We start from the raw sequence: 70,136 nt of genomic DNA on the forward strand, positions 1-70,136 counted from the left end.
CTTTCCTGTTAAACCCGCAGCCTCACAGTTAAGAGGGGACATGAACCCCAGGTCACCCTGGAAGTCTGCACTGTGCTCCCATCCCACATCCAAGCTACCAGTATGTCCTGCTGGCTCAGCCTTCAAAACATACCCAGAATCGGGGACCCCCTGCCCCGTTCCTCCCTGACTAAGCCCTGGTCATCTCAGCCCAGTGGTTCCAGTCTCCTCACTGGTCTCCCTGCTTTATTACTGCCCCCTAGAGACTGTACTTGAAACAGCAGCCAGCATGACTTTTTTTTTTCACCTCATTTCTTTTCTCTGCTCCAAAATCCCTCCACTGACCCCTCATCTCACTCAGAGTAAAAGCCAAAGCTTAAAAAGTTATCCCCATCTGGTCCCTGTCACCTACTCTGAACCAGCCACTCAGACATTCTCGCTGTTCCAGGAGCAGCCAGGCACAGCTCACCCCAGGGCCTTTGCACTGTCTGCCATCTCCATTCAGAACACTCCTCTCCAAACAGCTGCTGAGTGTACCCCTTCAAGTTCATGCTCAAACATCCCTTCTCAGTGAGGCATGCTCTGGCCATGGTGTTTAAAATGAGAACCCCCAGCTCCGCTCCTCTGAGCTGTAAATACTTCTGTTATGCTACAGGAGTTGTTCTCTCCACTATACTGTAAGCTCTGTGGTGAGCAGAGATTTTTGTTTGTGTTGTTTTCCAGGGATGAATCCCCAGCACCTACAAGGTAGACGTCGGGCGCTCCAACGTCAGCAGATTGCATAGAGGAGGAGCAGCTGGCAAAGCTGTCTGAGAAGCAGCAGCAGGGAGGTAGGCAGAAGTGAGGAGAGTGTGCTCTCCCCTGCCCAGATCAGCCCGTGCCCAGCACTCAGCAGCTCTGCTCCCCACGGCTTCTCTGGCCCCACGTGTCTCTGATGAGCAGGGGCTGGGGTTTCTCTAAGGTCTGCGCTAAACTTAGTGTGCAGCAGGATGACCCCAGGCGGCTTGTTCAAACAGACTGCCGGGCCCCACCTCCACAGTTTCTGATGCAGCAGGGCTGGGGCAGGGCTGAGAATCTGCATTTCTAGCTCCTTCTGATTGATTCGGACAACATATCTACAGAACAGTGGAGTTGCCAGGACACAGGCTAAGTGCATCTTCAACTGCTTCACAAAGCTGTATCCCACCAGCACAGAGATGGAAGTCAAGTTTTCTTCGTGCCCCGGGTCTGTGTCTCAGTGCTCCGCGTAGTTATCTGCAGCCACACCTTGTTTCACTGTGCGTGCTTTGTTGCGCTTTGCAGATACTGCATTTTTGGCAAATTGAAGGATTGCGGCCACCCTGCCCTGAATGCGTCTGCCAGCGCCATTTCTCCAACAGCATTTGCTCACTTCATGTCTCTTGGTCACATTTGGGAAATTGTCACAATGTTTCAAGCTTCTCCATTATTACTCTGTCTGTTGTGGTGATCTGTGATCAATGAACTTTGCTGCTGCGATTGCAAAAAGATGACTTGTTGAAGGCTCAGGTGACAGCACGTTTTAGCAATAAAATATTTTTAAAACAAGGTACGTGCATTATTTTTCCAGACGTAATGCTATTGCAGACTTCATAGACCACATCATAGTGTAAACATACCTCCTACGTGCGCTGGGAAGCCAAACGTGGTGTTCGGCCGTGGGGGCTGGGCTGGAGCTGTGGCGTCTCCGAGGGACGCCCGTGCTGTCTGTTCGCGCACCAGCACCACCCTGCTGTCGTCGCGGCAGCCTTTCCGCACCCTCGATGGCCTCTTCTCCTTGGTCAAACTTTCAACACCGACTTCTCATTCTTTAAATATAGAAAACGTATTCTTTGATGGTTCCCCCGTTGCAGACTCTGTGCATCTAATTCTGCAAATTTTAAATGTTGTGACTTTTCCTCAGGTATTATTTTCTCATTGTTATTAAAAATTTTTTATTATTGAAGTATAGTCAGTTTACAGTGTTGTGTCAATTTCTGTGCACAGCATCATGTTTCGGTCAGACATACACATGCATGTGCTCGTTCTCATGTTCTTTCTCGTTATAGGTTACACAAGATGCTGAGTGTCGTTCCCTGTGCTGTAAGGAACAGACTTGCTTTGTATCTATTTTATAGATAGTAGTTAGTACCTGCAAATCTCGAGCTGTTATTTTATACCACTTGTAACGTACCGTGCAGAAAATGTCCAAGGCCTGGGGTGGATGCAGCCTGTGGGCAGATTTGTGCTTTCCCCGCCTGACACCTGGAGTCTCGGGGATCCTAGGACCACTTTAAGCCTCACTCCCACCTTCCTTTTTTCGGCAGAGGGGACGCACAGCAGTGTGACTTCAGACTTCAGGTGGGGAGGAGGTCTCAGGGAGTTTTCTCTGTTCGACTCAGAACTCACCATCTCCCTCTGTGAGGTTGTGTCTTTCTCGCCCATTTCAGAAGTGCTGGCTTAAGAAGGGGTCTCTGTCCCAACTTGCAACCCTGTTTGGGCCCTGGGTCTGCTCCTCATCCCCCAGTCCCGTGGGGGCCCTTGGAAGCTTGTCTCTAAGACACCTGAGATGCACAGAGGTCTCTCAGACAAGCCCCGCCCTTGTGCGGGCTCACAGTCCTGAGTTCACGGCTCTCATCGTTTCTAGCCAGTGAGGGCTCCCTTACTTTTTCGCTAGCTCAAATATGCATCTCAAAAGGTGTTATGTGAAACGTACAAGATGTGTATGTAGTGCGTATTTATTGCATCCGGCATTGTTTTGAACCTGGACGATGTCTCCAGATGTCTAGATTGTTACATTGCCAGAGGTGGGGGGGGGGTCCTTTATTTCCAAAAAAAAGAAAAAGCCACTTACTCACTAAACAGAAAGCATCACTGAGTATATACTGTCTACTGGGCACTGGGACTGGCGCTGTGCCCACCCCTGAGGGCCCCTCATCCAGGGAAGGGACAGGCAGAGCCTGCAAAGTCACAAGGGTGGCCAAGGGGCACCCAGGCTGCTGCTTCCACTGCAGTCGGAGGCGACAGAAGCCATGAGAAGTGGATCAGGGTTATGCCCGCCTTGAGAATCAGCACGGTGGTCGCAGTAGGAGGGTCTTATCTGAACTGCCAACCTCTGCCGTGGCTCATTGGACAAAGACTCTGGGTCATAACCGTGAAATTTACTGATACACCCTGGAAACGATGTCTGTTGCCTATGGTGAGGTCTCTCTGTCTGAAGGCATTGATCTGCCCATAGGAGCTGCCAGGGGAGTGAGGTGGGTGTGTGGTGCAGTCTACGGCTGTCTGAGTCATTCTCCAATCATATTCTTGTTGGCCCTCCGAGTACTTAAGGTGATTTACGGACCCTCGTTAAGTGCGGCCATGATTGGATGGGCCTGAAGTCACTACCAACAATTAAGAAGCCGCCATCGATTCCACTAACCAGCAAATGGGCAGTTGAAGGGCACTTGAGATGGGGCCTCACGGGAGGTCATCTCCCTCTTCCCTGGGGACCCGCGCAGACCACCCACTCCAAGCCAGCAGTGGGCTTTGTGTGAGTGTGGCAGCATGGCGGGGGCGGGCCGCACAAAGGCTCCAGGGGAGAGGGGATCAGGCACACACCCAGCAGGGACCGTGAGCGAAGCCCCACCTCCACATCCTCCCCTTGCTCCCAAAGGCCAACGTCCCCCCCTCGCCGGTGGCTGTGATCACAGGCAGCAATGCGTGTGCCTAGAATATGCCGGTCACACGACCGGCTGTCGCTGTTGCTGTATTTAGACAGGTGACTGGTGGGAACCTGGGTACCTGGAAAGCAGGCCGCGGTTACAGGGCTGCCGCATCATGTTAGGGAGGTCACGTTGTGTCATTATTAACATGAACACAACCTGACGCTGGGCGGACTTGAACTAGGGGAAGAAGGGCTCCCCGCCCTCAGACGAGGCAGCCCCGCTCGGCAGCCCGACAGGCAAGACGGAGCCCCGGCCTCCGTGCGGAGCGGAGGGGCTGGGCTCCAGGCTCAGTTAAACTGTCTTTCTCTCCCATAAATCTTCGTAAGCTACTGTAAGGCCCATCAGACCCCTCAATTGCCATTTAAGTGTTTTTTTCCTGCGCTAACTGCTTCTTGTTAAATAGTTTGACATTTATGCGTCTAGACTTCGGTTGTTTTGATATTGATTTGGTCCAGGACGGTAATGGAGGGGAAAGGCAGCGTGTGCTGTGCCACCATGGGCAGCAGCTGTATATCTCAGTTAAGTGGATTACTTCTTTATTTTTTCATGTCGGAAGCCAGAGGGAAGCCCACTGTGGGGTCTGGAAGAGGCGGCACCCTCCAAAACGGCTCTCCACCTCTTCAGGGCCGGTCTCCTGGCAGGTGCGAGCCTGTGCCCTCTGGGGGTCCCAGTGCTAGAGTCGGGGGTGGGTGGTGATGGGCACGTCAAAGAAGGGTGAAACCGACTCAGCTCCTGGGCTTGCCAGGCCTTTCATGCCTCTGCACCTTCATCTATGCTATTCCCTGAGATAGCAGGGCCCTTCTTGCCTCAAGTTAGTAAACTCCTACTCATCCCTCAAGACCCCATGCATATGCTCCCTTCTCAGCAGGTTCTCCTCGGCTTCTCAGGGAACGATGCATGCAGTGATGTGGTGATGCGGACACCCAGGGGGCTCAGAGTCGGACTTAGAGGTCAGCCAGGACCCCCGCTTCAACATGTTGGGGAGGAAGGTGTGACCTGCTCAAGGCCGCCCAGCAAGTCTGAGAGCAGGCACTCCAGCTCCGGGCCCGACCCTCTTCCAGCCTGTTCTCTGCACACGCTGCCCGGCTTACACCAGGTGTGGCCGTCCTTGTGATCCCAGTTCCTGCTGCAGACAACACCAGGGGAGCTTGTGGCCAGAGAGTGAGTCTCCGATCAATACCCAGGAACCGCGCGGAGCCGCCGGCGGGCAGCCTGGGTGAGTCATGCCTGCAGGAGGGCGAGGGAAGACCCTTGCCCTCTCCCCACCTCTGCTCTGGTCCCGCACGTCCTTTGTCCTCTGTGTCTCTTTCGAAACATTTTAGAAACACAAAAAAACATAGAAGAAAAATTCCACCCATGTTTCCAACTCTCAGAATCCACAAATGTCCACATCTCATCATTTTTATTTAGATTTATGGAAATAAGGGAAATAAAAGCCAAAGATGAAGTTTGCGGGTCTCCTGCCCATTCTGCTCCCCCACTGTTTGGAATGTGGTTTCTCCAGCTGCAGCCTCACAGTCCAGTCCCCAGAGACAGGCGTTTGCAAACAATGGGTCGTCTTGCCTTGTGTATCTTAAAGTGCATGTAAAATGTTAAGACTTTGCTTTTACTGCACTGTCATATTTCAGCATATGAATACACCCCCATTTTATTCATCCATCCCACATGGTGGGCTGTCGGCTATTCCAGAGTTTGTGGCCATGACCAGCAAGGCCCACCCCTCCTGCCCCGCCCCAGTGCACGTGTCACGGCCTCAAGGAGGAGCATCCCTATGAGGGAAGTGCTGGAGGCTGCTCCTTCGCTCGCCGCCGCCGTCTACCTAACTGATACCCGAACACCTGTCTGTCTGTTTATCCGCTCATTGGAGAGTCACGTTCCCCTTCTCTTTGTGTCTTTTGTCCATTTTCTACGGGTCGCCTGCCCTTCCTCACTGAGCCAGGGCCGCGATGTACGCACCCCGGGTGGTAACCTTCCGTGCGGCACAGACCACAGGCGTTTTCGTCTGTTGCTCCGTGTTTACCTTCATTTTTGTGTCTTTTATCCTACAGCCCATTAAAACTGATGTGATCAAACCGACCCCTCTTTCCTTGCGGGTGATCATCTCTGTCTCTTGACTCGGAATTTTCCTGCCCTGGGACTCTGAGCTCATCTTGAGCCTTTTCTTCTAACATCCTTGTTTTTTGCATTAAGGTTTCCGATCCGTCTAGAAGCTTTATGGAAGGTGCGGATCTAATTTTTGCAGAAACCACTTTATATTTCCAGGATAAACCTTGCTTTTTCATGATAGACTTTTTTTTTATAATCTGCTGGAATGAATTTGCTAATTCTTCACTTAAGATTTTACAAATGCGTGCATAGACGTGGCCAGCATCTGTCTCTCTTGTACAGACTGTTGGCAGGTCTGATGTCAGGTACACCGTCTCCTCGAACAAGGCAGTCGCTTTAATTGTTCTTCTCAGAAAGTTTGAATAAGGTAGAGACTGTCTGCTGATTGAAGATGTGTTACAACTCTCCTCGGAAATGGCCTGGGGCTGAAGAACCATATTTTGGATTTTGTTGCTATTTAGACTACCTTAGGTTTTTAAGCTGTTTTATTTTTGCTGTTGAAAGACAGAGCAGGGTGGTGATGGAGACCTTGGGCCCTGGACCGAGTCCAGCTGCCACATCCGGCTGTGTGACGTTTGGCAAGTTACTCCCCCTCTCTGTATAAATAGAGTAGGACCCACTTCATAGGTTGTAGTGGAGAAATAGATAAGACTCTATGCATCAAGAGTTTTAAGTACACTTTCAGCACTTAAAAACCAGCTTGGCAAACTAAGACTGGAGGATGGCCTTAGCCAGTACTGAGCACCTACCAAACCTGCGCAAACAGCCTGCTTGAAAGGGGCTATTAAACACCCTGCTCAGGGGAGGGTGCGGCTCAGGGGTAGAGCACGTGCTTAGCATGCACGAGGTCCTGGGTTCAATGCCCGGTACCTCCACTAAAAAGAATGTAATTAAAAAATTAATTTTCTCCTGCACATCAGGAATCAGGCAGGAGTCTCCACCTGAAGCCAGCACAGCCAGGAGGCCCAGGTGGCATGGCGAGGAGGCAGAAAGGAAGAGCAGGCCGATTCGGGGGAAAGGGGCCAAGTGGTCACTATTTTCGTATGCCATGGTTGTTCTCTCCAGAAACCCAAATTAATCTATAGATAAGTTATCAGAGTTAATAAGAGATTGACAAGGTTTCTAAATACTCAATCAGTCTATTTTTAAATACATAATTTTAAGCAGCAGTTAGAAAATCTAATTTTAAAATAACAGTGATTATAGAACACCTAGCAATAAATCCAAAAAAGGACAGAAAGCTCTCCGGGGAGAAAGTTACTTAGCATCACTGACCATAATTGAGGAGACCTGGTAAATGGAGGAATATGCCATATTCAGGGAGACAAAGCCTCGCGGATTAAAGGGCGTCAGTTCTCCCTGGATCAACCTGTAGACTCAGCACAGTTCCAACCACATTTCTCTGTGTGTGAGTCTTAATAAATCAGCTGATCCTAAATGTTTATGGAAAGCAAACAGCCAAGAAGAGCCAAGACATTCCACAATAACGCAGGGACGGGGGCTTGCCCACTAGATACCAGAACGTTTTATGAAGCTACATTTACTCAAATCCTGTTCCCAGCCATTCCATGCCTAGGGATACACCCAGAGGACTGCAGGCATATTCATGTACAAAGTACGGGGCGTGACTGTTCACAGCAACGTTGCTTGTAATAGCCAGGAAGTGCTCGTCAACAGATGAGTGGATGAACAGAGGGTGAAGGATGTGGTTTAGCCACACAGTGGAATAGTATTTGGCCATCGAGAGGGACGAAATTCTGAGACACGCTGCAACGTGGATGAGTCCTGAAAACAGGATGCCAAGTCAAAGAAGCCAGTCACAAAGGCCAGGGATTGCATGACTCCATGTATACGACATGCGCTGAACAGGCAAATTCACAGACGCAGGAAGTGGTCTGGGGCGGCCCAGGGCTGGGGCAGGAGCTGGGGTGTGTGGTTTCTTGGGGGGGTGATTAAAGTGTCCTAAAACTGCCTGTGGTGATGGCTGGATTACTCTGTGAATATACTAAAAATCATTGAATTGCTCACATTTTTAAATGGGTGAATTTTATAACACGTGAGTTCTATCTGCTTACTTTGGGAAAAGGCTCTATTTGGTGCAGGAGCTAGGAAAATGGGCCTGAACAGGCTCACAAGGGCAGGGTCATGCTGGCTTGTTCACAGGCCCAGGTGGAGCACAGTGTCTGCGGCATGCAGCCATGCAATAAACGATTGCTGACTGACTGTGCGTCTTTGTGTATGTGAGTGAACGAATGAGCAAGGCCGGAGTCGGTCCAGGGTCTGCCCCGCCCATCTAGCCAGTGGGTAAATGGAGAAGCTGGGGTTTGAGTTCTGGCCTCCCTGGCCCACCCAGTCCTGACCCACTGGAGGAGAGAGGACAGTGTGGGACCTGGGGGAGGTCAGGGAGAGGCAGGAAGGCTGCCCACACGCCGGCTGGTCTGGGGAAGATGGTTCTGGCCAGGATGTGCGAACCAGTGCTTGGGAGGGACCCCGGGCGGTGAGGCTGGAGAGAGAGCGTTAATGTCACGACAGCCCCAGCAATGCCTGAGGCAGGGCGGGACTTCAGATCCTGGGGCCAGGGAGACACTGGGGTTTGGAAGCGTTAATGCCAACCTTGGCGGCCACGTGGGATGACCCACGGGAACACACGGCTACACCACATTTCCCGAGATGGCATGTGGGGCTAATGGGTGACCTCCCACCTGTGCTGTGAGAGGCAAGGCTGGGGTTCTGGGGTTTACTGAGCACCCCCATTCTGCATGCCCCCCCTCCAGACACCAGAACATACACCTTCAGGTCTCAGGTGGCCTCAGGAGCAGGATTCTGACTCCCAGTCTCTGCTAAGATGCTCCCACCAGGTAGGCAGTAAGAGTCTTGAGACCCTTTTCACTGTAAACTGCTGTAATAAAACCGTTCTTTGCTCACCCCCCAAGCCCCCAGGGGCCCTCTGGCCGGGTCTCCTGATTTAGAAAACCTCAGGGTAAAAAAAATCTATGACGCTCTCTGGTTTCCCCTGAAGCAGGCGGGAGGGAGCGGTGCTCAGGAAGGCCCGCGGACGTGGTCAGGTGATTTAGGTCCGTGAAGCATCCATCCTCCCGAGCGAGGCAGTGGGAGCCCTCTGGGGCAGACAGTCCGCCGCTGTGGCTGACCCTCGGGGGGCCCTGGGCGGATCCTGGGGCTCGCTGGGCCTGGATTCCCTCATCCTGGGCTCATCCAGCCCCCGCTCCTGCCCAGGGACCCCCCGCCGCCAGGCTGCGTCCGGAGTGTGAGCGGGGCCCCCACCGGCGAGGGTGCGACTCCAGCGTGAATGCACAGGGCTTTCGCCCGGGCAGCCTTGCCTGCCGCAGCCGCCGTGGCTTCCGTGTGCGCGCAGAGTGGGTGCCGTGCGGGGCTGAGGAGGCATTTGTCTCTGACTCTGAAGCATCTCCACTTTGAAGCCTGGATCGGGGCAGAATCATGTCAGGGCAGCACATATAGAGCCCACCCTCCCCCCACGGACACCCCGGGCAGCAGAACCCGCCCTGCCCTACGTGGACATCTGGGGCGGCCATCCCAGCCTCTGCAGGTGGGACTTGTCACATTAGAAGCACCCTCGGCAAAGCCCACAGGATCCCGGGAACCCTCCAGACCCACCCTGTGTAGAGCTTGGAACCAGGTCTGGGTCTGCATCACGCCAGCAAAGGGCCAGGAGCCCTGCGCCCTGTGGGTCTGCATCAGCCTCTGCCCGCTGGCCCTCCCACCTGCCACCTCCCTCTGGTCCTGTCCCCCAAACTGCCCCCGTCAGACCTTCCCCTGACCCCGCAGAGCGCCGCTGCATTTCCCGCACGGTGCTCCATGGAGGACTCTGGTCTGCGCCGACCATCGGCTCATTGATAAATCTTCCCCAAGTCCCCATAAATCTGTCCCTTGTAAACGTTTATTACCAAGAGCAGGCCCGCTCAGGGAGCCTCCGCTTGGAGGGGCGTGTGCTTTTGATCCATCACTTCAGCCTGGGTCCGTTCAACACTCACACCGTTCACTGAGCAGCAGGCCTGTTCCAGGGAGGCTGGAAGACGCGAGTACCAGCTTTCTCGCCCTTCTTCTCCTGGGCGTGGATGTGCATGCAGAGGCCGCCACTCGTTTACAAAGCCGGCCACAGCACCACGAAACACGATCCGCACGAGGTGTGCTCGTCGAGGAAACAGCCGCAGTCCCACACAGAGAGCCTGGCCGAGGAGGTGATATTTGAGTGGGGCTTTGGGAGATGTGTAAGAGTTCATCAGAGGAAGCCTGCCCTAGGAACAAGAAACCACATGAGGAATGGCGGAAAAATACGTTGTGTTTTGTGTTAATTCCCTCTGGCTGCTGTAACAAACTACCACAAACTTATTGGCTTAAAACAACACAGACTGCTTACTGCAGTTCTGGAGGTTAGATGTCTGAAATGGGTCTTACAGGCCTAAATCCAAAGCGTCAGCAGGGCAGATTCCCCCAGAGGCTCTGGGGAAGGAACGTTCCTCGTCTCTTCCAGCGTCTAGAGGCGGCTGGCACTCCTTGGCTCCTGGCTGCACCCCTCCGACCTCTGTTTCCATCGTCAGATGTCCCCCATGTGCAGGCAAGTCTCCCTCTGCCTCCCCCTTATAAGGACCCTTGTGGTTACACTTAGGGTCACCTGGACAATCTAGAATCATCTCCAAATCTCAAGGTCCTCAGCTACATCTCAAAGTCCCGTTTTCCATACAAGGTGCCAGGTTTCAGGCAGCAGGACAGTGACCATTCACCCTGACACCAGCTAAGAGGGCAAGGTGGGGAGAGAAGGCTGGCCGGGGGCAGGGCTTGGTCGCCAGGGCTCCCTGAGGCCCGGGGCTCACACGCCGCAGAGTCATAGTGGCCTCCTCCTCTCCAGGTTGGGGCGTCTTGCTTGCCCGAGGCCCCAGAAGGCACAAGCACCCCGGGAATCTTACCTTCTGTCCCGTCTGGAGGCTGGTCAGGGCTGGGGATTCCTTGCCATACCTGGTCGTTCGGCCCCAGACAAGCATGAAGGCGAGGGCCTTTACCAAGTCACATTCCAGACGCAATGGACTCTCCCCTCTCACTCCCAAGGGCTCCAAACTGCAAGAGGGGTCTCGCCCTGTAAAAGGGGGACTGTCCTTCAGAGGGGCATCATCCTACAAGGGGGACCATCCTGCAAGGGTCTCCTGCTCTCCCAGAGCCCAAGAGCTGGTGCTGAGAGTGAGGTGCCCCATCGCACCACCATGCTGCTGTCAGATCAACACTTCCCTCTGTCGCTCGCCCCAAGATGGCTCTGCCTCTGTGACTGTGTGTTGTTCACAATCAAGGTGACGAGAAGGATATTCATTCGAATCACAAAAGGAGCAAATGTCCACTGATGCCCGTTCTGCACCCGCTCCAGGCTTACATCTACCACCTTATTAATACTCTCAGTACCGGTGAGAAGAGGAGGCACAGAGAGGTCAAGCCACTTTCCTAAGGTCACACAGAGCTAGTAAGAGGGCCAGCTGAGAGCCAGCCTCAGTCCTGGCCTTAGACCCACAGTGACCAGGCCCCCAGAGAAAATATGGCCCAGGGGACACTGGAGGTGCTACCCATCCAATCGACAGGGAGAATTGGGTAGCAGACCTAAGAAGCCACGTGAGGGGGTGGGATCCGACCGCCCCTCCGCGGCAGAGCCCACTCAGAGCCTCTGCCCTGGCCACCCAGGGACCTGACTCCTGCCCTGATTTTCTTTTTCCAGCAGCAAGGATGAGCGAGAGCCCAGGCGGGGCTGCTAGCACTGTCCCAGGTCACAGCAGCTCCAGGGGGCTCATTTTTCCAGTCCAGAAGTTTGGGGACCACTTGTTAAATTACTGAAATGACCATGGTGAGAGCATCTACACCGTGAGAATCTGCAAAGACTGCGAATCAGGGCTGGTTTGTTTCCCTTCTGGAGACCCGGTTGTCAGACATCACCCACACACCAGGGCACACACGGGGACCGGCCGACAGGGCTCCACAGCCGGGGCCCTTCTGTGGGCACGGCACGCTTAGAATCACTCATCCTCACGTCACCTTTTCCGATGCGTACCTGCAATCACCCAGTCCACTTTACAGGAGAAGAAGCTGAGGCACAGAGGGGCTAAGCGACCATGTAGCCATCAGACATGGCGGCACCCAGAGCTGCACCTGGCAGTCCATCTGGAGAAGGCGTGCTCTCAGTCATTGCCTGGTGGCTCCTCAAGGCGGCCTGGGGACCCCTAAGATGGAGGAGACCACAGCTGCTCACCCCAAGGCTTCTGTCCCACGTCCTGGCCGAGGCCTGCCTGAGCAGGGGCTCGGCTAACCTTGCTTGAGGTCCGAAGGCTGAGGGTCAGGGAGGATGGGGGTGAGGTGTGCCTCTGAGCAGAGACTGAGTCAGTGGGAAGCTTCTGGAGGGCTGGTCCGTCGGCCCAACTCCCCGACTCCACGATGCCAGGGCTGCGGAGAGCACTGTGGGGTCAAAGCCCAGATCTTGCCTCTTCCCCGCCCTGCGACCCGCCGAAGGTGAGTGCACCTCCCCGACTTGGTGTCCCCATCTATGGGGCTGATACTGTCGCCCAAAGGTTAGTGGGGTCCGGGGCGCTGAGCGCCTGGATCCCAGGAAAGGCTGCGCTGCTGCTGGCAGGGGCAGAGTCTCCAGCACGGCTCCAGGCGCAGCCGGTGCTCCGGGGTCTGCTGCCCCCTGGGCCGTGGGGAGCCTCGGGTCCACGCCCTCTGCTTAGCGGCCCCATCCATGGGGCTCCCCACAGCCCAGCATCCATCCTGCCGGGGGCCCTGGAAAGAATTAGGTGCCTCCATCTTCTCGGGGAGACTGGGTTTCATTTAAGTCTCCTTCCGCCGAGAGTTGCCCTGTCAGGTTTTAATCCTGTGGATCTGGGTGTGCAGAGGAAGTCTGCTTCCTATTTTGGCAGCACTGGAGCAAGCTGGAGGCTGAGGAGCGTTCTGGTCAGCGGTCAGGAGGCATCCGCGCTCGGCCGCTCACGGCCCGGTGGGCAGATGGCTTTGATGTGTGCTGAGCAGGAGGGCAGACAGAGCATCAGGGTGGGGGAAACTGCAAGTCAGGATTCCTGGCCTCGGAACGTCCCCCTCCCAAGGCCTGGCCCCTCTCCTCCCGCTTCCAAGCCTGACAGCACCTGGCTTAGGTCTCAGCGTGTCCCCAGTGCCCAGCTCCCAGCTCCAGGCTCCGTCTGTCTCCTCCTTTCCTCTCTCCACAAACCTGAGAGTCAGCCAGAGGAGCAAGGGCTGGGATGGCCTAGCTGGGGAGCGCCCACCAGCAGCATTCAAACCCTAAGGCTCACGCCATCAGCCTCCTCCTGTGCGGGGAGGGTTGGAGGTGCGGTGATCGTGAGTGAGAATCACGTCATAACTGTGTCACCGAGGCTGTCACCAGTGTGTCCATGCACCCCACTGTTGTGGGCAGTGACCCACCCAGTGTCGAACTCCTGGGCCTCCCTAGGTGGTGTGCAAAAAGGGCTCCTGAGGTCAAATACGTTGGGGCACCACCGGGTTAGAGTGAGATGCTTTCCCTATGCAGGGCTCCTCAGAAACTTTCCCATGATAACGCCCTCTGGGAATCTCCACGATAACCCCCCAGATGTACTGGGCCAAGGGGCCTCTTTGTTCTGGGGGACTCCCCAAGGTCTGTTCCTCCACAGCGAATGCCTGGGGAATGAAGGGAAGGCCCAGACCTGCAGGCTTACTGAGCCAGGGCCGTCACTCTGGGAGACACCGCCCCTTCCTCTGCCCCGCCGTCCCTGCCTGGGCTCCGGCAGACACATCCTGCATTCATTTCACACATCATCAGCTTCTCCAAAAGTGCCCGTCTCCACTCACCCCCAGGGAGCCCTGATTGCGCCTGCAAGACCCACCCCGCGCCGCTTCCTCCTGGAAGCCCTCCTTGAACACCCCGCCCCGCCCCACGGCCCACAGGCTCACCCCCTCTTTTGCAGTGATTGCGCCCTACACAGACATCTGTCACACAGCACCTTTCACCCTGCCCTGCCTGGTGACCGCTGTCCTCCCAGCTTAATGGTCACTGCTTCCTCGCCCACCAGCCTGACGTCTGGAACCGCAGTGCGCGCTCAGTGAGTGGGCAGACAGCGGACACACTCGGGGGCGTAGAGGCAGGCAGAGGGCACATGGCGTCGTCCCCTCCCAAGGTGACGGGGAGTGGCCACGGCCAGGCACCCTCTAGCTCACATGGTTTTATTCAGCACGAGAGCTGGGTGTACGTTTCCTTGTGAAACCACCGGAATGAATTTATGATTTAAGACGCTTCCTTGGTTTTGTCCACTTCTGCTCTGAGTCCACGTCTCTCGGCGAGTGCAGACAGGTGCCAACTCCCATCTCCGAGGTGTTTGAAGAATGATTTGAGCAGCGACGCCGGGAAGATTGTTATAAACAGCTGTGATTATGTCAGTTCTCCCTGAGGCTAAAATGGAAAGATGAGAAATCTGATTAATTGACATTTTTATACAAATTGAGGGTTAAAAGGAGAGATCTGGGAATTCCAGTGGGCCTGTGTCCCTTCCCCCCACCCGCCTGTGTTCATGGGCAAGCAAGCAGGACCCCAAGGCTATAAAAGCGGCTAGACACCCCCAGCCCAGTCCCGCCAGACCACAGCCGAGGCCTGAGGCCCTGCCTCCACATGGGAAACGGCTTTCTAGAAGAGGGCATGGCTACAGCCCAGGGTTGTCACAGGGGATCAGCATTCTCCAAAATGCCCTGCAAAGTAGTGAGCTCCCTGTCATCGTGGGGATGGGGTCCCCAGACTCCTCCTGCCCCACAGCCTCAGCCGTCCCCCACCCCAGGGAAAGGCTGGAGCTGGAGCCGGCGGGGCGAGGACCACAGAGCCGCGGGGCGCCGGGGGCCGGGCCGGGCGGGGACTGACACTGATGTGCTCGGGCAGCCGAGAGCAGCGGCAGACAACTTTCTCAGCCTTTCCGAGTAATGAGTCCACTCCGACCTGCTCTGCCTCCCCGCACAGCCAGGGAGCCAGGCCGCAGGGAGAGGCCAGCAGGCAGCCGTGGTCAGCCTGTCCGGCTGCACATGTGACCTCAGTCCTCCCTAAACCTTTCTCACACCTAGAGAGCAGACCTCTGACCTGGGCCCGGAGAACCTGATCAGGGCCTCCGGGGTCTGTTTATCTTACGTATTAATTCTGGCAACGTGGGCTCAGCCCGGAGACCGCCTGACCCCTGATTCCGGGGGGACGGCAGCCTCCGCGTTCTCAGCGTCACTCACCAGGAGCCTCGCCGGCCAAGCTGAACAGCTCGTAACCAGCGGTACCGTCCCTTCCTTCTGCTGCACATCATGCATCCGTGGGATGCCTGCTCTGGTCCGAGCTATGCTGGCAGCTTGTGTGAGAGATTCTGCACTTAGAGGCTGTGGACTGAAGGCTCCAAGGCCCGTCTGCTCCGTCTCTCACATTCTATTTTTAAACTGAGCTGGATCAGAGCTGAGTGTTTGAACCCAGGTCAGGTCTGAGCCACCACCCCTCCCTCCCGAGCTGCCTGCCCCAGATAGACTTCTCTGAACTCTGAGAGTCAGATGCAGTCAGACCAGAGAGGACAGAAGTGCAAAAGAAGTCTACCTTGGGAGCCTCTCCCCTGAGTCATGGGGCTGGGACCTCGTGCCCTGGACGGAAGGACTGGGGAGGGCAGAGCAGCACTCAGTCCTCACACCTGCGTGGTGCTGGGAGCAGGTCACACGCCACCTGTAAATGAGACTGCTGAGTAGGGTGGTTGTTGGGGTTAGAACAGCGGATGTGATCTGAGCAACATGTGGGTCATGGAGCCCCTCCCATCCACAGACCACGGGCAAGCAGCTGTATCCCCAGCATCGGGCACATAGTAGGTGGTCAATAAACACTTGCCAGATGCAGTACTTATCACCCGCTTTGTCTTTTGCCAGTTTCTCTCAGGCCCTGATATGACGACGTCTTGTCTGAATAACTGACATTTAAATCCTGTGGATGCTGTAAACTCTGCCACAATCCTGTCCCCATCTTTGGTTTGAAGTCCAGGCTCCAACTCCCCATGCACGTTGTACACATCCGGGGGGCTTCTGGCTGGCGTCTCGTGTGCTGTCCTTACCTCTGACTTCACCTTATTCTTCTGTTCACATCTTCCCTTTGCCAGATCCCTTCACTTATCAATTCTATCTTGCTTTAAGATAGTGTTTCTAGAAACTATCTCAGCTGTTTTGGGCCATGAGATAAGATACTTTTTAAAACATCCCACAAATAAATCCTTGCCGGGCAACTAGGTCTCAGCTATAAACTTGCATACAGGAGAAGCAGCGGCGTCAACGCGCAGCATGAGTTTAGCCTCAGCTCCACGCGTGAGAATGTTCTTTGGGGTCCAGCACATTAATAGCAACCAGCAGTTGCCAGTTTTTGAGGACCTACTACGTGCCAGACCCTTAGTGATTTCATTTGAGTGGATATGATGCCAATTTGGTGGCTGAAGAAGCTGAGATTCAGAGAACTCAGGCCCCTTCTCCAGGTTACCTCGAAGGGCGCCGGAGAGGTTGGGCTTCGAACCTCGTCTCGCCCAAGCCTGAATTCTTCTCCTGTGCCGCCAACACCTCTGAGGAGTTCCGAAGCCAGCGTGAGCCTCCAGCCTTGCAGTGCACAGGCTGGCCCACGTCCAGCTCCCAGCCGCCCTCCCGCCCGGCTCCGAAGTCACGTGCGGGACAACGGAGCCCGCAGAAGGGGGGCCTCCCAGTCCCCCAGCGGGCCTCCAGCTCCGGGTCCCCGGCTCCAGGTCCCCGACTCAGAAGCAGTCTGTCTTTTCCCACGTGAACTCTGAGCTAAATTAACCAGTCATTCCTCCTGATGTGAACTAGAGCCAGCGTTTACCACAGAAAAGGTGAAAACCACGGGGAGCAGAGAGGCACCAAGAGAGCACCAGGGCTCGAGGTGATCCCAAGAGAGCAGCAGGGCCGCGTCGCCCTGGGGGCTCAGGCTTCGGTCTGCGCTGTCGTGAGGAAGGGGCACTTCCCACGGCGCTAAGTTCCTTTCTACGTGTTCCTTCCGGAGCCAGGGGACCGCGCCTGACGGGCGGGCGGGCGCGGCGGCCGGTGCGGAGCTGAGGCCGGCTCAGACCCGGGAAGGAGCCCGGCCCTGCCCGGGGGAGGGGGCGCTGCCCAGCCGCTGCTCATTGTCCTTGTCCTCTCTCGTTGGACGTGGTGCCCTGGGGTTCCTGAATCACGTCTGCTCTTTGCGAACAGCGCCTCCCCACGCCCCACCGCCCTAGCGGCGTCCGCACAGTTCCTGTAACACCTGCGTAACGGCGGCTGTTTGCCAGGAGTCCGCAGCCCAGGCGAGGCCAGCAGGTGCGCCGGCTCCCGCGGCCCCGGGTCCCGCGTGCGGGCCTGCGTGCGCCCGTGCTCAGCCAGGGCTTGGGGCCTGCGATGCAGCCGCCCGGGGCAGAGCTGCCTCCGCCAGGTGCGGGTCCCCTGGTGCACATCGCCTGCTGAATGCAGAGGGCTCGCCTGGTGCCTGTGCCCCCGCCCGCCCGCCGGCTGTGCCCGAGCCCGCCCTTCCTCCAACCGGCAAACCTTGTTCTCTAACGAAACAGCCGCCCGCCAGTGACAGCCCAGGTCCACGTACAAATCAATTTGTCTCCACTGAGGGGAGAGAATTGCAAAGCAAACCAATTATGTGCGTCCCACTGGGCTCGGGGCATGCGGGCCGGGGCGTCGGAGGGGTTGCTTTCCCCACTTCTCTCATGGAACCACCGCCCGCAGGAGAGACGGGGTGCTCTCCAGCCCCTGGGGAGCAAGTGCCCGATTCCTTTTCCCTCCAACGGTCCCGTCAGCAGAAGTGAATAGAGGACCGGCCCTCACTTGGGAAGGGTCTGTACAGTTTCCTGGGGTAGCGGTAGCCATAACAGAGCATTGCCAATTGGACACCTTAAAAGCCACTCACAGTGACGGCCCCAGGAGGCTGCCAGTGCCCTGGCAGAGCGGGGCGGAGAAGGTCTTCCCAGCAGGGTAAGGGGGGTCCTGACCCAGTGGTCACAACCCCGGAGGCAATGCTCCCTCCGGGAATCGGGACAGGAGCAGGCTGGGTGTTCGCACATCGGTGTCTGGGAGGAAGCACGAGGTTGCTGGGAAGAAGATGACCTGGAGGCTTGGGGAGGCCAGTTCCAGGACAGAAGGGAGTTCAGCAGCAGCGACACTTAAGATCAGGCAGGACCAGACCCACCCCCTCTACTCAGCTGAGAAGAGTTCGGGGACCGGGTGAGAAGCTGCAGCACAGCCCAGACGCCAGACCCAGAGCCGACAGGGCTGGAAAGGCCACTCAGACACGCCCCGAGCAACCCCGCACTCTGCAGTCAGCCAGGGAGGCACGACCTGTGTTTGTAGCAAGCAGCCTTGAGGGATGGGGCGACCTCTGTCCCCCAGGGGTGTTCCTGATGCTCTAGGTATAGTGTCACCCCAAGAACCTGGGGGAAAGGACTGACCACCACGTAATGCTCGGCGCTTGGTAGTGCCTCGTCCCCCACCCGGGAGCCCTGTGGCCTCTGCCAGAGCTCGCACAACGCTCGCGGCTTGTAACAAGGCAAGACGCTGAGCTGAGAGCGAGGAAGTGCAATGGGAAGCAGGAAGATTAAGGAAGTCTCTCTCTGCTGAAGCCACGCTTCCCGGTCCGCGGCTGGAATGGGGCAGAGAAGGCGGGGTGGGCGGAACTGGCACCACATGCACAAATGACTGAAGACAACGGGGGCAGCTTTTATTTTTTCCTCTTCTTCCTCCTCCTTGTCCTTGTCTTGCTCACGTTACTTAAAGAGGTGTTGGCTGCGTCAATCAGGAAGGAGACAGCAGTTCTGACTGGTGATGGTGAAGGCCAAACGGAGGAGGTAGAATTTGCACTGGGGTCAGGGTTTCAAAGGACGCCCCCCTTTTCTGTTGAATATTCTTCAAGAGTCCTGAGTGGGTAGCAAACGTGGCCAGCCTCAGACATCTCCTGAGTTCCTGGCACCTCATCTACCATCATCTTCCTCCTCGAATCCTGTGCCCAGGAAACAGCGCGGCGTGGAAAGCGCCAGCCCAGGGGCTTGAGCACCAGCCTCCCCACACCCGTCCTCCACGCCCAAGGCTCATCCTTCAGTTCATCACAGCCAACCAGGGGCCGAGTGGGACCACAGTTCTCAGCGATGTGTTCCGCTCACTGGGTGCAGGGCGGGTGTGGAGAGAGGGTGGCCCGGGCTGGTGCTGGTCCCTGAGCACTGGAGGCCCCCCGTGCCCTGGGTCTGCAGGAAGTCATCTGGGCACCGCTGCCATCTTGGTTTAAGACATTGTGGTTTTGTTTCAGCTGACAGAGATGCAGACTGGCTGGAACAGACTCCAATTCTCTTTATTGAATTGGGTGATATTGGATTTATGAAGCTCAACTTTCTGGTGACAAAAAAATTATCTGTATGGCCGCATAAAGACGAACGAAGCTCAGAGCCACCTCAGAAGGCCGTGTCGGCCGCTAATCCAGCCCCTGGGCTGCTATCGGGCTGGGGGATGGCGTCATCTGCAGGGCTGGGACACAAAGTGCCCTTTTGGATTTTTCTTAAGCTCACATTAGAAAATTGTGTATAAATTGAATCTCAGCTAAAAGGTAAAGATACTCGACAGCCAAAGGGCAAGGCCGCCACACACGGCAACGGCTGCGGTTATGTCCAGTCAGACACAGACTAAGAGGGAAAGCAGGGTCTCTAGACTAATCAATTACGTTTGAGTGATTGATCGTATATTATTATTGACGAAAGCCCGTAATACGTGAGTTAGAGGAAAGTAGGTTCTCAAAAGATTAGATTTGGACACGAAAATGGAAGGAAAAAAATGACCCTCATAAAATCATCAGAGAGTGGTTTATGGTTTAATGCACAGAGCAGCCTGGCGACTGGTCCCAAATTGCTTCTCTCCTCTCCCTGTGGACCGTCCACCTGGGACGGAGGGAACTGGACATGGAGCCGAGAGGAGAGTGGTGAGTCCACGGCGCGTTGTCACACGGAGGCGAGGTGCCCGCAGAGGGCAGCAGCAGTGGGCCGGGTCAGGAAGAGAGGGGTCCCGTGCAAGGAAGTGCCTTCTCACAATGGCAGATCTAGACAGTGACGGCTTCCCTGCAGGGGTGACCTTCCCGCCCCGAGGCCTTTAAGCACAGGTTGTGAGACCGGCTGTCAGAGCTGCTGGAGAGGAGGTGCTGCTTGGGCGCAAGCGTCTCCAGAAGACCTTGAAGTCCTTCAAAGTCAAGAGGTCAGGGCTCTGGAGAACGCCACAAGCCAGGGCTGCGGGGGGGCTGGAAGGGACCATGGACGGGGGCAAAGCCCCCGCTTGGCCCCGAGTCTTGTTCAGATCCCCACCGTTCCCGGGGGTGGCTCCTCGCCCCTCCCACTCCCACCCCCCTCACTGTCACCTACAGCATCTCCTCCTGCTTCACAAGGAGAGTGGAAGCCTTGCACTTCCCATGCCTGAGGCCACCCACAGCCCCAACCGGGGCCAAGGCCCCGCCGCCCCCTACTCCTACCCCTGGGCTCTCTCCTGCCCCGATCCTCCCAGTCCCTAAAGCAACAACCAACAGACAAGGAGGGCTCGGGGACGCTTGCTCTGGAATTATGCCACGTCTCCATCCTCGGGGGTTCCAGCTCCCACCTTCCTCACAGGCAGGCCAGGGAGGCGTGGCCAGCCCCCCCCCCCCGGCACCCTCAGCCCCCACCCTGCCCCGCCCCTTGCCAGGCTCACCCAGCTTTCCTCCTCCTTCTCAGCCATTCATTCCTTGTTCAATCAGCGTCAGCGCCAGTCTGTCACAGGAGCTGGGACACGCAACGAGCCAGACCCACACGCCCCCTGCCCCATGGAGCTCGTGGTCCACAGGGACAGCAGACCATGGAGGGAGGCGTGCATGACGAGAACCCCAGGACCGAGGACGGGCGTGCCGCAGGCCCACTCCCCCAGGCCGCACATCCCCTCAGTCCTCGGCGGCTCATCAGTGAGCACTGACACCTGGATGTCACTCAGCGTCACTCCTGTCATCTCTGGGTGCTCCTTCCAATAAGCCTCCTCTCTGCCTTTTTTAAAAAAATAGAGTCAAAATTCATATAGCATAAAATTCACCATTTTAAACTTTTTAAAGTATATAATGAGTTTTAGTGTATTTCCAGAGCTGTGCAACCAACACCACCCTCTAATTCCAGACTAGTCCACATCAGCCCCTAAAACCCCACACCCACCAGCAGCCACCCCCAACTCCCTCGTCCCCAGCCCCGGGCACCCCGGTCCCATCCGTCCTGCGGTACCCGACCTGTTCAAGTTACCCGGTCTTCTTTGGCGAAGTCCCGTCATTGATGTTTACATTTTTATATATTTAATTTGCATTTTTTCCAGAAAGCTATCTCTTTTTCTCTTGCTCTTCAGGTTTACTGCCATCGAGTTACATAAAACTTTAAGAAATCTGTTTAACTCTCTCTCGGTTTTCCGGCCGTGTCTTCTCGGTCTTGGCCACGCCTCCTCCAGGCTATGTCTTCACCGCTTTATGAGGGACTCATCTGTTCTGCTGCTCTTCGGGAAGAGCCGGCCCTGGGGCTTGTTAGCACTTTCTATTCTTTCCGTTGTTTTGCTCTCTTGGTCTCTCTCCTCTGCTATTTTCCTCTTCTTATCCTTTGGGGTTTTTTGGTAATACTGTCTTTTTTTTCATGCTGAGTAATTTATCGCTGTCCTTGGTGGTAAATTAATCTGTGTTTTTATCAGTGATGAACGCACCTGAAGCTCGGATGCTTCCTGGGGCGCCCGCGCTCACCGCGCCCCACTGAGGACCTCCCCTTGTCTCTGCACTCGAATTAGTCCCTGATTCCAGGGCTCATTCGTTTTCCCTCCAAGGAGGTCGTGCAGAGCAGGCCGGCTCCCCGAGGCCGTTCTCCCCTTTTCTGTGGTAGCAGAGCCCTCAGATTTTATGGGGCCCGCTCCCACCCAGGATAAAACCTATAGCTGCCAGCACCCCCGGGCCAGGCAGGACCATGTGACTGGGTTCTGGCCGCCGGGATGTGAGCAGACGTGATGGGGTCGAGCGGGGACCCTGGGGGTGAGGGCGCCCTGAGGTGGCGGAGCAGCCTGCTGTATGAGCACAGCCCAGCCCAGCCTTCAAACTCCCAGCGGCCGCGTTCACTCTTCTGCTGACTCCCTGCCGCAGCTCCCCGTTCTCTGGGGTAGAGCACGGCTGAAGAGCGCGCATCTCGTTTTCTCAGTGGTAAAGGGTTGGGGGTTTTTTTGGGGGGGGAGGGAGGCAGGTGGTCAAAATGTTATTTACCATTTCGAATTTTTCAAGAATATGGCTAGAGAAAATCTCAACCTTTGAAATTTTTCTGAAGATTTACTCTGTGACTACGGATATTATCCATTCTTGTAAATGCTTAGTGGGCCTTGGGAAGAACATGTAGCCTCTGTTTGAAGTATGAAATGTTTGCAAACATCCATTAAATTGAGTTTGCTGCTGGCGGGGTGCCATTGCTCTAAAACCTGATTGGCTAGTTGGTCATCTACTAGGTAAGTCTGATTCTGAAAATGGCACATGGCAATCCCTGGCGGAATCCTGTTTTTATTACGTTCTCCTTACCGTTTTAGATAACTTGGTATAAGATAGTTAGCCACTAAGTTGATTACTGTAAATATGGATCTATTATTTTATCTTACTCACAAATTGTTCTTTTAATTCTTTGAAATGCCTCTTTCCCTTTTACTGTTTTTGATGTTCAGTTCCTCCTTCTCTGGACTGAAAATCCTACCCTTGTCCTTTTGTCGGAGTTCTGGGCGTCCCTGGAACATCCCTTTACTCTCAAGCATTCTGTATCACTTGCCTTGAAGCATGCTTCTTTAAAATACAGCCTTTTTTGTAGCCCAGATTGGGGTCTCTGTCTTCTAACAGGACCCCAGCGTGTGCACAGCCCTGGCGGTCTGCGTCCCGCTCCTTCTGTGTCCTTCCTGCTCACCGTCCACTTCTCTTTCTCTGGGATCTTTTCGCTTTTGCTCATCTTTTGCTGCTGTTCGTCCCCCAACGGCTTCCTCCTCATCAGCGTCTGTGAGTGACCTGGGCTCTCTCCTTCCACCAGGGGTCCCCTTCCCTTCCCTGCCTCCACCTCAAACTCCAGCAGTACTACAGGAAATCAAGACACCCGCCACCAGGGACCCCAGCCCCGGCTGCGACCTCTGCCCCCTCTGGAAGTGCCCCCTCCCGGCGCCCGGCCCGCTGCAGGAGGGCTAGGACCAGCTCCCGCCGCCGGAGGCTACCCGGTCAGCCTGCGGCTGGCTTCCCCAACCGCCTTTTCTTACTGAAAGCCCAGGGCCTGGCGCTCTGACATCAGTCTCGCAACAAGCCCGGCAAGAGGACCCTGCTTTCAGTCTCTTAAGTTCCTGATGTCTTCCCTTGATCCTTGAAAATCTGGAAATCTCTTTCTGTCGGTGACCCACGGATTCTGTCTGAGGAGGCAGTGAGAGAGTAGCAAAGAGCACAGACCCTTCCAGGCTTCCAACTGTGGCTGTGTGACTGTGGGTAAGTTACTGAACCTCTCTGTGCCCACAAGATGGGGGCGATGCTAATGCTCATCAATGAGAGGTAACAACTTAAATGAGCTCGCACACGGAAGGCACTTTGAGCAGCGCCTGGGCAGGAGAACAGCGTGGGCATCAGCTCACCGCGATAGCTTATCCCACGTTCACCGAGGTGTCGGCTGCCGGGCAGAGCCTTTCCCCAGTGCTTGGTGGCATCACTTCCAGCTCTCAGAGTAACAGATGACAAGTCCGATGCCAATCTGGTGCTTTGTCCTCTGTAAGTTGTTGTTTTTTTTTTTTCCTTTAAAAAGGTGATAAGACTTTTGTTCCTCCCCAGGCTTCAGGAAGGTCATCAGGCTACACCTGGCGGTGTGTCCCTGCGCGTCCTGCCTGGAGCCTGCAGCACTCTTTCCCTCTGCAGCTGTGGCTTCATTGTCAGCTCAGATGTTCTCTGCTGTTCGTTCTTGTCCCCCCAGGATTTGCATATGGCGCGGCAGGACCTGTCCCCGCAACCCCTTCTCCCTCGGACTCTTCTCTCGGTGGTCCTTTGACTCTGCGTCTCATGTCGCTCTCCCACGTGGCCTTCCCCGATGCTAACGCGGAGCAAGCCACAGGCTCCCCCTTAATCCACCTGGTAAGTGGGTTTGGGTTTACAAAGCACAGTTCTTAAGAATGTTACTCAAGTATAGATCAAACTTTGCTGTAAGACGAGTAATTCTGGGTGTCTGTTGTAGTTCACAAGGCTGTATTACACATTCGAAATTTGCCAAGAGCATGGATCTTCAATCTTCTCACCCAAAAGAAGTGATAATAATGTGGAAGTGATGGAGATGTTAACCAATCCCACTGGGGCAATCATTTCACAATATACAAGTGTATCAAATCAATCCACTGTGCATCTTTACCTTACTCAAGGCTACATGTTGGCTATATCTCAATAAAGCTGGAAAGCCCACACATTTCATTGAATAAGATGCAGCTGTCCTGAAAAGTGAACTAGTTCCCAACTTCTCCCCACAAGGAGGAGGCACCTAATGCCTACTGTCACTGTATCCGTCCCTGGCTACATCAAGCTCAAATTCAAAAAAAAAAAAAATACATGGTTTCTCCTTCTGGAACCTTCGCCTGCCTTCTTGAGTCTCCACGTCTCCCCACCCACAGCCGTCTCCTGCAGCGCCTGCTCCAGGGCGTGCCCGTGGCTCTTTGCTGCGATGGCTTCACGACCTTAGATGCCAGGACCAGTGAAAGCTAACTATTTGACCTTGCATCCTTAGTGGCTTGTTTTCCAGGACAAAAGGAACCACACACACACACACACACACACACAGGAAAATCTTAAACTGTTTTTGGTCATCACACTGTGGGTGGTGGGGTCGTCCTGAGGCTGGGGTACACATATCAGGAATAAAGCAATAAAGTAATTCTTACAAACACTAGCTCAGTCCTTCCCACCGTTGTTGAAAACAGGGAGCTCAGAGTGGGGTTAAGTAATTCTAAGTTTAGATTGGAGTCTTCAACAGGAAGCCATCAATGTTTCCCCCTTGAAAGGAGACCTATTCCCAGCTCTGTCCTCTGCTCAGCCTAGAAGCCACGATGCACCCCTGAACCCTAGTGGGGCGGCAATGAGGAGCCCGGCGCACAGGTTACGCTTCCAAAAACCGTTTCCCACCATAGAAGCCAGGAGACTCGAGAAAATGGGGCTGAGCTAGAGGACCTGGTTCAAGGAGCTGCCAGATGGAAAGGGTGTCCCCGAGGACAGGCCAGTCTTATTGAAAGGACGCAGGAGCCACCACGAGGTCTCCACTGGCCACAGATGAACTGTGTGAGCACAAGAAAGGGGCTGGGAGGGAGACACGTGTCCTGTCTCCACGGTCCCCCATGCCTCTCGGACATCTGTCTCCTCAGCCCCACCCCCACCCTGGGCCCCGCCCTCCGCTCCTGGAGTGAACTCGGCGCTGGACTGAGCTGCCCCTGCGTCTCACGCGGGGAGAGCCCCGGAGGCCGCTGCGAACAGCAGAGCGGGTGAGAGCAAGAACCTTGTCCTGCGGGAGGCACCGAGCTGCCGCCCGCAGGCTGCGGGGTCCTGGGCTCATCACACAAGCTCTCTGGGCGGCACCTACATGTGTGCAGCAGGGATAGGAGTCCAGAGTGCCTAGCACACAGTGGGGCTAAATAAATGCTGACCTTCAGAAGCACAGACCCATGGGCGATTGCAGAGTAGAGGGGCTCCGAAAAACTACGAGATGCTTGACAAAAGCACGTGTCCTCCTTGGATGCACACGCTCGCTTTGCAAACTCTGAACCGCTGAACCGGGACCAGACTGTGCGACGGGGGGATGCCTAGTCCCCGCCTGCACTTCCCCCCATGAAAACACCGCCACCCAGCATCAGAGCACGTCTGCTCTCGTCAGCTTCGGTCCGGAGTGGCAGGAAGCAATCCAACGATGCTGATGGTGACGGTAGGGGTCAGGCTAGTCTTCAGCTGGGGTCAAGGCACTGCTCCAATGGGATACCCTGCTTCTCTGTGGGGGTCAACCTTGCCCCAGCCCAGGACACTAGGACATAAAGGGCCCCAAGACACAGCCAGGAGGAAGCAAGGAACCGACTGCGTTGCAGACAATCCTGGTCCGATGGGTTGGATGGCGTCCCCCCTAGAATTTACACAGACATGGAAGGAAGGTGATGTGAAGGGACGGGGTGAAGACGCCATTCAGAAGCCAAGGACACAGACCTGGGCAGATCCTCCTTCATGGCCTCAGCAAGAACCAACCCTGCTGACACTTTGACTCTGACTCCCAGCCTCCAGGACCAGGAGACAGCCGTCTGTGGTCTGAGCCCTAGTCTGCGGGGCTTTGTTACACGGCCCTAGCTGACTAGCACACCCTCTCTCTGGCAATCACTCCCTGCCCCATAGATCCCAGGACCAACAGACCCACCTGACCTAGAGAGGTGAGCCTGGAGGGGGTCCTGTGGGGAGTTTGGGGCCTTAGGTTTCCCTGGACCTGAGTTGGTGGCATCACAGGATGAGGAGGCACCAAGGGAGCCCCTTCCTCCTTGAGTCAGGACCCTATAGTAGCCTGGGAGCCTCTAAGCATGACCCTTAGGTGGTGTTCCTTGCTCGCTCTCCTGCCCTTGAGCCTGTGACCTTGAGGGGGTCTCCACTGCCCATCCCTACTCCCCCAGTCAGTCTCCCCCCACCTTTGTCCTTTGCCTCCCACCTGCACATACTCTAGACACACAGCCTTCAGCCGCAGGACCCAGAGTCTGGCTTGAGCCCGGCCCCACCCTCTCCGTGTGTGTCCTTAGAACGTCATGTGCCCCACTGAGCCTCCATTTCCGGTCTGTCAAGTAGAGGCCACTCGACGTTGGAGGCCTGGCATTCCAGGAAAGGGCCACCAGGCACAGACAGGTTTGAAGGGCAGCCCTGCTTCCGGCCACCTGTCGGGCAGAGGAGCCCTTGCCCCAGGGTCACACAGGTGCACAAGGCCAGGGCGGCCCTCTCTCCATCAGGCACCATGGATTCTCCCGCAGGTGCCTCGCACAGAGCCTCTCATCACGGTGGGAGGGGAATAAAAACACTTTAATAAAATGGAAAAGGCTTAGTGGGATGTCTTTGGAAGACAGATCAAGAGCAGGAGCCCTGGGCCAGGCATGTGCCTGGCACGAGCAGGCGGGTGCCTAGTACTTAAGCAGCCAGCGCGGCTGGTGCTGGCCCAGTGACGTGAAGTAGGACCACCACCAAGGTTTGCTCCCGCCAGCCGTGGGCTGTCTCCGGGCCCCCAGGGGCTCCTCGGGCTCCCCGTGTGGGCCAGCACCACCAGGCGGGTCTCGGAGCCCGGGCCCATTTCTCCGAGGCCCAGGAAGGAACTTCTTGGGTCCGGTCCCCAGCAGCTGGAGAATGAAGTCCACGCGACCGGCCCTCTTCATCCGGGCAGGGATGGTGACTTTCTTGATGACCTTGGAGTAGCCGGGGGCTTGAGCAATGACAATGTGGGACCCTGGGGGCAGCAGTCTCCAGTAGTCACCATCTGGGGCTGTGGACAAATGGAATGGAAGTGACTGTCAGGCCTGGGCTCAGGCAGCCTTGAGATGATGGGTGATGGGGGGGCCGGGGGACATCGGCCTGGATGGCAGACAAACCCCAAGGTTGCACTTGCCTCTGCACTGGCCTAGAATGTCCTTCCCACTGGCTCCCTTTCTCAAACTTCTATTCATCCCTCAAAGCCCTGCCCTCTGAAGCCTTCACAGACCACGCCGTCCTGCACAGAGTCAGCAACCCCTCCCTCCTCTGGACTGTGTTTCCACCAGGCTCTCTCATCACCAGGTACGGTATTTTTAAAATCAGCTGTGAAATCCCTGAGGGCACCCAGAGCCCACGCAGACACACCAGCTTATCTATGGGATATAAGCTCTGGGGTATGAACAAAAGGGCTCCCTCCTATGATCTCTGAGAAGGTGGCATTTGCCCAGCACAGTCCCTACTTAGGGAACAGGGCATCCACATGCACTGTCATTGGCAGCCAGGACCTGAGTGCGCTTTCCCCTGGGCCCGGTGCCGCAGGAGACACAGATCAAGGTTGACGCAGACCCCAGGGCTCCCGTCCACCCCCCACCCACTGAGCAGCCCCCTGGGAGTCGCTCACCAGTGGTGATGTCATGGCGGATGCCCTTGACTGAAATGCGGGCGTTTTTGACTGGCTTGCCAAATTTGTCCATCACCACGCCTTTAATGCCCCGGTGCACCTGAGGAGACCAAGGACAGGGCAGGGATACGGCGCGTGCCCTCCGGAGGGCCCAGCAGCCCCACCCCAGCCAGTCCCCACCCATCTCCGGGGAAACGGCTGGCTGAGCCCAGCTGTGCACGACTCGCCTTGCCATCTTGAGTAAGTCACCATTCTCTGGGCCCCGGTCTCCTCATCTGTGGAGTGAGGGTGACTGGCGAGCCCATCCCTGGGGCCCCGCTCCAGCGATCAATCCCATTCCTGGTTTATGAAAGCCCACGGTCCAGCTTAGAGCTCTGGCTGAAGCTCCTGGGCCACGAGCGCCCGGCAGAAGGCCCCCTGGTGTCCACCTGTGAGCACAGCTTAGTCTCTGCCCTCGCAACCAGAGCCGGTGCAGCGGGTCCTCTCTGAGCCGAGGTTCTGAAGGCCATGTGGGGCGGCAGGAGGACACGGCTGAGACTTGGGACCCTGGTGTCAGTCCTGGCCAGGCACCAGCCTGTTCTCTGACCTTAAGCAAGCTACCTGGCATCTCGGCCCAGTCTCCCCATCTGTAACACAGAGTCACCATGCCCAGCTCAGAGAATGAGAATTAATACTCGTCAGGTGCAGCGATCAAGCCAGGCGCAGGACTGCCCGACTCTTGTGATGGCCTGGTTCTGAGCACAGCCGCTCCCGAGCAGATGCCCTGCAGCTTCAGCACACATCAGGGTTAGACTAAGAGCTGCACTTTCCAAAGGAAGCAACTCCCAGAACTGCCCATCCTGTGCACAGTCCTTCTCCATAAGCAATCAGCAATGAACAAGCTGGACACCCTTGCTCTATCGGGCTGAAAACAACTAGAGGTCTGAAGCTCACGTCAAAGGAGGCTGGGACGCCTGGGTGGGAGGGGAAATTCGGCGCAGAGGGGTTGCTCTGTCCCCAGAGGCTGCCCTCACACCTTGAGTGCTGTCCCAGGACCCCCAGCCTCTGTCTTGGCCCCTCCTCCACTCAGAACGCACGACCATCTCCTTCACCTGGCCCACTCCTCTCCCGCGTCGAGATGCAGGAAGCCTTCCCTGGTAACTGGCTGTATCAGGGGTCTCTTCGGGGTCCCACAGTCCTGGGCTTCCACTGCCCCAGCCCTGCCTTCACTGCGATGCACCATCTTCCCTTCCCTCGCCCCCAACCTGGGTGGGAACAGAGGCCAGACACATAGTAGGGCCTCATGTAATGCCAGCCTGCACTGGCTAGATTTTGGTCCACCTTTGCTTTTGGGCTGAAGAGTCATCCTCATGCAGAACCAGGGATGTGCAGTTCTCAGGCAGGGGAGGAGAGATGGCGGGCCTGCCCCTCCCCTCCCTTCAACCAGCGGGATGGAGACACCCCGCCTCGCCCCAGGCCTGGCCAGGATCACTGTGGGGAAGGCCTCACTGGACGCGACAGACTGATGCTTATCAGGAGGCCGGGCCGGCTTTCCTGGGGCTGGCCACACCCGGCCGCGGGCTGCCCAGCCTTCTGCTGTGTCCTGCTGGCTATTAAATCTTTATACCCCGAGACTTCACATGCAATATCCACGGAGCAATCCCAGCTCCATTTAAGGGTCCTTAAAACTCATTTTCACCAGACAGCCGTAAAATGAAACGAGCCAGGAGGCCTGGCCCCCGGCCATTACTGACGAGGACCGGCCCTGCCCCGCGCAGCAAGGCCGCCGGCACGGCCTCCGGGAAGCAGCTTGGTGCCAGCGACTCCCGGTCCTGATCGGGGGCCTTGCTGCGGCTACTGATCCGGAAGCTCCCCCTGCTTCTTACCCGGAGGAAGGCTCCGGATCTTTCTAGAAAGGGGAGGGCTCTGGGCAGATCAGAGCTCCAGAGCTGGGCGGTGGCTGCCGAGACTGGGCCAGCCTGGCAGGTAGCTCTCTGACCCTCTGTCTCCACCTCCGGCAGTCTCACAGCCACTGTGAGCCAGGAGGGAGATCCCCGCATGGCCCAGTGACCCCGACCAGCCCGCTCCTTCCCCGGGACCCCTGCTCCTCCATCTATAAAAGGGGGCAGCCCCATCTGCTGGGCAGGACTGGCGTCAGGATTCAATGCGGCGCGTGTAGGGCACGAGCTGAAAGGGGCCGTGAGCGCACGACCCCTCACTGTGCCCCTCGGGCAGTCCTGTTTTCCCCTTAGGGTCTGCTTCTCACTGGGACATTGTGCAATGTGTAATTTTTATGAGTCTTAAAATGCTCTGGAAAAAGAAAAAGCAGAGGCTTCTATAAAATTGCTGGTATCTTTCAGTTTGAGTTCCTGCATTTCCTTCATGAATGTTAGTTATTCAAACCACATCCCTCGGTTGCAGGCCACGTGGGGGAGACTGAGGCGCCAGGGCAGGGCCGGGAGAGGCAGCGGGACATCGAGTCCCCGCACGGTCACCAGGCCGCTGGGAGACTTGACTCTCTGGGTCCAGTGAGGGGGCCGTTTAGTCATGTTCTCCGTGGCCCTCGCTCATGGCCAGCCCACATATCTCTGGGTGACTGCGGCCCCATGGCAAGGCGTGACCCCTCAGTCCGGCTGCCCAACTCCTGCCCCAGCAGCCTGTGCCCTCTCCTCTGAGTCTGAGGGGCAGACGTGCCCAGGGCCCCGCCTGGACCACACCAACCCCCTGCCGCCCAGAGCCAGCACCTCTGGGCTCGCCCCGGCCCAGTGCACACCTCATTCCCACAGCCACGAGACCCCCGAAAGTGTTAAATGCCCCCACTGAATTCTAACATGTGCCACCGAGGGTTCCCTGTCCTGTTGCCTGATTTCTCTTACTCCTTCAAGATGCAGCCCAGGTGCCGCCTCCTCCAGGAAGACCCCGTGGCCTCCGAGGCCGCATTAGGTGCCCCCCCACCCCGGCTGCCTTGGTCCCCCACTCCTCTCCTTGAGACCCTTGCTGTACTGGGGACCCTGACGTGTGTCCCCTGGTGTCTTCAGCAGCCCCAGGGCCAGGGCTGTGGGAGGACAGGTGGCCAGTGAGACTTGACTCATGCTGGGGGGGTTGCTGAGCCCAGTCGGTGCCCGGGTTGAGGGGGCCACCCGGGGCTGCCAGGCTCACCATCTCCACGAAGTTCAGCAGCGGCTCCTTGTTGTGCTGCCACAGCGTGTACAGGGCCTCCTCGGGCGGGAACTTCACGCAGCCCAGCTCCACCGTGATCTCAAAGCAGTTGCTGTGCAGGTAGTTGAAGTCGGACATGCCTGCGGTGCAGGGGGCAGCTGAGCGCGGCCGGCCCTCCACAGGCCCCACTGCAGCTGGACAGCAGAGGGGGTGTTGTCCTCCCCCCTACCCAGATGAGCCGACCGGGGCCTGAGGCCTTCATGGCTCCCACCTGAGTTCCCCGGGGAGGCAGGGGAGCTGCACTGGGAACCAAGTGGCTTGGCGCCCACGTCTGCGGGCTCACGCACATCTATGCAGCCCCTCAGGGTCGGGAGGACCAACTAGCCACTTCCATCAGGGGAGCCGGCCCCTGGGGTCCAGGCTGCTGGCCCTCCCCTGGCTGGGACCCCACGGGTAATAGCATCCCTGCTCCTGGACAGTCCCAGGGACAGCCCAGGGAGGGAGTGTCCATGACCTCCGTCTCCAGAGGAAGCCCCAGCCAGCAGGGCTGACAGCTGGCCAGGGAGGCGGTGGAGGCTCCGGGGCTGACCGCCACCCCACCCACTTCTGCCCTCCACTCCATCTGCTTTTGGAGTTTGTGTCCAGCAGACGCTGCAGTCATGCTCCGAGGCAGCCCGGGGGCACTGATGGGGCAGGTGGTGCCGGGAGCTGCCGGGGCCCTGCCCTTCAGAGCTTCAGGGCCTCCCCTGAGCCCGGGTCCCAGGAGGCTGCCGTTCCTGACTTAACGTTCACATCTGCAGTGCAGTCACACTGCCCTGCACCTGGCCCCTCGCCCCGTGCTCTCCCGGGTTCCACTCCAGCTTGTCCGCAACAGTCACACAGAGATCACCGTCCAGCCAGTCACCAGAACTGAAGTCAGCCAGGTCCAGTGCTCCCGCTCCTGGGTGGGAGCCTCCCCACACACCGTGATGCGTCTTTCCTGCTCTCCCACCTTCCAGATATCCCAGAATCAAGTTCCCAGGAAAAGCTGCTACGCGGAGGCCCCAGCCCCAGTACCACCCTCTCCGGCATACCTTCCGTGAAGCTGTACCAGTCCGCCCCATAGATGCCCCAGCCCCGCCCCGCCCCTCCCCCTCCCCAGCCCCGCCCCTCCCCTCCCCCTCTCCAGCCCCGCCCTGCCCCTCCCCCTCCCCAGCCCCCTCTCCCACCCGGCCCCGCCCTCCCCAGGCGTACCTCCCGTGAAGCTGTACCAGTCCGCCCCGTTGATGATGCTGCCTCTCTTCAGGAAGTTGCCTCCACACCTGTTCTCCGACTTGTCCATCATCATGGGGTGCATGTCGGCATAGGCTCTGGCCAGCAGTTTGAACATCTGGAAAGGAGACAGAGAGATCCCCTGAGGCCAAGACCAGAAGGTGGGGCATTCTGCAGGACGCCCTCAGAGCTGGGGGCGGTGGGGTGAGGAGAAAGTCTTTTGAGGGAGGGGCCACCACAGCAAACACCAGCAGCTTGGGCGGGAGAGGGGGCCAGTGTCCATGCAGAGGGCTCAGCACGTGCAAAGGCCCAGAGGCAGGATGGCCAGAGCTCAGGGCTCCAGTGGTGGGTATGTGAGCACATCGTGGAGCCCTGCACACCTGGCGAGAGAACATGGGCTTCCTCATGAAGGGGGCACCTGGCAGTGATCCTGGCAGGGCACCTGGAGGTCAGCTTTGCCATTTCTAGAGCATTTCCTGCCTCTGGGCAGAGGGCAGGCCTCGAGGAGAGGCGGGAGGCTGGAGTGGGCCTCAGTTTTGCTAATGAACTTCTGTGATAATCGTCACAACCAGCACCTGCGGGAGCCCACCTGCCTGCTGCCGAAGCCACGGGCATTTCTGCCACCCCGGGTGGACGGACACAGGGCACAGCTCACCTGGCACGGCCTGTCTGGGTGTGGCCTGGACCCAAGGCAGTGCACAGTTCCCCCTCCGCTGGCCTCCCCCAGCCCAGAGCTCCCCCATAACATCCCCGACCTGCAGCAGGCCCCCAAGTCCCCCTCCCAGGCAGGACTCAGTCATCGGAACATCCCAGTGCCAGACACTGTCAGATCCAGGGTGGAGGCCCCCAAGCAGGGGTCAGGTGGAAAAGGGGCTCGCCCGCCCTGGGCCTGTCAGGCCCCCTGGCCCTGGGAGAAGTCTGTCCTGGGAAGGGATCTCTCCTTAAAAAGGGGGAGATGGACAGGTGGGGTCAGTAATAGGGAGTTGCTCCAGGCCAGACTGGGGGTCTCTCCTGGTGATTCCAACCCCAAGACCTGGGGTTTGGGGAAGGAGGGTTCAGTTTCTCAGGGAAAAGATGGCAGTTTCCACTTGGTCCCCCAGACACAAACCAAGCAACCAAAACAAGCCCACCACGTCATTCCATCCCAGAGGTCGGCGGTGAGGGGCTGCCCTCCTGCCAGCAGCCCCTGCCACCCCCGGGCTGTGGTCAGCTTCCACCATCTTCAGCCAGGCGTCAACCCAATGGGGTTGTTTAAATAAATCTCCCCGGAGCCCCACCTCTCCAGCCTCCACCATCTGTCTGCAAAGCGGGACACAGGCTGGAGGCGGGAGGTTGGACCCAGCCCTCTGCTCCCCTCCCATCCTCCCGCCCAGTGTCTCTCCTCATCCTGCCCTGGGGCCTTCTCCTGTCACCTGTCACCTGTCACCTGTTAGCCCCCTCAGGAGAGCAGGGAAAGTCACCACCAGTCCCCACAACCCCAGGGCCAGCTGGGAACTGGCCTGCCCTGGGAAGGGGTAGGGGGTGGCGGACACAGAACAGGGTCTTGGGGAGCAGCTCTGCCCAGAGGCCAGGCATGAATGGGCAAAGTGGGGAGGGAACACACAGAGATACACAGAGAACTCCAAACAAAATAAGGTGTGGTGTGGTGGACTTCTGGGAGGGGCAGGCCTGTGCTGGCCCAGGGCCCAGAAACAGGGGTCAAGGCCGGGAGAAGGCCCAGCCTGCCCAAGATCTGGATGAACCTCAGCCCTTTCCACTGGGGCTGAGGGCTGGGTCGGGGGTGCCTGGAGAGCAGGACAGGGCTCGAGTCGAGCTGAGGAGCGGGATCTTGGCCAGAGGGGCAGGCGGGGGACAAAGGAGGTGAGGCAGGCAGCCCTAGCCAGCCTGGGGCCTTGAAAGCTGCCCGGAGGCTCTGGCCCTCATCCACGGGGTACCATGGAAGTTTGGGGGCGTGACTTCTGGGGGGGGCACGCTGGCCAGCCCCTCCTCACACTCCTCCACTCCCTGAGCCTCTCCCGGGACCCTGGTTTCCACAGAGCCCACCACTGGCTGCAGGGCTGAAGGGTTATCGATCAGTGATTGATGGCTGGTGGGAGGGCTCTCCGCTTTCTGACTCTGCGGGGACTCGTTGAGGCCAGCCTCCCCACTAGAGGTATCATCACGCATCTGCCTCTGGGGTTCAGAGACGCTGGGCCCGGCGCCCCAGGGGCCCCTGCTGCCCAGAGGACACAGGCCTCGGCCGGTTGCTGGCCCTGCTCTCCCACAGCACAGCAGGGCCCAGATCAGGCAGAGCAGAGAACACCCAGCCACCCCCGGGGCTCAGACTGAGCTCCAAGCGTAGAACCTGGCCCCCGCCAGGCTCTAGGCATGTGCTGGTTACAGGAGTCAATGACTGAGTGAGTGAATGAGTGAGTGAGAGCCAGAATGAGTGCAGGAACGATGCGGGGAGGGGACACAGGTGCTGCTTCCCCAGCCCTGGAGGAGGAGGTGGGGGTTCAGTGCTTCCCTGCTGGGTCCCCCAGCTCCCACTGCTCAGGGTCCCCTAAGTCCTCACTCCTGGGGTGAAGGGGGTGTGGAAAGTCTCCACCTGATTCTTCAGGTTCCACTGGGGTAGCTGTCCCTCGGGAACACTCCCCTTAGGCCCACCTTAACGCTGGGAGTCCACCCCATATACACATGCGCACACCCACACACCTCGCCCCGCGTGCCCCTGGCCTCCTGGGCAGCTGTCTGTCTGGGCCCAGGCTGCACCTGCTCATCCTTGCCCGTTTCTGCCTTCGCCTCCCACCCTAGACTAAGACCCTCAGTGCAGGGCCCAGTCCTGTTGGCCGCGGCGGCTACGGGACCCGCCACACACAGGGAGGGGCTGGGTGAGGCACTTTTCCGTCCAGGACCAGCCCCCTCCCTGCCCTGCCCCCAGCACCAGGTGGAGAGTGGGGGCAGGCGGCAGAGGGCAGGCCTGGCTCTCCACCCGGAGTCCAGTCCAGCAGGGGGCCTGCTGAGTGACCAAGCGGACAGCGCAGACCCTTCCAAACCGCCCCTGCCCTGGCTGGTCACAGAAAGGGCCTCAGGCTTTGTCTTCCCCAGAGGGCAGGCGCTGGCCTCAGGGGCTGGGCTCAGCAGGGACAGTCTGGGCGGCTGAGCTCCAGTGGCCTTGGCTGTGCCCCATCAGCGATCGCCCCCTCCCTCACCTGGTGCCCCCAGGGAGCCAATTCTGCTTCAGGGAAGAATGGGGTTGGAGACGGGTCCAGCCACCACGGCCACCGTCACATGTGTCATCCCTGCTGGTCTGACCAGTGAGGGAAACAGGCCTGGGAAGGGGAGGCGCCTCCTCAGAGCCCAAGTGGACGCCAGGACCAGGATTCCTGCTCCATCCCACTGCACCCCAGACTCCCAGGGAGTCTGACCCGGAACAAACCGGCAAGGCCCACAAGAAGGAGGGAGATGCCGGGAGCCAGCCAGGGGCCATGCGCCAGGCAGCACTGCCCTCTGCCGGCGTCGCCCGGAATCCCACCCTCCCTGGACCGAAAACACTGGGCGGCCTGGTGGGAGGGCACTCCGCCAGGGTCCCCACCCCAGGAGCTCCTAGACCGGGACCTAGATGGAAGGGGGTGTGGTCAGAGGACGGAGGGGCTGCTTCCAGCTGGCTGGAAGGCTTCTGGGAGGAGGGGATTTGGAGCTGAGCCTGGAAGGCTCCAAATGGCTTAGAACTCCTGGGCTTCACTGACCTCAGAACAGGAAGGACTTGGGGTCAGCCCCGAGGGCACCACCCCCAGCACGCCTGCCCCGCCACGGCCTCTCACCTTCTCGTCGGGCGTGGGAGAAAACATCTTCTCCTCCTGGGGGTGCTTGGAGAAGTCGAAGGGGTAGGAAACCACCAGGTCGCCCCCGTGGAGGCTGGCCGAGAGCACGAAGGGGGTGGACCTCATCCACTTCATTATCGCCTTGGTCTCGGGGGCCACCTGCCCAGGCGGGGGAGGCGGCCTCAGGACCACTCAACCCGATGCCCGAGCTTTAGGATTCTGTCAGGCCTCATCCTCAGGCCTGCAACTCTCTTCCCCACCTCCTGGGAGCGCCATCCCCTCCAGGCAGCCCTCCTGGGCCCCCGTCACTGAGCACCTGCCAGACTCCGGACGCTTTCAGTGCATGCTCCCTGAATCCCCCCAACGACCCAGTGAGAATTAGCCCCATTTCACAGGAGGAACCGAGGCTCAGAGCATAAGGCTCTCCTGCCCTAGGGGAGTAGCTGGAGCCCCTCAGACGTGCCAGCTGGGCACTGGCATGGCTCCTACCTTACCCCACCAGTAGTGCTGTGGGATGGCGATGTGGTCGCTGCGCGCTCCGCGGGCTGAGGCCAGGCGGTAGTACTCCGACGTCAGGTCCGGGAAGTTACGGTTCAGGTCCAGATTCTGGGCGTTCTGCCTCCCACTCGTCCACCCATTGTAGCCGGCACCCTGGACACACAGGCCACCCCCCAACAGGGCTCAGCACGCCCACCCTGATCCTTCTGGAGGGAGACCAGAGGGCTGGGCGGAGAGCCAGAGGCGGGACTGGAGTTTCTCTCTGGCTTCATGGGATGAACCTGGGAGCACGTCCACCGAGCTGCCCTGGACCCCCTCTGCCATCTCTCGGGCCTCCTGGTGGGTCCTCCGACCACAGAGCTTGCCCTGGCTGTGCCCCGCCTGGAGGGCCCCACGCCAGGGAGGCACTGCCCGCTCCGCACCTCCGGCAGGACCCTGCTCAGGGCACCGCCTCCCGGAGCCCGCTCCCCTGGCTCATGCACACTCCCACCCCTCCCCTCCCCGCCCTTCTCATTGTGTTTCCACCACGAGCATCCTCTTTAACACACCACAGCACTATCAGCGTCCGTCCCTCCTCCGAGCAGGACCCGGTGCTGATGCCTGCTGAGCTGTCAGCACCCGGACGGCGGGCACAGAGAGCCCTGACAGCAGTGGACGCGCGGGGTCGTGTGGGACCAGCTCACGGCGGGGCGCTCACCTCAGCAGCCGCTACCTCGTAGCCGTCAGGGTTCATGGAGGGCAGCAGGTGGACGCGGGTGGTGTTGAGCAGGCGCTGGATGCGGGGGCTGCCCAGCAGGTACTCGGAGCACAGGTACTGGGCCAGGTAGATGAGCATCTCCCGTCCCGCCACCTCGTTGCCATGGATATTGCCTATCAGCTTCACCTCGGGCTCCACTGAGGGGAGACACAGTGCCCGGGGGGCCGTCTCAAAGCCCTGGGTCCCTGGAGACTTGAGGGCCCCCAGGGCAAGTGTAGCCAGTTGTTTTGGAAACTATTTATGCTTGTTTTGGCCCAAGCGTCTCTGTGACTAACGAGGTCTCTTGAGGGTCATCACTTTCGCGGAGCACATTTGTTATCAGCCGTAATTACCAGCAGGACAGAACAAGGATATTGACTAATAATAATGTATGTTACCATTGGTCCATGTGAATTTCATTCATAGCCGTTCATCATGTTTGTGCAATAAATTAAGGTGTACACTGGTGCTTAGATGGGAAGGCAGCTGGTCCTTGGATGGATGGATGGAAGGAAAGAAAGGAAGGGAGAAAGGATATGGATGGAAGATGAAGGGAAGGATGGGTGGATAAGTGGGTGGATGGAATGGAGGAAGGAAGGAAAGGAGATGGATGGAAGATGGGTGGACAGACAGATGGAAGGATGTATAGGTGGATGGGTGGCTGAGTGCATGGAAGGATGGGTGGATGGTGAGTGAATGGGAGGAAGAGCACACAGGGGCCTGGCAGCCTTACTAGCTGTGTGACCTTGGACAGGTCGCCTCTCTGCTCTGTGCTTCACAGCGCTCATCTGGAAAGTGGCACCTCCTTCCCCGGCTGTGCACAGCTCAGGGACCTCCAGCGGTGGAAACATGTGCCCATGCCGCCCTCATTCCAAGGGTATTAACGACCCTGAGGCTGTCCACGATAGTCACATCCCTTGGCCTTCTCACAGGGGACACCCATCTCCCACAGGTTCCAAAGCTACGGGCCAATCTGACGGCAGGACGCAGAGCACGTACCACAAGCTAGAGGGCTGGGAGGCAGGGTGGGTGGGCCTTGGAGGCTGGGGTGGGGCTAGATGACCTCTAACCCCCGCAGGAGACAGGGTTTAGGGCTCATGTGGTCCACGCTGCCCCAAGCCTCCAGGATGGAAACTGGGATGCACGTGGACAGCCCAGTAGTGAGAGCTGGAGATGCTTAACCAGGATGAGGTGTATGTCTCAGTACTTTATGAAGACCAGGGTCAGGTGGGACTGCTTTTAGGTTGGTTCTCTCTGACTCAGGCGGTCACAGGCACAGACAGCTGAGGCACCAGGCGAGGAAGCACTGGGACCCCCGCTCACTGACTCCGCGGCAGAGGCCAGAAGCGAGCCCCTGGGCCCGGAGCGGGCCTCGTGGTGATGCTCGCCTCGCCAAGGCGCTGAGTCTCTGCTAGGCTGTCTGGGCTCTTGGGCCAGACCCCGAGCCCCATTCCCTGGGCCCGCTGCCATTTCCTCAACCTGCCCCTGAAATTCAGTTTCACGGTAATTTTTTCCCACACCCGCACTGCGGCTGGGTGACCTCCTCAGTGACGGTGGCAGGTGAACTGCGACCGTGGGGGAGTCTGACCCTCCTCAGCCCTGTAAGGACGCAGCCCCGTGGACAGTGAGACCCAGCACCCCCACGTGGCCCCCATCTCAACACAGGGCCTGAGCCTGATGTGGGCTGAAATGGACTTGGCTTTTAAATAAATGGAAGAACGGCTGTATCCACATCACTCTGCAAGATTGGGTGTGCCCAGCAGCTCGGGGGGGCAGACATCAAGGGCCAGGACCCAGCGCCCCACGTACCTGCCTGGGGTCCGGGTGAGCCAGGGCACGTTTGCAAAAACAACGAAATGCACAAAGCACGGTTAGCTTTCACAATGGACGCACAAGGCCCGACGTGCCTGCAGCGACTGTCCACCCCTCGCTTCCTCCCCTGTGACTGTGCCCCTCCTTCCTGCCCCCACCAACCCTCAGCGACGGGGCCATGACAGTGGTCGCACAGGCCCCGTGGGACGCGGTGCGCACACAAGCACATCCCGAAGGCACCGCCCACACCCTGTCCCCTAAACATCAGGGGCTTTGATTAAGATCCTGGACCCAGCTTGTGCAGCCCAAGACCAAGCAGGCCAGAGCCTTTTCCTGGCCCCTGACGGCGACTGTGACTTACTCAGCTCGTGCTGGCCAGGGCGGCTGGAGAACTCGATGACCAGCAGGTCCCGGCCATCGAAGCTGCGCCCAATGCTATAGGTCTTGGCGATGTGGGAGCAGTGGGCCGCCGTCCGCTTCAGCACGCGCACCATCTGGGCGTAGGAGTGGTGGGTGAAGCGAATGGAGGTTGGCGGGTGGCCCGAGGGCAGCGCTTCCTCGACGTCCAGGCCTCCTGGGGGAGGAATGGGGGAGCTGGGGGCCAGCTCGGGCCTGCCTGCCGCCCCCACCATGGATGAGGCTGTCGGCCCCCATCTACCTGCCCCACGAGGGACTCTGACCGCTCCTGGCGCCCCCACCCCCCACCACCCTGTGCGGGTGGGACCCCATGTGGGGCCAGCCGACAGCTCCCTGGACATTCTGCATTTGGGTTTGTAATTAAAGTTCTCTAAAATACTTCATATCGACAGCTAATAACGACAGGTGTATAAAGCAACACAGTTCCCAAGCTTACTAGGAACAATAGTAATGTGTAGTTAGGGTGGAGCTTTTACAGAGTCCAGGACGGCAAGGGAAAGGCACACGGACAGAACCAGGGTGTGGCTGCCACCGTGACTTTCCAGGTGTTCCCGTGTCCCGTGGCATCGAGCTGTAATCAGGGGGCAGATGCCGGTTCCTGCTCTGCTTTGTTTACTCAGCATTGATGGAAACAGTTTCCACATCCTGCCAGTCAGGCAACAAGGCTCTGAAAGATTCTTCACAGGCCAGTAGGTGATGAGGCCAGTGTTTGCTGTCATTACCAATACGACACCGAGCACATTTGCGCAGGGTCGGGGTCCGTGCAGGGTCGGGGGAGGCAGAGAGAGACGGAGAGAAAGACAGAGGGGGTGGGAGGGAAAGAGGGAAGTCTTTTCCCAAATTTAAAAAGTTTCCTTAGGAGAAATTCCTGGGCTTCCAGGTCTAAGAAAGGCTGTTTCTCAGCACAGTCCTCAGGCCAGCTGGCTGTCCTGTCATCCTGCTCACACAAGCGCCCACGGACCACCCTGGTGGCTCCCCCCACCCCCACCCCAGGGACTCTGCGCTAAAAGGCGCAGGTCCCTGCAGGCTGGCCCTGGGAACCACTAATAGTTAAGCTTTTCCCAAGTGTCTCACTTGCCCCGTGGTTTTGTTTCTGCTCAAAATGGTTTTTGAGGGAGAAGCAAGCAGATGGAACTGGCAATTTGGTGGCGGAATCGCCCAAAATAATCTCTCCCCAGCCCGCTCCGCGGGCTTTCCCAGGCCGGACGGGCTCGGCCCCACAGAGGCGGCTGGCTGCTTTCCTCTGTCCAGGGCCCTGCCCCGCCGCCTCCGCTGCCCCCACCTCCTGCCTGCTCGTACGCAGACGGCTGGCTGTCGGCCACTGCACCGCACGGGAGCCCCCGCCCCACCCCAGGTGCAGCCCCAGGACTATCTGGAAGCACCTTCCCCATCTGATACTTGTCTTATTCACTCAACCAGACACCTGGTTGCCCGACACCGCGGAACCCCGGAGCCCCATAGGCCCCCACTTACCCCGAAGCTCCTCCAGAGGGTTGTAGCAGCCTTCCTCCTGGCCTGAGAAGTAGTGGTTGCAGTCGAGGAAGTAGGGCCAGGCCATGTCGATGGCGTCGAAGGCGGGCTGGCAGGCCTCCCGCAGCCCCTCACAGACATGCCGGCAGGGCCTGCGCACGTGGCCGCCCTCGCACCGGGGGGCCAGCACGGCGCAGCCCAGCAGACGCAGGTCCGGGTTGCACTGGCCCTCCAGGAGGTGGTGCAGGACGCTCAGCAGGATGTACTCGGAGCTGGACTCCACCGCCTCCCGGGACCGGTGGTTCAGCAGCGTGGGGAAGACCGTCCGGTTGTAGGCCACGTCGCTGCAGGTCCTGAGCTGCAGGTCCACACACATGGCTGGGGGGAGGCGGGACACCAGGTCACTCCCTCCCCCGCTGACCCCTGCCTGCTGACGTGCGGCAGACACTTACTAAGGGCCTGCTCTGCCCACTCAGACGTCACTCAGGGCCTGCGGGGACGGGCACCCACCACCTGGCAGGGAAAGGCCAGGACAAGGACCCACTGTGGAGGACGCCAGGGGCTCTGGGAGGACCAGGGATGTCTCCTAATGTCACTGGACCCAACCACTCAGCAATAGCGAGCCAGGAAGGCTGATCTGGGTCTCAGCTTCCACGTCTGCAAAATGGGCACAGGAAAGCCAGCCTTGCCAAGGCTCTGCCATGTTAGGGCACATCACTGGCTTTGTATTGGGGAAATATTTCCCTACTTTAAAAAAAAATCTATTCCCTCCACTCAGAATAAACCAGGTGCCCAAACCCGGCAGGAGGAGACTTGGAGGAACGTCTGCTTCTGAGCCCCTCCGCTACACCAGATCCACACCCTCTTCAAAGCCATCCCCTGAGATCAGTACCCCAGTCCTCGCTTTACAGAGGAGGAACCGGGGCCAAAGAGGGAAGGGGCCTGCCCCAGCTCTGGACTCAGCAGGCGCCGCGCATGGGGCTGAGAGCCAGGCACTCCCAGGATAAAGGGCCGAACACAGTGCACACACTTCAAGGTCGGACCCCAGCCCACTGAGAGCCCACCTTAGGGGTGGCTGGGGTCAGGAGGCAGAGAGGACCCTCTGCAGGAGCCTGGGGCAGAGCCAGGGTTGGGAGTCCAGGCTGCACAGAGGGAAGGGCCTCCTTTTCCATTTTGCCTAACTTCCAGTTGTTTAAGAAAGGGTTTGGATCAATTAATGGGCTGTCCTATTAATCACCCCCTTCAGAACCCTGGATTCCGCCCTCTAAAACACTCTGATAGGGTGGAGGGTCCGCGTGGCTCCAGTGAAACAAGCACGGGAAGTCCGTGGACCGTACCGCTGTCCGCAGCTGATGGCCTGGGGCATCCGCCTGGGAAGGGAAAGGCAGCCTGTCAGGGGCACTGAGCCCGGCCCGTCCGTCGTCCCCCGTGTGCACCACGGGGGCTGCTGCTTCTCGTGGCAGCCCCCCACTCACCGAGTGCCCGCTGGGCCCCCAGCCCATGCCTGCCCCCCAGGCATCATCTGATTCAGCCCTCACAGCCACCCTCTGAAGTCGACGTGGCCCTTCTCCCTCCTCCCACAGGTGCGGAGCCCAAGTCCCAGGGAGGTCATGGGACTCGCCTACGGAGAGACAGCCAAAATGAGAGAGCCCTGAGTCAGGGTGCTGGCCCGATCGCTGTGCTGTAAACACTTCCACTGCGGCCAGTTTCAACCTTCCAGCAATCAGACAACTAGCTGTCACCAAATTCCCAAGTACTTAGCGAGCCTCCTTGGACAGAGCCTGTACTGGGGGCCCCGCCCCACCACTGACTCTGACACCACGTTATTTTAAGCTCCCCCCGGCGTCCTGCAGCCACCAGCCCGCTCCCCTCCAGAACAGGCTGCAGTGCAGTGTGAAGAGGACCAACACAAACTGTCCTTGGAATATTGGGTTTCAAGCATCCTCCCCGAGGCCCAGACACATGGGCCCAACAGTGAGACCCTGGGAAGGCCACTGAAACCAATCTTCACTCCTGCCACTTGTCAAGTTCCCCGTCAGAGGCTGGTCCCAGTGCCCTGCGAGCGCCAAGAGGGAAAAGCTGGCTCCAAGGGACGGGAGCCGATGTCGGGCTTAAAGCTCGGCTGGAGCAGGAGTCCGGGAGGAGTGCAGGCGGGGCGGCAGGACAGCGGGAACGAAGAAAGGGGGGGAAGCCCAGGAGGGGCCAGGGGAGGAGACTAGACTGGAGGGAAGGGCCTGTTTAACCCCACAACCTCATGTAAAACCCAGGCCTGGGCCACAGTCGGGCAAGCGTGGGAGCCACTTAGGGATTCGCCTTACGATCTGGGGGTCGTGGAAACTTGGCTGAGCACACGTGGCAGGGATGCTGGGCTGGCCAGGCAGCCCTTCGCAGGAACCTCTACACGTGGTTCCCCCAACATGGACTAGGAACCACGGATCCCCCACCGTGGACTGGGCAGCTACAGGCTCTGACCTGTCGGACCTGGAAGTTCTCGTGAGATGGAGACATTCAAGGCAGCCTCTCACCAGCAGGTGAGCCGAGGATCCCGGGCTGTCCTAACCCACTGAGCCCCTTGGGCAAAGTCACAGGTGAGAATATCACTTCCCTAAGGTACCCAGGACACGGGACGCCAGCGCCTAAAGCAGCAGAGAGGGCTGCAGCGGGTCCCCACCTGCGCCCTCCATGCCCGGCGAAGCGCGCTGGAGTGAGGCTGGTGGTGAGCGAGCTTGGGGACGGCAGGCGATGTGAGCCACCTGCTCTCAGCACAAGGCCTGGGAGCTCCCAAGCACGCGGCCGACTCCACCCCCGACTCCAAGCCATTACGGTCTAAAGTGTCCCCAGACCTGCGCCCGCTGCCCTCTGCGGGGCGAGGGGGCCTGAGGGAGAGCCGGCATCAGGAGAAATGAGACACAACCGAGAAACTGGCCAGGACTCTGCTTGGAACACCGCGCTGTTACCTGCTTGTCTACACGGATGTCGGGAGAACAGATGAAAGGGTCCAGCCGGAGCAGGGCCCCGTGGGGGCATCCACGCCCGGCGCTCACGCTGAGGATTCACACTCAGCCAACGTGCCCTCCGTCACAGCCTGTGCGAGCTGGGACCCAGGCAGATGCCATGTTTCAGTCAGCTCAGCACCACCCCCAGACAAACAGCTCCAGGCACAGATGCCAGCACCCCCCCCCTAACCTGCATCCCCCCTGCGGAGTGTGTGCCTGCTGAGCGCCTGGCCCTGAGCTGAAAGTGGACGGACCTGAAGATTCATTCAGACCCTCAGCAGGTGTTCAGTAAGCAGAAATCCCTATGGCCCTGGGGCCTCTGCCGGCCTTAGGGAAACACTGGGTGAGGAGACAGGGCAGCAGTTACCCCCACACCCGTGCCTTCAAAGCCATCAGATGCCACAGGACTGGGTGGACTTGAGTGGGTTTGGCAGGTGGAGCCCTCCTGGTGTCCTGTGGCTTCAAGTCTCCCTATTAACTCCTAGATGAGAAAGCTGAAGCTCAGAAGTTAAGTCCCTCTCTGTGCCTCAGGCTCCTCATCTGTAAAATAGGGATAATAGTAGTGCCCATGGCTGTTGGAGGGTCCAATGAGGCGGTGCTGAGGGAAGGGCCCGGGCCCGGGAAGGGCCCGGGCCCAGTAAGGGCTCACTGAACAGTAGCTCAGGTGGCAGAGGGAGCAGGAGGGACGGCCCACTGGGACGCTCCCACCAGACCTCAGTGCTCAGTGGGATGGACAAGGGGTTGGCATCTGCTGACCTGGTCAGCGCCTGCTGAGTCCAAGGTGGCCACGAGGACCAAGACAGCGAGACAGGTGGATGTGGGGCCCCCGTAACAAAGTAGCACAAATTGGTACAGCAGGCACTGATTGTCTCACAGTTCAGGAAGCCAGAAGCCTGAAACCCAGCTGCCGGCAGGCCGCCCCCTTCTACAGCATCTGAGGGAGGGGTCTCCTGCCTCCTCCAGCTTCTGGGCTCCCAGCAATCCTTGGCTGTGGCCACATCAGCCCAACCTCTACCTCCTTTCTGCTGTGTCTGTGTCCAAATTTCCATCTTCTTCTAAGGACAACAGTTATTGGATTCAGGGCCTACCCTAAGCCAGGACGACCTCAGCCTGACCTGACCACATCAGCAAAAGCCTTGTTTCCCAAAAAAGCCCCAGTCCCAGGTACAGGGGTAGGGGCAGGGGCTGGGACTTCAACATATCTTTGGGGGATACCATTCAACTAAGAACAATAAACAAGCCCTGGTGTGTGCCTCCGGGGTCGGGCTGGAGGTCGGGTCAAGACAGGAATGCGCTGTCCTCGCCACGCAGTCCAGCATGGTAGCCACTAGCCGTGTGGGGCTATTGAGCCCTTGAAATGCTCCGAGTCCGAATCGACATGTGTTTTAAGTGTAAAATACCGAATTTCAGACCTGGCACTAAAAATAAATTGTAAAATAGTTCATTCGTAATGTTTATATTGATGACAAAATACTGAAACAATATCTTGGATATACTGGGTCACATAAAACCTGTTATTCAAGTCAACTTCACCTGCGTCTTACTGTCTCTGTTGGGTGGCTTCTGGGAGGTGTCAGGTGGTGTCTGTGGCCGGCCCCGTGCTGTTGGACAGCGCTGGTCCAAAGGCTGCTTTCCAGCAGTTCACACGTGGCCCTTACACCTCTTGGCCACAAGGTGTCAGCATGTCTTCAGCCAAGAGACCAAGATTGACCTGGGGCTGGTCATCTTAAAGACCGGGGACAATAACAGATGAGAAAAACCTGAATGAGGTCAGAGAGGTCAGGCCATCTGCCCAAGGCTACACAGCAGTGTATATGACTCAGGATTTGAACCCTGACCCACCTGGCCCCGAGAAGCACGAAAGGTGCCTCAAACCCTAGGCTCTGGGTGAAGACCTGGAAGGAGGAACAGGACAGGCAGGTGAGGAAGGGCTGGGCCTGCTCTGAGTCCTCAGGCAGTAAGACAGGATGTGGACGTGGCCCTGGACATCGCAGCCTGGCCTCAAGCTGCGCGGCCCCGCCCACGTCAGTCTGTAGTCTGGAAAAGCCACTGGGCTTCTGTGGACTGACCGCACATGCTCGTCTGCAAGGAGGCGGTCCAACGGGAGAAAGGACTTATTCTAGAAACAGGCACTGAGGTCACTGTGGAACCGAGGACAGAGAGCCACCCTGCCCATCCCTCCAGGTGGGGAAGGGACAGCCTGCGTCCAAAGAGAGGGTTGCGTTTCTCCCTGGGAAAAGGGCAAGTGAGGGAGAGCTTCCTGGAGGAGGGGACTGTAATCCTGACAAGCCTATAATTCTAGACATTTCCTGGGGCCTCAGGGATTCGGGGGGGGGTCTATCCATGACACCATGAGAGTTCCATCTGCATCCCACTGTGCACCTGTGCACATACAGGCACTCATGTGCACACACACACACACACACTCTGGTGGCCCAGGCCTTTCTGTAGAAAATGGGGGAGGAAAGATGGGTGGGGTGGGGGTGGGGGGAGCAGAGGTGGAGAGAAAATTCAATTTGGGTGGAGAGAGAAGAAAAGGAAAAGGTGGACCTCGGCACGTTTGAGAGAGGCATTCTGCTCCTGGCAGGTTCACTTGGCTGGTGCCAGCACGTTCTCAGGTATCCACAAACCTCTAGTAATTGACAGACTCCAATTCTTATGCGCCCAGACCCCCGTGCCCGAGGGGACCCCCACCCCCCCAGGGGTACAGTTGTCTGCTGCTGATAAGGACCCTGAGGGCAGTAGACTAGATGCACCCGTCACCTTTAAATGTGAAGGGAAACTGAGATCCAGTGCCAGAAGGGGAAGTGTGACCAGGCCCAGAGTCCAGGCTCCCCGCTGGCCCCCTGCCCCCGCTCCACACCCTGCACTGTCAGGTGTGACCACATTCCCAGGCACATAGCCCCTGGAGGGTCCTTGGGTCCTGCCGCTCTGCCCCTCTCCCTGCCCCAGAATCTTCCAAGAGTGCCCACTCTCTGAGCCCCCACACCCCCACCCCTCACAGAGCCCCAACCCCCTCCCAGGTCCTTTGGGCCCACTTCCGGAGTCGCTGTTGTCCACATCACAGGGTTGAAAAGGAGGCGTCAAGAGTTTGCACGGCCCAGAGGCCGCCCTCTTCCTGGAAGGACCGGGGCCTTAGAGGACCTCTCCTCCTTCAAGGTCCTAGCACCTGCTCCCTCAGATCCCACCTGCACGGTGCCCCGGCCGGCTGTGCCCAGACCAAGAACCCGGGCGAGACTGCTGGGTACCTCCGCTGCTCCCAAGTAGCCTGTGCGCTCTGCTGGCGGTGGGTGGGAGGGGTCCCAGCCCTGATGTGCTCAGAGAGGCGGGTTACCCTCCTGGGCAGACCCCCAGGTCCCAGGGCATAGGGCGCCCACTTGGGGACGTTCTCCAGGGCCATGGGTCACGAGGGGGAAAGTTCCCGGTTCCGGGGCGCCGCGTTCCACCCCAGGGCGCGGGCTGTCCGGCCTTACCCTCGGGGCCCCTGGTGGGCTCGCACCCCGGCCGGGCGGCGGCGGCGACCAGCACCGCGAGAAGCAGCAGCGGTGGCGGCGGGGGCAGCATGGTGGGCGGCGGGCAGGGCGGCGGGCGAGTGATGTGGCACTCGGGCCGGGGCGCAGCGCCGCTCGGGCTCCCGCCCCCCACGAGCGAGCGCGGAGTCGGGTTACAGCGAGGCGCCAGGAACCGCGCAGAGCGATGCGGCGGGAGGGACAGGGCAGCGCCCAGCCTGCTTCCGGGCCGGTGCTCCGCCCCCAGGGTGAGCGCCCCCCTTGGGGCTCGGCTTCCACCTCCCACCTGACCTCTGGATCCTCTGCTGACCCTGCCTACAAACCCTGATTCCTGGACGGGGCCGGCTCGGGGGCGAGGCGGGGTCCTCGCCCAGCACTGGACCCAACTGGCTGTGAGCCAGGCCAAACACCCCTCAGCTCTGGGCCCAGGTCCCATGAGAGGAGTGAGGGAGTGTCCCCACCTCCCCACCCTGTCCTCCGCCATGGAAGCACCTGGAGGGTCTCTAGGGGGTGTTTAGGTACCAGAAAGGGCGAGGAGCTCTGTTGCCTTGAGCGACTGCTCACCTTTGAGCCTACACCCCAGGGAGAAGCTCCCTGCTGTGCTCTCAGAAAGCCTGGAAACTAAGGGTGTCAGTCCACTGACTCAGCACAGACCATCCTGGGGTTGGCATAAAAGCTCCCTGGGGTGCCTCTTCCCTTCTCCCCCCACACCAGATGAGAGGCAAAAGCAATGTGGAGGGGCCAGAGAGCCCAGTGCAGACACCCCAGCTCCACTGTCTGCACCTGTGGGAGTGAGAGAGCCCCCTCACTTCCCTCCCCTCCCCCATGTCCCACCTGCATCACCTGGAGCCATCTGGGCAGGTGGCCTGAAGGGCCTGGGAGGAGGGAGGCCCAGGACCCTCAGACCCAAGGTGAGAGAAAGGTGGACCTTGCTCTCTGCCCAGAGCCCTTCTCTCCGCCCAGGATCAGGACTGCTTTGGTGTTTAGCCAGCGCCTTTGAAGCTCCCCCTGCCCCAGAGCTGAACAGGGGCTCACTCTGCCATCCAGATGTGCACACATCTGCCTGCCAGCCACTTCTCACAGTCCCCCAGCTGCAGTCCAGCCAGCGTGAACACTGGTACGCTCATGCCCTGAGCACTGGGGACAATGCGGGCCAGACATGGGGTCCACAGCCCAGCATTGTCACCTGGGCCAGGCCCCTCCAACACTGGGCTGTTGGCCCAGCCGCTCTGTAGAGCCAGGTGCCTTTATGGATTTCCTTCACCAGCTGTGCTGGGCAGCGGGGAGGCCAGATCCTGGAGCCAGATGCCACTCAGCCCTAAGACTTGGGATGAGCCACTTAGCCCAGAGGGTGGGGTGACAGTGACAGTACCTCCTATGTGGACACATAGGAAGAAGGCTTCAATCCATCCCTGGCTCAGAGAAGGAGCCACTCACTCCAGCCACCGCAGAACCTCTGAGTCTGGGGCGCTGGTGCTCCACGCTGCCCTCTGTCCACCTGGACTGCGGCTTCATCCTTCCAGAAGCCCCTTGCTCCAGCCCGTCTCCCAGGCACTCTCCTTTGACTTCCCCTCTGAGGTTTCTGCTCACGCTGGGAGGGTGAGTGCAGGTCCCAGGCTTCCCGAGTGCCAGCTGGTGGTACACGTTCTTGGGGAGGCATCTTCACTTCCCCTCCACCACCGCGGTGTGCCAGCGTGAGCGCAGGTGACCCTCGTGCTGTCCCCTCCTGGGGTGGGCTCCATTCTGAGCCTGTGGCCCTTCGGTGGCCAGGCCTGTGCCTCCGACTGCAGCCCACTCGTCAGGTTAGGTTTTCTTTCTGAGCGGTGCCTAAAATAACGACAGAGCTTGAAACGAGCAGCACTTTTGATCGGACAGAAAGGTCAGCGTTCACTGCTGTGTTTAAAGACTCAGGGGGAATTTGGTAATCCCCTCCACGGCCACCCTCCTTTCTCCCCAGTGAAGTTGGAAGAAACAAGCTCTTGCACAAAGCTTTTTAGTCAAGAGAACATGACCCACCAAATTGTCAGGGGCAAGTCACAGGCAAGGTTAACCCTTTGCAAGGGCCAAACCCTCCCCATTCACTGCATCCCAGCCAGTCAAGCCAGTCCACCAAATAATGGGCCAGGAGGGGCGGGGACAGCATGCAGCCAGACCTGCACATTAGGGGCCAGGTGGAGCAGCAGACGCAGCTGGAGTCTGAGTCTGCAAGAACTCAAATGCCAGGGCCGGTGGACCAGCCCACGGTAGCTGCTCATGGAATAAGAATACTAAGCGAGAAGCCACACAGTATCTCAGAGAGAGCAGAGGCACTGCCGTCCCCTACCCATCACTTCAACAGTCGAAGGACCCTCGGCCAGACCCTGGCCTCAGCCAGGGGCTCTCAATGACTGTGTGGGGGTGGTTCGGCAGCCGGGAGCCCAAAGAGGGCTGGAAGTCCCCTCCGCCGGCCTGTAGATGGTTTCCTGTGCGCCCCTCCTTCGGTGCCGGGCTGAAGCATCCAGATTTCCGGGGGCCACTCCCATGCCCTTACCCCAGCGGAAACCCCCTCCCATGCTTCCTCTGCGACAGCGCTTGATTCAGTAAACTTAGCATGTTTAATTCAACCGTGAGGGCTGTCCACCCACAGGTTCAGTATCCCCCTGCTGGGCAGTGGAGAGAGGTCCTCATCTCACACAGCCTTTGCTTGGAGTTGCCAAGGAAGCTGGCAGCCACCCCGTGTGCAGAGGCAAGTGGTCCCCGCCCCGTGGGTCTCAGGTTCTCCGAGCATCACATAGGAGCCAAGGACCCTCCCGAGAAGAGAACGTGCTGTGCTGGGTGCTGCTGGTTCGTGCACTGGGAAAGAACGAGGTTTGCAGGGTTGAGCACCCCTCCCCCGCCCCCACACACGTGGTGCAGGGTCTCAGCCAGGTGATCCTGGAAGCCCAGCGAGGGATCCACTTTGGGGGTAACGGACAATTGGCTCTGGGCTAACTGCAAAGGCAGCATTCACTCCTTTCCAGAGAAATGAGAGACCCTTTGAATAAGGTGTTCACCAGGTTCTTGGGGACACAACACCATTTTGCAATACATTTAAGTGCACATGAAACGTATCTTTAAAATTAAAAAAAAAAAAGACCACAAGTCCGAGGTGAAAGACAGCACAATGAGTGAGCCACATCAGCTGACAGAGAGAATGTTCTAGAATGCTTGGCTTGGATACAACGAACAGCACCCCTCGGGAGGGGCCTGAGCACGTCTTCCAGAAGACTCCGCTGGGGCTTCAGAGAAGGCGGCACAGGGGGAGGAACAGCCACCACCTCTAGGAAGTGTCGTCTCTTTCCCACCACGGCGTTGCCCACAGGTCAGGATACACACATGTCCTCAAATGGACTGACGGCTTTATGTGTGGATTTTAACGCAGCAAAGCTGCACCCGGGGTAACATGGGGTGCAGCCCAGCTAGCGGGCAGGCTCCTGCCACCCCGGAGAAGTTCCCAGGGAGGGAGAGGGTTCCTCCTGCGTGTTCACGGCCTGGCTCTGGAGTTACAGACAAGCACTGGGGGCACCCGGGGGGCCTGGGGGCTCTAGGCCTGTGAGCCTCTCACCTGCCGCCCACCATCCAGGGCTGGAAGGATGGCTTTCACTGAACTCTCTGGGTGGTTTATGTTTTTAACTGCTTCCTGATCACCGATCTATAGTTATTATTTGCCCAAATAATTTGTTTTATTTGACTCGCACCTTGTAATTTATAAGCACTTAAATATGCACTGCTGAGGGAGGCGCTGGAGAACCAGCAAAAGCAGCCAGCGACACCCAGTTAGTTGGAAAAGAATTTGTAAGGCCGGCTCTACCAGGCTGTAAGCTGTTACTAACACCTCGAGAGGACAGAAGAGCTGACTGCCACATGTGTCTGGAGGGAAGGAACTCAGGACCAGTCTCTCCCCGGACCTGGGTGGAGGCCAATGCTACGGCTTTGCAGGATCCCTGCGGTGAGGCCTTATCTTACGACGTGGCCCCCCAGTCACGCCACTCACCCCTCATTCTGCAGGGTGTGGCCTGGGGCCAGGAGGAAGGGGAGAGTGATGAACAGGGTTGATGAGGGAGTAATGTCTGCTTATTCATTCACTCCCCCACTCACACCTCTCTGCGGAGGGCCGACTGCTATGCTGGGCGCCATTCTTTCTTTGAGCTGTGAAACGCGACAGGTGTGCATGCAAGCCACGGTCCATTTGGGAACAATGACAGCAGGTGGCCCCCTTGGCCACTAGACTGAAGACAGTGCCACCACTCAAGGGGTGCCACACCCTCCCCGGGCTCCAGGGCAGGGCAGAGTGGCTGCAGCTGGGGAGGGAGGCCCATGCCCCCCGGCTGCTGCACCCCTGGACACCTGGGCTCTACCTGCTGCTCTTCCTTTCTTGACTGTCTCATGATGGGCATCAAGAGGCCCGATGGTGGCTGTGGGAGATGGGAACAGGCTCCACGTGCTCTGACATCGTCATCACAAAAGGCTGTGACACAGGAATTCTGTACGTCCTTCCACAGTCGAGATTCTGACCCTTCCTAGTACATGGACCGAATAAAGGCAGACAGGATGCAGGTGCGACCAGTGAGCCCAGACCCTGAGCATCAAGATGAACAAAAGTGGTGGGGGGAGGGTATAGTTCAGTGGTAGAGGGCATGCTTAGCATCACGAGGTCCTAGGTTCAATCCCCAGCACCTCCATAAAAAAAAAACCTAATTACCTCCCCCTTCTAAAAAATAAATTATAAAAGAAACATTAAAAAAATTAAACATCTTTATTTTTTTAAAGTGGAGCAGAGGGAGCTGACTGCAAGGTTTCTCAGAGATGGGACCCTCTGCCCGCCTGCACTGGGGTGTCTCACTCTGAGCACAGATTGTCAGCTGTGAAGGTCTGGGAAACATAAACCAGACTCTCCACAGAATTTAGCTTTCAACCTGGATGATTCTGACAATATTAATAATAAGTCTGGAACAACATGTGTTAACCTGTCCCCAAGCATGCATGGTCACCTTACCCATAATGACAGCTGTTACCCACAGGAGACCCATTGGGCACCAGGCACTACACAGGGTGCCTGCCGACCCACCACCTTGAAGCATCACAAAAACTCCAGAATGGAGGAGGGGAAACTGAGGCTCAGAGAGAGCAAGCCACTGTCCCAGGGCCACCCTGCAGCCGTGAGGCTGAGCCTGGAGCAGAAACGATCTCCAACCCACGCCCCAAAAGTCCTGACGGCGACAAAAGGCTCAGGCTCCACCAGCCTGCTGAGTAGGTGGGCAGGTGGTTCCACAGCAGTGACCAGCTCATGCACACACACCCGTGCTCCAGAGGTTTGGAAAGTTCTAGAACCACAGATGAGCACAAATGGCAGCCCCGACGCTTACTTGCCAAGTGGCTCTGGGCAGGCTCTCCGAGCCTCTGAGCCACAGGTCTCCAGTGAGGGGCCTTGAGAGACTGAGTCTGGGAGCAGTGCGGTGGGTTAGTGTCCGGAAAGCGTGGCCCAGCTCGTGCTGTGACTCAGGGGAAGACCCCTCCACATCCCTGAGCCGGGCAGGACTGGTGGCCAAACCACGTGATGCATCCTGCGCTCTGGTTCTCAGCGGGAGCCTGACAGGGAGGAGAGAGCCCCCTCCGCCCCTCCCCCGGCACGGGCGCTCAGGAGCCCCTCTCCCCTAGCCTTAGCCTGTGGGGGATGTATATCCTCTCCCTGCGACACCCTACAAGCCGAATGACCTGAGACAGACAACCTGAGCAGACAGGGTGACCTCACAGGGACATCCTAGGGCATCCTAGGACATCCTCGCACGAGCAGAGCCAGGAGGCTGGACCTGTGCCCCAGGCCTGCTCCCTCCCCTGGGGTGGTGGCCTGGGCCATAGGCGACCCAGCCCCGTGACGTTGAGGACCATCAGCACCTCCTAGGGGGCAGTAAGGATCATCCAGGGAGCCTGACCACTGCAGGGGCCTGGCCACAGAATGAGAACCTCAAGAACCCTGTAGGCAGGAACACAGACACACACAGCCCTCATCACAGGACTGTGACAGTGGTGCCGGCAGGCCCTTTACACAGGCTTCTCCCCAGTCTCCTGCAAGCTCCAGGCCAGGGTCTCCAGGGAAACGGACAGTGGGAGGAGCAACTGTGACAGTCCTGAGGCCCCAGCCTGGCCTTCCACCCAGGATCCCCTCCACCCATGCCCAGGGGACGCTGAGTCTCAGGCCTGGATTGCTCCCAGTTTGCCCAACTGATTTTGAAATCTTTGCGGGATGAGAAGGAGCCAGCTGTTTGCTCAGACAGAGCCTTGCCCCTGCCTGTGCCTGGGTCGGTCTCCATGGACGGGGCAGTCTCTTCATTTAAAGCGCAGGAAGAGGAGCTGGTGACATCTCAGCTCCAGGACCTTTGACCACAGTGAGCCTTCTGGTGGCTCAGGTGTGGTGGAGGGGGCCTGTGGATGTCAGCTTCCCTTCAGGTCCAGGGCTGGAAGATCTCAGTGGTCTGCACTGAGCCGGAGTCCACTCCCCAGCAGCTCCCAGGAGAGGGGCCTAAGAGTCAGGACCCACCCACCTAGTCACAACATTCGGGGCAAAGTGGGTGATGAAGGACCCACTGAAGAGGCTGATCTTTCCGAAGCACAGCTTCTGCTCACTGAGGCAGCCCTGCTGGACGCTGCAGGGAGAGGAGAGTTCAGCAGACAGGGCGCCTGGGAGGGCAGGGGACAGAGGCGAGCCCAGGCAGGTTCTTGAGGGATGGTCCTGCTGGATAATCCAAGGAATACAGAGGGACAGGACAAGAGAGAGAGCCACAGAAAGACGTGGGTTTCCTCTGTAAAAGTGAAAGAAGTGGAGGCACAGAGGGCAGGATGGAGGGGACAATCTTTCCCCCCTTTCCTTCTCTAAGTTCCCCGCTTCCGCTCTGTGGGTAGGGAACTAAGATCCCTGAGGGAGGAGCAGGATGGACCCTCAGTGAGAGAAGAGCCACCTGGACCTGCCTGGCATGGGAAGGAGCTTGGCCTGGAGCAAGAGAGCTGCAGGGGCTCGGTGCGCAGGTCAGAGGAGGCAAACCCAGCCATGACCCCAGCTGGAGACTCAATGGGCAAGTGCATGCCACGCAGTGAGCAGACAGAACCTGGGTCTCAGGTCAGATAAAGCCACTGGGTCAGCAGGGCAGAGGTCAGGAAGACCAGGGCACGGCTGACCCCCACACACACTGCAGGGTGGGGGCAACCCTTCCCAGAAGCTCAGACCTCCCAAGCTTGGCCCCAAAGCTCCTGTCCACTGCCGCACCTATCCCACAGGGCTAATGCCAACGCTGAGAAGCAGCAGAAGCACAGAGAAGTTACAAACAAGCCAAAGTGGAAACTTGTGAGCTGCGTGCAGGGGAAGTTGTTGGTGCCAGCAAGCGCCTCTGAGCCAGCTGCCAGGGGAATACAGGAGCCCGGGTGCAGCCTTCGGGGCTGGGCGGGGGTGCACGAGCCAACTACCTGAATGGTGATGAAGTCGTTGTGTCAAGAGTGGTCACGCGCCACCCCCAGCACCTTGAGCTAGCGAGGCTGAGCACCGCCAGCCACAGGCGAAGCCGCCTGCGTGGAGCGCGGAAGCCAAGGTGGTGGAGCTCCGGCGCTTCTCTCAGACAGCAAGCACAGTGAGCCCGACGCAAAGGCCCCAAGGTAGCCGAGCCAGGATCAGGCGAGCGCCGCGAACCCGAAGGCCAACAACTGCCCTCTTGAGTAGGCCGGCAGCAGGTGGGCGTGGCGTGGTCGCAGGCGCCCTGCATAGCGCACCAGGAAACAGACCGCAGGCCGCTGGTCCGCGCTCATTGCCGCCACTTTCAGCGTGACGCCACATTGGACTCCAAGAAAGTGTCCAGAAAGCCGATGTCCTGACACGCTCCAGGCCCCGATGGCGACCGCCCCGGCAGTGCGCCGAGCAACATGAAGGACAAGTCGCCGCCAGCAGCAAGTGGCCCAGGGACAGGTTCACCGGTGGAAGATGCCCGAAGCGCGCGCGCAGCTTGGCTGTGTAAGCGCAGGGCAGCACCAGCGCATTGGACAGCAGCGACGCGGCCAACACCAGAGCGAGCGGCCCCGCCGGCAGCGCTCTCCCCAGCCCTTGGCGCTAGCGGTTCGCCCGGCGCCCTGAGGGACAACAGTAGCGGGGGGCCGACTGGGCGCGGGCGGAAGAAAGCGCGGCGTGGAGCCGGTGCGCCCGCGGAATCCGCAGATCCCGAGCCTGCGGGCAGTTTCGGAGCGGCACTCAGGGCGGCGGCAAGCGCAGGGTTCCGGTGCACTGGCCAAGCGCGCTGCGCTGCGCAGCTGGGCGCGGCCGGGGCGGGCGGAAAGCGGACGCAGCCTCACCGGCCACCGCCCGCGGCGCTGTCCAGGGTGCTGAATGCAATCGCCGCCCCGCGCCCAGCCCTGAGCTGCCCTCGGCACCGTCCCGTGGCTGAAGCTAGGCGGGAAGGGACGGGAGGCAGGGCGCACGGAGGTCTCTTTGCTGTTGTCTTGCCTTTCCTTCCCTTCTCGTAGACTGGAGGGAGGGGGCTTCAGGCCCCTCTGCTCGGGACCAGGTTGGTCCTGGCAGTGGTCAAGCCTCCACCGGAGGCTCTGGGGTGACTCATGCGCAGTTGAAATGCTAGCCAGCCTTCTCCAATGCCCCTCACCGCGCGCGCTGCCCTCCTCTGGGCTGGCACCAAACTGGAGTCCCCGTGGTTTGTGGGGGAATTGGAGACAGGAGACTGAGGGGGCAGAGGGAGCTGTGCAGGGTGGGCAGGGGGAGTTACAAGGAGGGATCTAGAGAGAGGAAGCATGCGTTGGCTGGGTCGAGCTCCCAGCTCCAACTCCCAGCTCAGGGCCAGGGCCAGGATCCATTCTTGTTGAACCAGGAAGAGTGGCAAGAAGTGGAAACAGGGTTGGAGGAGGGATGAGAGAAGGAAGGAGATGAGGAAGGAACAGTAAAGAAGAGACGAGAATGTCAGGGGATGGGTGTGGTGAATAGGTATAGAAAAGCAGACAGAAAGAGAAAGGAGGGTTGGCTTCCAGCGTCCTGCAATCTGGAAACACCTTTGGAGATAGGACTCTCTGCTCTCTGTGGCTCCTGGAGCCCCTGAGGGGGGCTGTCTCTCTCCCCACCTCCCCTGACCCCTCTCAGCTTCTGAACCTAGTCACCCTGTGGGAATCTTCCAATCCTTTCAATGGCCAGTTGGCAGGACAAGAATGAGGAGAAGGCACTTGGAGACTGCTTGTTCCGGGAACCTTCTTGGCATCTCTGCAGTGGCAACGCCAACATAGAAGGAACCAGAAGACAGACTTTCACCCCAACTTTCCCCACCCCTACCTACCCATCCCCACCTACCTACCCTCACCTGGAGGCTCTGCCAGCCTAGCCCTTTCTGAAGGACAAAGTGGCTAGTGGGAAGGGGGCTCACCCTCGTGGGAGTCTCCCTGGTGCCTGTGCTGTAAGGCCTGGAGAGAAGGCAGGTGACTGGAGGAAGCAACAGAGCAGACTGGCCCCATCGCCCTGACACGTGGCCTCAAGCAAGTCACTTAGCCTCCCAGGCCTCCCTTTCTCATCTGTATAACAGGGACATTAATAGCTAGTAACTGCATCTGCCCTGTGTGGCTGCTGTTAGGATTAAACTAACAAATATGCGCCCAGGGCTTAGAACGATGCCCAGATGCCACAGTGAGCACTCAGAGCAATGCCTGCCTCTATTATGATTCCCACCTGTTGTTTTTGTTTTTGCTTTTGTTTTTGATGATGAAGTAATACAAATGATTAGTTCTGTTAAAACTCAGTCCTTGAGTACATGAAATAAGAATTAGTCATAAAGTGCTTCTGCACAGAGGACAGTAGTTGTCTTGAGGAATAGCACCCACTTGAGTTGTGAGCTAAACTAGCTGCTTTTAAAAAATTTTTTTTATTAAATTGTAGTTGATGTACAATGTTACTTTCAATTGTACAGCAAAGTGATTCAATTATACATATATACACACATATATTTTCAGATTCTTTTCCATTATAGCTTATTACAAGAAATTTAATATAGTTCCCTGTGCTGTGTAGTAGGTCCTTGTTGTTTATCTATGTTATATATAGTAATATGTATCTGTTAATCTCAAACTCGCTATTTATCCTCCCCCACTTCCCCTTTGGTACCCATAGTTTGCTGATTTCCTAGTCAGGGAAAGGAAGACTCAGGTGAGTTACATGTCTTTCCCAAGGCCACACAGTTATAAACCAGGGATTCTGGGAATCAAACTCGCTCCAACCCCAATGCTCTTGTCATCCCTCCACACAGAGAGGCCATCAAACAGCTCCAAGCCCAGCTTCCATTCTTTAAATACAGCCACTTCTTCTTGCCCTTTCCCTCCTGTCAACTGGCTTTTGAATCCAAGAGGAATTGTCACCAGATTAGACCCCACCTGAAACCAGAACAGCAATGTCAGAGCCTCGAGGATTTTCCCAGGAAGCTGCAGGCAGCTCTGCAGCCCCTGCGCCAGTTGTGGGCACAAGGGAACAGCTGGAACAGTGGAGGCAGCCAAGATGGCACAAAGGTGGGGGCTCCCCTAGCCCCTTCAAGGCTCCTGAGTGACCACGAAGCCTCCGTGGATCAGTGGAGGTGTCAGGTGGCTTTACAGGGAAGCTTTGGTCCAGCCGCTTAGAGTAACTACCGTGCCCTCTAAGTGTCTCCAGGGAGAGACGGACTCCAGGGAGGTCCCTTGGGAAAGATGAAGCATGAGGAAGAAGGGCTCTGACCATCAGTATTATGTAAAAACAAGCCATCCGCTCCTCCACAAGGATTTATTGGCACCCAGCATGTGTAAGGGGCCTTGTGGACACTACGTGGACTGAGGAAATTAAACAAGATTTGCTTCTCACACCTCGATGAGCAGAGAGATGATGTAGACAAAATAAGATCTGATAAACAAAACCACCCACGTCCTATGGGAAATAGTGATCTTGTTTTTTAAGGCAAGTGAGTTGTGTCAGTTGCGTCAAGTGGAAGTGTGTCATTTGTGAGCCGGCTCATTTCCAGGAACGTGCACTGAGAGCTTGTTTTGTGCAACTGGGAAGGAAAAGTAATGAGTAAAGAGGAGAAAGAACAAGCATTAACTGAGGCTTTGAGATTTTGCTCAATTTTAAGCATATTTTATTATTAAGCTCATTTAATTCTCACCTCAGCCCTAGGGGATGCGCATTCCTGCCCCAGTTTTTCAGATGAGAAAACAATTTGGAGCAGTTAGCCTTTGATTAAGTCACAGGAGCATCATCATTCCAGTCCAGGTCTTCTATTTGGGCTGAAAGAGAAGTGTCAGCAGGCACACAGAGGAGCTGGGGCTCTCCCAGCCAGCAGCTGGGGAGAGGCTTAGGAGGAGAATGCAGGGAGGGCTCTCCAGGGCAAGGCAATGCTGTCGATGAAGTCGGAGTGTGCACTGGAAGATGTGGCAAAACAGGTGTGTGTGTGTGAGAGGTCACGGCGGCAAAAGTAGCCAGCAGATCCTGGAGGGCTCCGAGGGGCACTAAGGAATGTCTCAGGCAATGTGGACCCATTAATTCTCGCTGAGCAGAGGAGGATTTCGGGAGGCTGTGCTGAGCTTTGTCATGGAGATGTGTATCCCAGCAAGAATGGGCAAGACTGCGTAGTGCGGGCAGGCTCCAACTTATTAGAGTGCCGATTTTAAGTTGGGGTGAAAATATTTAACATTGTAATAAAGTTTTTTCTGAGGTTGAAAGGTACATGGGTTAGACTCTGTATGTCACCCTGCAAGGGAGTTAAAGGTTTCATCAGGAACGAGATTGGAGGGTAAGAAGATTGAATGGTATTATTCTGAGAAATCCACAGGGTTTGAAACCGCCACCTACAGCCCAGAGTGGGAAGGGCAGCCTGGCTACTGTGATCTGAGACCAGGATCGCTGGGGGCTTCAGGGAGAGCGAAAGGCACGTCTCCTGATCGAGCAACAAGCCCCAGCCTCGCACTCCAGTGAGCTTCCTTCCAGGCAAGCATCCCAAAAGAACAACCTGAAACTTGCAGAAGAGGGAAGGCAGGAGGGCTGAAAGAGAAGCGAACTGCATACCCAACAACAGGAAGGTGGCAAATACAGAATTGCATCCCCCATTGAAAGGCTGGTGTGCCAAGGACAATGCTTATGGAGTATTATTTTGAAAAAAACACTGAAAATACACTGTGATCTCAACTCTGAGCAACATCTGGAAAGGACTGGGTGGAAATGTAGTAGTCACCTGTGGTTGGTAGAATTATGAGAAAGAACATGGGGCGGGGAGCGCCCATCCTTCCTTTCTCACATAGTCCTGCCTTCCGACCCTCATGCCCAGCGTAGCAGGGAGGAACTCTCAGAAGTTTTTAAAGGGATGAAAAATACTCAGAAAACAAATCAAAACTATAATGAGATATCACCTCACACCAGTCAGAATGGCCATCATTCAACAGTCCATGAACGATAAATGTTGGTGGGAATGTAGTTTGGTGCAGCCATTATGGAAAACAGTATGGAGATTCCTCAAAAACTAAAAATAAACCTACCATATGACCCAGCAATTCCACTCCTGGGCACAAAAAAGGAGGGAACTCTAATTTGAAAAGATGCATGTACCCCAATGTTCACAGCAGTGCTATTTACAATAGCATGGAAGCAACCAAACTGCTCATCAACAGAGGACTAGATAAAGAAGTTGTGGTATATTTAGACAATGGAATACTACTCAGCCATAAAAAGAATAAAATAATGCCATTTGCAGCAACATGGATGGACCTAGAGATCGTCATTCTAAGTGAAGTAAGCCAGAAATAGAAAGAAAAATACCATATGATATCACTCATATGTGGAATCTAAAAAAAAAAAAAAAAGACACTATGAACTTATCTACAAAACAGAAACAGACTCACAGACATATATCAGTCTGTGAACAATCTTATGTTTACCAGGGAAAGGGGGTAGGAAGGAATAAATTTGGGAGTTTGAGATTTACAAATGTTAGCTGTTATATATAAAAATAGATTAAAAAATAAAGAAGTTTCTTCTGTATTGCACAGGGAACTATGTTTAATATCTTGTAATAACCTTTAATGAAAAAATATGGAAATGAATAGATGTATGTATACACATGACTGGGACATTGTGCTGCACACATTGTAACTGGCTGTTCTTCAATTAAAAAAAATTACTCAGAAAAAACTGTCAGTAAAGGAACCGGATTGAGAGAGCAAGAAAGAGAGATACAAATACAGAAATGCTGGTAATAAAACTATACGAAATGTTCCAACTTCCTCATGATCAAAGTCACACTGAGAGAAAGGAAAGACAGGTTCCTCACTCTTAGTTGGGAAAATCACCTTCCAGGAGGGTGGGAACACAGACGAAGCATGTGCTGTCTGTTTGGCGAGACATTAAAAGAGGTTTCTTCCTCGGCAGAGAAATCCAGGCTTTTAACACCAGGAAACACTGCTGTGGCTGCAAAGGTGTGGACACACAGAGGCCCAGGGCCGTTCATCAGACAGACCTGCAGACAATTCCTTCCACACGAGGAGAGGCCAGGAGCCGGGGGGGAGTGTGGTTTACGTCTACGTTTATAGGCCTGGGGAATCCGTCCAGGATTATCACTGAGTTAACACAGAACACACGCAATCACGCATCATGTAGTAGGGTGTCACTGTGAACCTGTGCATGTGTGTGGAGGTGGGTGTGCAGGTGACTGCGCATGCATACATGTGTGTGTGCAGTGAGCATGCGTGCATGTGGGGGGCAGGTTTGTGTGCACCCAGAAAAACTGACATGAGGTTCATCAAAATGTTCAACATTGATTTCTCTGGAAACAGGACTTGATCTGATTTTTTAAAATTCTTCCTCATCTCCTGTGTATTTCTTTTGATTTCTTAATGATACAGATAAAAAAGCAAAAATGCTCTTTTCAGAACAATTCTCTCACTAACCCCCCGCAGAGAAGCCATGGGGGAAACACACACGGGCTCTGTGATTTCCGCTCTTGGAGAACAGCTTGAGATCGCTTCTTCTGTGGCCTGCGTGGCGGAACCAGAGCACCCGTGGCAGGCTGGCGCCCCTCCCCTGCCAAGGGACACCGCTCCCAGCAGCTCCCCTGGGGGCAGGCCGGCCCTTGGAGGACTCCAGGAACTGGGGCACTTCTGAGGAGCTATTGAAAATTCTTTAATTCAACCCACACTGTGGGATACCCTCAAGGCAGAGCCTGGGATGGGCCCTTGGGTGGCTCCTGGGATGACGGCTGAGTGGGACTTCACAGGGTGAAACGAGGGGCTTTGGGGCCCGGTGAGGGCCAGCTTTTGATGTCGTCTGAGTTTAGTTGCACGTCCATTGTCTATGCTGCCTAACAAATTATCCACTTAAGCCAACCATCATCCATCCAGCATCCACCACTTCAGCAGGCGAGAAGTCCATGCAGGGCTCAGCTGGGCCTGGTCTCGGTTTCAGGCAGGCAGACTGTGGTCCCTCTGTAGCACCGGGTCCTCTTCCAAGCTCACAGGGTGTGGGCTAAGGTTTGCTCTCAGGCCCTGGCTGTGCAGCTTCTCACCTCCAGAGCTCGCAACAAAGAACACCCCTCACATAAAGCCCTCTTTCCGTGACGAGTCCTGATTAGGTCTGGCCCACCAGGATACTCCCGCTTTCTTAAAGTCAGGAGTGAAATCCCATCAGAGCAGCGGGTCCACCCCCTCTTCCAGGGGAGCCAATGATGCAGTTGTGCATACCAGGGGGCGGGGTCTTGGGGCCATCTAAGAATTCTGCCCTCCATGCCACCCACTCACATGGCCTCATCCCTCACCCTGAGCACTTAGCAGGGATAAGTGCACTGGCCCTGGGCACAGCCCTTGCAGAAGCCTGCCCGAGTTTTTAGGCCTGATTAGCAGGCTGCAGTCTGGTCTCAGGGCTCGTCTGGCCCAGCCTAGCCCTGCAGCATTGGCCGCGGTCCTGCCTCCACACGGCTGCCGCCAGCGCCCAGCTGGCCCAGCCAGGCCTGCCAGAGCCTGTGGGCCGGGAGGCCAGGGCCCCAGGGTCAGAAAGGGGTACACTTGCAGCGAACCTAGCACCTGAGGCCTAGCCGAGGAGGACACGGCCCAGGACCCTCACTGCAGGCCACCTGCACCCCCGAGACCACACCGGCTGCCTGGAAAGTTCCCGGGGGCCCTCCTTTCCCATTTTTCTGGAGCTGGAGGCCCTCCTGGGAGGGAGGGGCAGCTAATGGGGGAAACAGCTGGTCTGGAAGCTCAGCCACGCTGGGCACGGTGCTGAGGTGGCAGACTGGCCTGGCCCCGGGCGGTGGGGCTCAAGCCTCGCCTGCAGCCCCGGAACCTAGGCCAGGCCCCAGCTCTCAGTCCTGGGATGCCACTGCATGCCCTTCACTTGGCGGGTCCCGTCACTTGTTTTATGGGTGGGAAATGGGGCCCTGAGGGTCTCTTACTTACGTGCGTTTCTCATTCAGGCCTCACAACCACCCTGGAAGCAAAGGCGCCTCATCCTCTTTCAAATACCAGAGAGCAGAGCCTCTGCTGGCGAAGTGAAGTGCCGAGGCCGCGAGTGAGTTACTAGATGAGTGTATGGGTGTCACTTGCATTCATTCAACAAACGTGTCCCAGGCACTGACTCTGGGCCGGCCCTGGCTGGGCTGGGGGCACAGAGCAGATGCACGGTGCTCGCTGACCTCGGGCAGTGATGCCAATACAGCTGGGAGGGGCTGCAGGGTCAGGGCCAGCCCCTCCACCAGCAGCAGCTTTGTCCACAAGCAGCACAAGACTTCACTGGCCACTTGGAGGCCTCTCTGCACCTGCCACTGGGGTGGGAGGGTGAAGGGCACCTCGGCCTGACAGACCTTACTGCCTGTAGGCCAGACAGACTGCATCCTGGGAGACTGCATCCTGGGAGACTCCTGGAGACCAGCTCTCCTTGGGGAGCAGAGACACTTCTCACACCCTCGCTGCCTTGGACCCTGCCAGAGGCAGGACTCTGATCGGTGGCCCTTCCCAGCTGAGCACTGACCCCCAGCCTCCCTCCTCCCTCTGCATGGCTCCTTCCCAGCCGCCACCACTGAGATCCCCCCAGCCCTCAGGCTCTCCTGGGTTCTCTCCCTGCCATGGCATCACCATCCTCCCACCCCCGCCTAAATCCTCAGAGTACCTGTGACTCCTCCCACTCCCTTCTCCTGATCCTCAATCCAGTTGCGGGTCCTGTCAATCTCCTTGGACATCAGCCTCCACTTGTTTGCCTCCAGGAATGGGGAACTCACTACTTGTAAAGTAGCTCAGCCCCTTACTCTAATGTTCCAGGACTTCTTCCTCCTAGCCTTGGGTCCTTGCACACACCAGTCCCTAAGTAACAGCAGTCCAGAAGTCCATACTTGGTAGCATCTGCAGGGATTTCCCGTGGCCACAGTAACAAACCACAGAAAAGCAGCTTCAAAGAACAGATACTTATTCTGTCACAGTTTAAGAGGCTGGAAGTCTGAATTCAAGGCGTCGGCAGGGCTGGTTCCCTCTGCACCCGGGGCAGGGTCCTTCCTGCCTCTTTGAACTTCTGGTAGCTGCCAGTAACCCCTGGCTTGTGGCCACCCCCCTCTAGTCACTCCCTCCATCATCACACGGCCTCCCCCTCTGTGTACCTAGCCCCTTTTCTTCTCTCATGGGGATACTTGTCATTGGATCTAAGCCATGTCCTTAGACCAGATGAACAAGGTTGTACTGTGCAGCACAGGGAAATATACACAAGATCTTGTGGTGGCTCACAGAGGAAAAATGTGGCAATGAATATATATATGTTCATGTATAACTGAAAAATTGTGCTCTGCACTGGAATTTGACACAACATTGTAAAATGATTATAAATCAATAAAAAATATTAAAAAAAAAAAAAAGACATGTCCTAATCCAGGATGACCTCAGCTCAAGTTTGCTAACTTCAGATGGGGTCTGTGGCGTGGATGAATGGCCTGGGCCCCCGGGGCGGGCAACTTTCTGAACCTCTCTGTGCCTCATATCCCTCCTCTGTGAAATGGGGTTAATAACAACCCTCTCTCCTAAGGCTGCTGAAGGGACGGCGTGAGACAAAGCATGGGAGGCACTGAGCGCTCTTCCTGGCGGTCAGTAACTGGTCATGACTTTCCATGTTTTTTTTCCTTGTCTTGGGACACAGAAATGCACGCACAAACTCTGAAACCAGATAAAAAGACAGAGGCTAAGGCTTCATTGCAGAAGGAGGAATCGACGCGGGAATAGTATGTTCAGAATCCTTAGCCTCTCCTTGGCTTCTGTAAATGGATCCAGATGCTTCCAGCACATTCTTCTTTGGCTGAAGTTGTCCAGAGTGACATTCCATTGCTTCTAAATGAAGAACCCGATGGACCCCAGAGGACTAAGGTCCTTTCTGGATCTCAAGTTTCAGGTAACTCTCTAGCTTACAAACTTCCAATGGCTCCCCACTGCCCACAGATTGGATTCTACCCCTGAGCCTGGGACTCCAGGCCCTCCAGGTTCTGTCCCCACCTGGACACTCAAGCCTCATTGCCAGGCGCCTCTCCATACACCTGACTGCACACACTCCCTGTGTATCCTGTGCCAGACACACCCTTCCTGTTCTCACCTCAACACCTTCTCTGTCTGGACCTTTTAAATTCAGTCCACCCCTGAGATTGTGCTGTCTCAGTCAGCACCTTGGGGAGGGTGGGACCAGGGGCGAGTGGCTGGCAAGACTGAGTGAGCCAGAAAAGCTAGGACTTTGACCCAGGCAGTCGGGCCCCAAAGCCTGTGCCTTAACTACTATCCCTCATTGCCTCTCATGGAGAAGGGAGCCACAGGAACCGGGGAGAAACAGAGCCAGCCCAGGAGAGGAGCCTTCAGGGCAGCAGACCTGGGGGGCAACCACCCCAGCCAAGCTGGAGCTGTAGGTGGGAGACCCCAGGGTCAAGGTTTACAGAAGGACCTACAGGTGACCTGATGCACCCAGCCACACAAGGGAAGTTAGGGGACAAGTTAGTGATAAGTATATAAAAAACTAAGCAAATGAAAACACAAGGCAAGTATCAACTCCAGGCAAAAGAAAAAGCTGGACCAGAAAGACAAGGTAATTATGGTGCGCTGTGTGTCCATCAGCCATCAGCATTTGTTTGGTCATCACAATACAGATGCTAAGAACTGATTTAACCAAAACTGTGCTGTAGCTTGAGGGGAGGGTGGGCAGGGGAGGGAAATGAGGACAGTCCCCCTCTGCCACAGAGGGAGTTAGTAGTAGTAGCACCAACCATTGGGAAAGCGAGAAATAGCCCTTTTCCAGGTGGGGGGAAGGTCCCGGACTGGCCACTGGGTGGCGCACACACAGGCTAAATCACTGCAAAGACTGAAAATAGAACTGGATGTTAAAATCACGACCCACAGAAGGCTGGTGGATCCTTGTGAGCTGCACCCGGCTGGATCCATTGCTTGCTACAACAAAAATATCAACATTCTCCATAGGATTTAAGACCCAGAGTCTCATCATATAATATTCTAGATGTCCAAGATACAATCCAGAATTACTTGGCATACGAAGAACCAGGAAAACTTCAACTTGCCTGGGAAAAGACCACTGACAGGTTCCAATGCCAAAGCAATTCAGCTGTCAGACTTGTCTGATGAAAACCTTAGTGCAAGTATTGTGAAAACAATCCAAGAAGAAAGGTGAACACAACTGAAACAAAAGATTGAAAGTCTAGGCTAAGAAGTAGAAGATATAAAGAAGAATTAAATGAAAATGTTAGAACTGAAAAGTATAATTATTAAAATAAAAACTCATTGTATGGGCTCAGTAGCAGAATGGACATGATGGGAGAATAAGTTAGTGAACTTGAAGATAGAGCAATAAAAAATACCCAGTAAGGACAAAAGAGAAAAAAGAGGTTAAAAAATTATCACAAAATCCAACACCGTTTCATGATGAAAACACCAAAAAAAAACTAGAACAGATAAACAAATGGGACGTAATTAATTTAAAAGCTTTTGCACAGCAAAGGAAACCATAAACAAAACGAAAAGACAACCTACAGGATGGGAGAAAATATTTGCAAACAATGTGACCGACAAAGTCTTAATTTCCAAAATATACAAGCAGCTCACACAGCTCAATATCAAAAAAACAAACAACCCAATAAAAACTGGGCAGATCTAAATAGACATTTCTCCAAAGAAGACATGCAGATGGCCAACAGGCCCATGAAAAGATGCTCGACATCACTAATTATTTGAGAAATGCTACAAAACTACAATGAGGTGTCACCTCTCAGCGATCAGAACGGCCATCATCAAAAAGTCTACAAATAATAAATGCTGGAGAGGGTGTGGAGAAAAAGGAACCCTCTTACAATGCTGGTGGGAATGTAGATTGGTGCAGCCACTATGGAGAACAGTATGGAGGTTCCTTAAAAAAGCTAAAAATAGACTTATACACAATCCTGCAGTCCCACTCCTGGGCATATATCAGAAGAAAGCTATAATTCAAAAAGATACATGCACCCCAATGTTCACAGCAGCACTATTTACAACAGCCAAGACATGGAAGCCACCTAAATGTCCATCAACAGGTGACTGAATAAAGAAAATGTGAGATATATAATGTATATAATGGAATACTACACAGCAATAAAAAGGAATGAAATAATGTCATTGGCAGCAACACGGCTGGACCTGGAGATGATCATATTAAGTGAAGTAGGCCAGACAGAGAAAGACGAATACCGTATGATATCACTTATATGTGGAATATACAAAATGACACAAGTGAATTTATTTACAAAACAGAAAGTGACCCTCAGAATAGAAAACAAATGTATTGGGGGTGGGTAGAGTGTGTGCTTAGCATGCACAGGTCCTGGTTCAATCCCCAGTACCTCCATTTAAAAAGTACATAAAAACTGAATTACCCCTCCTTAAAAAAGAAAAATAAATACAAAAAAAAATTCTTTTAAAAGAAAACAAACTTATGGTTACCAGGGCAGTAAAGGGGGAGGGAGAGATAGACTGGGAGTTTGGGGTTGGCAGATGCATATACTATGTACAGAGTAGATAAACAACAAGGCCCTACGCTACAGAACAGGCAACTATATCCAGCGGCTTGTAGTAACCTGTAATGAAAAAGAGCATGAACACGCATGTACGTATACAGCTGCATCACTATGCCGTACACCGGAAACTAATGCAGCATTGCAAAGAAACTGTACTTCAACTTTTTAAATTAGGGGCGAAAAAAGACTAGAACAGAAGGGAACTTCGTCAGCCTGACCACGGGCATGTGTGAAGCAAGCACAGCCCCCCTCATGCTCAGCGGCGGAGGCTGGCTGCTTTCCCCGAAGGGCAGCAACAAGGCAAGAGCGTCGCCTCCGCGGAGCGCCGCCCCAGAGGTTCCAGGTGGGCCATAGGCAAGCAAAAGATGAGAGGCCTCAGATTGTAAAAGAGCTAAAACTGTCTCGATTCGCATATGACATAATCTTACACATAGAAAACCCTAAGAATCCACAAAAACATCTGTTACAGTGAATTAAAAAGCTGAGCCAGGTTGTAGGATATGAGCTCAACATGCAAAAATGAGTTGTAATTCTTACACACTAGCCACGGGCAATCCAAGGATGTAAGTCCAGCAATAGTATCAGAAAGAACAAAAATACTTGGGAATAAATTTAACCAAACTACAAATTAGAGCTGAAAGAAATGAAAGACATAAGTAAATGGGACGCCGTCTGTGTTCACGGACTGGAAGCTTTAATACTTTAGACGATGCTCCGCAAACGGTCTACAGATGTAATGGAACCCCGTCAAAATGCCAACTGCCTGCTTTCCCGAAGTGGATGCATTTGATCCTAAAACTCATCGAAAGCGAGCCCAAATAGCCAAAACAACCTTGAAACAGAACAGCAAAGTTGGAGGATGCACCCTTCCCGACTTCAACACTTACTACCAAGCTCATCGTCGAGACAGGGTACAGGATTGGGGACGAACAAAGAAATCGATGGAACAGAACTGAGAGCCCAGAAATCACCCAGACATGATGGCCAACTGACTTTCTAAAAGGATACCAAGACCGTTCAATGGGGAAAGAATAGTCTTTTTAACAAACAGTGGAGGAATGGTTGGATAGCCACAAACAAAAGATAATGAATTTGGACCCTTACCTCACACCATATACAAAAACTAACTCAAAATTAACTAAAAGACCTCAATGTAAGAGCTAAAACTACAAACTCTTAGAAGGGAACATAAGTATAAGATTTTGTGGCCTCAGAATTGGCAACAGTTTCTTAGATGTGAGATGAAACACATAATCAATAAAAGAAAAGATACATACACTGGACTCCATCAAAATGAAAAAATTCTGCTGCATAAGACATTCTCGAGAAGGCAAAAAGACAACGCACAGAATGGGACGAAATGCTGGCAAACCATACATCTGGTAACTGGTAGAATACAACAATAAAAAAGCAAATAATCCCACTTAAAAATGAGCAAAGGACCTGAATGGGCGTTTCTCCAGAGAAGATGCACAAACAGCCAACAGGCACAGGGATAGATGCTCGCCATCGTTAGTCGTCAGGGGACGCAAATCAAAACCACAAGGAGACACAACGGCACACCCACGGGGACGGCTGTCATCCAAACCAGAAACAGTGAGGGCTGGGGAGGATGTGGCGGCCTTGGTGCCCTTGCACACGGGCGGTGGGAAGGTCAAACGGTGCGAACTGTGGAAACCAGTGTGTTAGTGCCCCCACAAGGGAAACATGGAACCCCCGTGTGACCCGGAGACTCTGTGCCTCAGGGTGTAAGAAAAGTGAAAAGAGAGCAAGAGAAATAAAAACACAGGGCCACACGAAAACTAGGTGCAGAAGTTGTTCGTCACGGCGTTGTTCGCGATAGCCAGAAAGGGAACACAACCCCGATGTCTGTCAGCAGACAGATTTTTAATGCGGTCTCCGCACAGCGGAAGACTATCCAGCCGTTAAAGGAATGGCGCGCTGACACAGGGGGCCACATGGATGAGTCTTTGAAAACACTGTGTCAATGTTTCAACAAAGGAGTCAGACACAAAAGGCCACAATTACGTAATTTCATGTATAAATGTCCTTAACAGGCCCATCTAGAGAGACAGAAAGCAGGGTAGGGGCTGTCGGGGTGAGGGGTGGGGGGAACTGGGGGTGACCGCTAACAGGTCTGGGTGTCTTCTGGGGATGACAGAAGCACTCCAGGATTGCACGGTGATGATGGTTGCACGACATTGTAGATGTGGTAAAGACCACTGACTTGTCCACTTTAAAATGGTTAAAATGGTGACTTTTATGTCATGTGAATTCTAGCTAATTAAAAAATACAATTAAAAAAAGAGAAAAAAATGCACAAAGCTTCACAGGCCCATGAGGAAATAACGTAAGGTCTAATGTTGTGTCGTCGAGTCCCAGAAGGAGAGAGGGAAGGGACGGCGCGGAAACAAAACATCTGAAGAAATAATGGCTGAAAACTTCCCAAATT

At 56.5% G+C, this 70,136-nt stretch overlaps 1 protein-coding gene across 1 annotated transcript; it reads right to left on the reverse strand.

Moving 5' to 3' along the window:
- Positions 1–26,904: 26,904 nt before the first annotated feature.
- CPZ (carboxypeptidase Z) lies at positions 26,905–47,938 on the reverse strand. The gene is made up of 11 exons (XM_032493240.1): positions 47,583–47,938; positions 42,451–42,483; positions 41,117–41,491; positions 39,588–39,800; positions 37,376–37,572; positions 36,670–36,831; positions 36,181–36,339; positions 32,360–32,495; positions 31,127–31,266; positions 27,989–28,088; positions 26,905–27,379 (listed from the first exon to the last, which is right to left on the reverse strand). The coding sequence occupies exons 1-11, from the start codon at positions 47,671–47,673 to the stop codon at positions 27,024–27,026; spliced, it is 1,962 nt and encodes a 653-aa protein (XP_032349131.1). The 5' UTR covers positions 47,674–47,938; the 3' UTR covers positions 26,905–27,023.
- Positions 47,939–70,136: the final 22,198 nt, after the last annotated feature.

Source organism: Camelus ferus, chromosome 2, assembly GCF_009834535.1.
Source record: "Camelus ferus isolate YT-003-E chromosome 2, BCGSAC_Cfer_1.0, whole genome shotgun sequence".
Taxonomy (NCBI): domain Eukaryota; kingdom Metazoa; phylum Chordata; class Mammalia; order Artiodactyla; family Camelidae; genus Camelus; species Camelus ferus.

Excerpts from the sequence above, each read along its gene's own strand:
- CPZ (XM_032493240.1), bottom strand. The coding sequence starts at position 47,673 with ATGCTGCCCCCGCCGCCACCGCTGCTGCTTCTCGCGGTGCTGGTCGCC. Across the intron at positions 36,340-36,669 it reads AGCACTACTGGTGGGGTAAG|GTGGCCCCCGAGACCAAGGC; the intron begins GTAGGAGCCATG and ends CCGCCTGGGCAG. Across the intron at positions 28,089-31,126 it reads TGCTGAACTTCGTGGAGATG|GTGCACCGGGGCATTAAAGG; the intron begins GTGAGCCTGGCA and ends TGGTCTCCTCAG.